The sequence below is a fragment of the Alexandromys fortis genome, unplaced genomic scaffold (genome assembly GCF_014885135.2).
Source record: "Alexandromys fortis isolate MF-2015 unplaced genomic scaffold, M_Fortis_MF-2015_v1.1 scaffold_16, whole genome shotgun sequence".
Lineage (NCBI taxonomy): Eukaryota > Metazoa > Chordata > Mammalia > Rodentia > Cricetidae > Alexandromys > Alexandromys fortis.
The window spans coordinates 1,063,724-1,135,812 of NW_026067893.1; the positions used below are offsets into that span (position 1 = coordinate 1,063,724).

At 41.4% G+C, this 72,089-nt stretch overlaps 1 protein-coding gene across 3 annotated transcripts; it reads left to right on the forward strand.

Annotated features, from left to right (window-relative positions):
• Positions 1 to 9,619: 9,619 nt before the first annotated feature.
• On the forward strand, positions 9,620 to 47,401 carry Rab11fip2 (RAB11 family interacting protein 2). 3 transcript variants are annotated; one of them, XM_050148728.1, is made up of 6 exons: positions 9,620 to 10,603; positions 15,653 to 16,095; positions 16,922 to 17,390; positions 21,377 to 21,418; positions 37,008 to 37,053; positions 43,268 to 47,401. In XM_050148728.1, exons 1-6 carry the CDS (start codon positions 10,251 to 10,253, stop codon positions 43,493 to 43,495), a joined length of 1,581 nt encoding a protein of 526 aa, XP_050004685.1. In that variant the 5' UTR covers positions 9,620 to 10,250; the 3' UTR covers positions 43,496 to 47,401. The 3 variants fall into 3 exon arrangements, with proteins under 3 accessions (XP_050004685.1, XP_050004699.1, XP_050004691.1); XM_050148742.1 differs by lacking the exon at positions 21,377 to 21,418 and having other exon boundaries at positions 43,268 to 43,475; positions 44,087 to 47,401; XM_050148734.1 differs by lacking the exon at positions 21,377 to 21,418.
• Positions 47,402 to 72,089: the final 24,688 nt, after the last annotated feature.

Below are 72,089 nucleotides of genomic sequence, written 5' to 3' on the forward strand. Positions count from 1 at the left end.
AAGGGGCACTGATTTTATAAAGAAACCTCACCAAGACAATACTTCTTGTCACAGTGTCATCCAACAAGAGCCTAGATATTTTTTCTGTTATGCTGGCAAAATTGAACTCAATTTATATTCTCAGGACAAGGTCACTAGAGTTATCAAGTTTTGAGCATCTGTAAAATTTAGTCCTAACCTGTGACCAGGAACAGGCAGAACCCTCCATCACCTCATGCCAACACAGAAAGCCCTTCAGGTCCTTGGGATCTGGCTGTCACTCCACTTTGCTTGTTACGCAATATCTCTCGTGCTAGCAATACTAACTTGGGTCACACAGTCAGGTGCTAGATAAGAAATGTGTGACTATTGCCCTGCATGTGTGCCAACACAATTTCTATTGTGTTCCCCATTTCTTCTCTTGTCAAGATCAGTCCAGAAAAAGTGTCATATTGGATACAAATAATAATACAAATGTAGTTTTAGGTAGTTTCTTGCTCCTAATGCTCTCTGAAACAAAAACTAAGGTTTATGTCAGGGCTGAAGCTGAGGGCTCAGGTAAAAGCTTAAGTAAGAAGGGTCTGTTGCCATCTGTCCCCACCTACTGTTATCCCGTTAAAAAAAAAAAAAGTAACAGGTAGAAGGAACCTCACCATAGTCAGTCTCTGTTCCTTGATTCATATCCTGTGAATCTTCCCAATCCCAGCAAGAAGGGTCCTGTATGCCCATCTGTGGGGGCCCCTGAAAAGGTCATGACCAGCAGTGACCTGATCCACAAGGAGGCAGGTGGGAAAACACAGCTCAGCCGATTTATTCAGTGCTGTTGCCAAGTGGTTTATTACCAACATTTATAAACACAGTTTTGAAAAAGTTACCTGGTGTAATACAAGCACTGGTGCACAGAGGGGCATAATTACATTTAAACTTAAAGTACATTTCTTCTAAGAAGATGGGCGAGAAAGATAGATTTTCTGTGTTAGTTTAAGGGCAGAGGGAAGGATCTAGCATGATCTTGGTCATCCAGATAGGATAGAGGTCATTGGGGCTATTAGTCACTTCTGGTAATGGTTGTGGGAACCTGGGAGAGCTCCTGGCTATACAGACAATGTAAGAGCCATTTTCACTACTACTAGCCACCTCTGGTTCTGGTTGTGGAAGCCTGATATGGCCTGACCTTCTGACCTTACAGAAAATGCAGATCACAGGCTATTAATTACTTCCAATTCCTAACCTTCTGGATGGGAGACAGGTTATCTGTCCTTCCCTTTGAAAGGATAGTCCTGCAAGCTTAACGTTCCTGGTGGTCTGTGGGCACAAGGACCTTTATGCTCCCAACCCCATCAGCTCTCTCTCCATCACTTTCACAGCTGTGGGGGAGATGAACTATTCAGAAGGTCTCCTGTGAGACTCAGCAGGATGCCTCAAACCTCTATCTATCTATCTATCTATCTATCTATCTATCTATCTATCTATCTATCTATCTATCTATCATCTATCTATCTATCTATCATCTATCTATCTATCTTCTATCTATCTATCTATCTATCTATCTTCTATCTATCTATCTATCTATCTATCTATCTATCTATCTATCATCTATTATCTATCTATCTATCTATCTATCTATCTATCTATCTTCTATCTATCTATCTATCTATCTATCTATCTATCTATCCATCATCTATTATCTATCTATCTATCTATCTATCTATCTATCTATCTATCTATCTATCTTGATATAGATATCTTGATCTTTATCAATCTATTCTTTACCCTGCAGAGGAATCTTTGTTTAACCTGCCTCTTTTTGATTACATTCTCTGGCCCACACCCAGACTGGATCTTTCGTGGAAGTACAGGCTGGCCTTGAACTTACTCAACTCGCAGTAAAAGGCAATTCTTTTGCCTTGGCCTTCACATTACTTATTGCAAAACTCTGGCCATTACCTCTTTTCTTCTTGTCTACTTTGAAATAGGAAAGTGGGAACTGAGGACTTTTTTGTCCACATTGGCTTTCCTTATCTGAGACTCTAAGCATAGCTCACCTTGCACTGGCCTGAAACCAGAAGGTCTCAAGACACTGCCAATTACTAGGAATGAGAGAGGCATAAATGGCAAAGCTGTTATCAAGTCATTATCAACCTTATAACTGCATGAGCTTGTTAAAGCATGTGTTTCCAAGAAAGCACCGAGTTTGCCTTCCCAGAACACATTTAAATTTAGCCTCATTTTATAGTGTTTTCTTTGGTTTTGCAACAGACATCAGTTTCAGCCCTTCACAAGGATTTATCTACATAGCCACCGAGTTAGGTTTTGATTCTGTAAGTGTCTTTCCTTATAAAATTGAGTGGGCTTTGATACAGTTTGAATGATAGCAAACTAGAATTTTCTTGCTTTTTAAATCTGTTCAACTCATATCATTTTAAGCAAACACTGATGCTTGAGAAAAATTTGTGAATACTAATGCATGCATATTTAATAGATACAAACCTGAACCTATGAAAAAATTTCATAGTTAATAAATTCTTTCTGTTTATAAAAGACTTTTCCATCCGGCACTGTTCTCTGTTCTACAACAAATGTTTAATGCTGATTGAGGTGGAGGGTCTGCTTTGATCTCCTGAACGAAACCCAACATTTTTTCACAGAAGACAGTCAATTAGCATTTCAATTTTTTTTGTCATGGAAGCAGAAGGGGTTAGTGAAGGCCTAGATGGTTCCTTTTCCATGGATAATGTCCATTAATACCCTTCGGTCTCTCTGCCATTTATGGATGCCAAACATCACAGTCCAGACCTCTGCTTTCTGGAGAATACCACGACCTGCAAATCAGTCACTTATTTTTGTTGATCTCTGTGCTCTCACTGACGCAGAGTTAGGCCCTGGCATCGCGTCAAGGATGCTCAGGTAATGTTTACAGTCAATTGAGGTACAAGAGTTGTTGAAGAGATACAGAGGAGCTGCTTTCCAAGTGTCCTGTCTTATCTTGAAATGAACACCACTGAAGACAATCTTGCGTTTAATCTTGGCTATCCAGATGGTCTATGATCCTTCTGATGGCTACAGAATGGTTGTAGTTGAAGTTTTCAATAGTGTGTGCTCTGAAAGTGACCCGACACAGGATGTGCAGAAAGATAAGCACGTGCTACTGAGCTAAAATGTGTTTGCTATCAAACACTCAGGCGTACCAAGTCACTGTTTGGTTCAGTTGAAAATTGCTTCAGGAGAGATGGTTTGAAATCTGACCCTGGAACAAGAAAAACTTGGCCTGTTCCTCAAAATAGCTTCTCCACCAGGCTATATATATAAAATGTAAGAAATAAGAAAAAAATTAACAAATACCTTTAAAGATTCAGTAAATAGAAATGCAAAGAGGACCTGTAGGGAGAGAAACAAAGCCACTGCAGGTTTTGAGAGTAGCCTGTCAGCTAAAAGCTCTCCAAAATAACCCATATCCTAGAAATTCATTTCATTCAGATCCTAAAACATCCTGCTTATAAATTACTTTTTAAAACAAAGTACAAGAACAATGAACCAATCCTTTCAAATTTTATTTACTTTTGGTGTGTGTGTGCACACATGTGTAGGTCAGAAGACAATTTAATGGAGTCTGTTCTCTCCCTCCACCTTGACTAGGTTCCAGGGATTGAACTCGGGACCTCAGGCTTGTACAGCAACTACTTTACTCTGAGCCATCTTGCCAGCATAGTCACTCTGATAATAATCTTTCAGTAATATTCAAGATTCCAATCATTGCTAAGCTCTACCTAAATCAATGTAAGCAGTAACATTCTGAAGAATTTAAGGTGGTTCATGATGAGACAGCGGAAATTGGAAGAGAAATAATTTCACTGTTTGGCAAAAACAATACTTATTACTTTCAGCAAGTAGGATTTTGAGAATTCTGCAGTTAGAAGGGCTGAGGCACAGGGAGATGATGGTTTGCCAGGCCTACACCTGAGAGCATTGTAGACCCAGGAGTACAACTCAGACCTTCTGATGTGTGGGTCTATAGGCCTTTCTCATTGCCAGTCACAAGCTCCATTGCTTCTAGGAAACAGACATTATCCATTCTTCTATTGAGAAGGTATCTAGGTTGTTTCCAGGTTCCGGCTATTACAAATAATGCTGCTATAAACATAGTTGAAACTTGTTCTTGTGGTAATGTTGAACATCCTTTGGGTATATGCCCAAAAGTGGTATTGCTGGGTCTTGCGGTAGGTTGATTCCCAATTTTCTGAGAACCTCCCATACTGATTTCCAGAGTGGTTGTACAAGTTTATATTCCCACTAGCAATGGAGGAGTGTTCCCCTTACTCCATATCCTTTCCCACATTAGCTGTCATTGGTATTTCTGATCTTCGCCATTCTGGCAGGTATAAGATGGTAATTCAGAATCGTTTTGATTTGCATTTTTATGATGGTTAAGGATATTGAACATTTCCTTAAGTGTCTTTTCTAAGGATAGTGAACATTTCCTTAAGTGTCTTTAAGCCATTTGAAATTCTTCTGTTGAAAATTCTTTGTTTAGATCTGTACCCCATTTCTAATTGAATTATTTGATATTTTGATGTTTAATTTTTTGAGTTCTTTAAATATTTGGGAAATCAACCCTCTGATGTGGGGTTGGTGAAGATCTTTTCCCATTCTGCCATTTTGTCTTGTTGATCATGTCCTTTGCTCTACAGAAGCTTCTCAGTTTCAGGAGGTCCCATTTATTTATTGTTGCTCTCAGCGTCTGTAATCCTGGGGTTATATTTAGGAAGTGGTCCCCTCTGCCCATGCATTGAAGGTTTCTTCCCACGTGGGAAGTTTTACCCTCTCTGAGGAGTGGATTGGGGGTGAGATGGCAGTGGAGGGAAAGGTAGAGGGAGCAGGAGGAGGGGAGGGAGTGGGAAGTGGATTTGGCATGTAAAATGAGAAAAGATAGATTTTTAAAAATAAGTTCGAAAAATTATAGAAAAAAAAAAAACAGATACTCACAGCAAACATGATGGCACCATGGAAAAGGTGTCTGCCAGACAATCTAGTTCACTCCCTGGGTCTCACATGGTAGAAGGAGAGGATTAACTCCTGCAAGCTGTCCTCTGACCTCCACGTGTATGCTGTGGTATTTTCCCCACAAAAATAACTAGCTAACTAAATAACCAAAAATATATAATTTTTAAAAAGAGGTATTGTTACAAAAATAACTCTCTTTGCACAGTTCATAAGGAGACAGTTGTGTATCTATTGACTGTTGTTTATGATAGCTGAAAAATTGGAAACAATTTAAATGTTCTTTGGAAGGACAAAAGATCAAATGGGGTCGGTCTATCCATCTTATCCAACACCATATAACAGTTGATGTAAATACATTCCTGTCCTATGAATTCATATGCATCTATTTGGTTAAGGGAACAAAGGTTGTCCAACATCATATTTTGAGGTCATAAACAAGAAATGGAAAATCTTCTACATAAAACGTCCTTGCGTGCGAATGTGTGCTCTGCCCCACAGATTCGTACTGTCCCCAGCACATTGTCCCAGTTCAAAGAAGCTGCCGATAATGGAAGTTATATTGATGCCTACAAGAAAAAGTTTAAGACTTTTCACGACTGCTTTCCCTATGTGTAATTTTCTGAATCTTGAACCGTTGGTGTCATTTCCTCATGCAGGCCAATTAATGAGAGCACATTTGCTTCCTGTCTCTGATCATTAACTGCTTTTATTTGGGGAGAGAATACGCGGGACATCTTGAATATATACAGACATACAAATATATATTCCTTCCAAATTAGAGGATCCATGATTAATAAATTACATAAAAAGGAAGTCTGCTTTAGTGTATTTTCTGCACCCAATTAGTTAATTAGAATGCAATTTGCTTCTCCGTGCTACAGTTGGATGAGCTGGAGTTGTGGCTTTGAGGGGATGCCCCGGTACTTGCTAGGACAGATTCTGATCTTACAGATGGCTCTGAGAAGGCGATTTCCTTCCTGAAAACAGGCAAATGTGTGATTCAGACCCAGGCTTCTGGCTCAGGATTTGCACACTACAGAGCACATTGCTTCTCATGTGTCACAGACTGAGACCTCATAACCTCACAAGACTGATTAATCAGCCCAGTGATGAAAATGAAACAAAATCATCCCCTAAACTCTCAATACTACTTCCTTGCTATTAGACTTCAGTTTGCCAAATTAATGTCTTTTAAAAGGTGTAGTGTGCGTGCGTGCGCGCATGTGTGTATGAGTTTGTGCACATATGTTTGTGTGCCAATGTCCATGAGTGTACAGGTATATACAGGTACATGTGGAGGCCCGTGGTCAAGTCAAGTCCCATTTCTTTGGTGCTATTTATCTAGCTTTCCCTCTTCCCATTTATTAACTGACAAACAAAACCACCTTGATTTTTTTCAAAATAGGTCCATTTTTTAATACATGCTTCTGCATATCCCTGATAATGTAAGAAAGCAGAGGATTCGATAAAGCTGGAGGGCTTACAGGGAATCCACTTTGATTTTTGTAAAGAAAAGGTGTCTCTCTTTTACCTGGAACTCACTAATTGGGCTAGGCTGGCTAGCCTGTGAGTCTTCAGGATCTGTCTGTCTGTCTTTGCTGTCTCCGTTTCCCGCACAGGTTTTCAGACGTGGGTTCTGGGGACCAAGCTCAGGTACTCTATGCACAGAGTCATTTTTTCTAGCTCTTTTTTTTAAACTGTAGGAATACTTATTTACACATTGATAATATAATTCATGGTCTTTGATGTACACAATAGGTTTCACATTCACTTCAGGTGTGTGTGTGTGTGTGTGTGTATTAGAAGTTTGAAGGTTTTAATAATACCTTGGAAAAGCTTCTTGCTTCCCTTTGGCTTCTGCGTCTCCGTCTGGAAAACAATTGGTACACCCATTACATAATGCATACTGAAGCATTAGCACGCTGGACCCAGTGGGCTATTTAAACACTGAGGGTTCATAATTGTCCTACAGGAGATCTGCAAGATGTGAGTTTAGAGATGCTGATGTTCAGTGGGAAAATCTGTAGCGCTTGGAATGAACTCCCTTGTGAGAATGTCCTGAAAGGCACAGTACCTGCAAACTGTTTTCATCTGTGAAATCTTCTGGTGGTGTGTGTGCGTGTGCATGTGCGTGTGTGCGTGTGTTGGATAGTGACAGACAGTATTAAATTAGAATTTTCAACATTTTTCTCCTATAAAATATGTCCTTTAACTCAAGCCCTTATTTTTGGGATTGTACTAAAGATTTCTGGACATGTCATTAGAAGGAAAAGAAATAAGTAGCTGTGTTCAATTTGGGGGTTGCCCTTATTCACTCATAGGGTCTTTCTATCTTTAAAAATAACTATACATACACACATCTTAAAAGTGGTAAAAATCATTTTTAAAACACAGAAAGAAACCTGAACACTTTGGTAGATCACTTTGATCTCAGTTCTTATATAAATACTATTATTTTTCCATATGAGCCAACCATATACTTGGCTCAGCCGGCCTATTTTTACATTCTGAACGTAGTGATGCAATAAAAAAGAATCACTCTAGGAAATTACTTCCCTTTTATACTGCAGTTCTGGACTTTGACTCTTATGGTTTGTGCGCTTGCTTCCCCAGGGAGCAAAATGATGCTATTTGCTTATTCTGACTTAAAACTATTACCCCATGATTTCTGATCTTGCTAGATAGTATATTAAACAACTTCATCTCTACCTAGATTTTGAGAAAATTCAGCGTTGGATGTGATAGAAGCGAGGATAACAATCTCAGTTGTTCGGCTCTTGCCTTTAGAGCATTCTCTGCTTTGTGTTGGAGTTTGTTGTGGTGTTGCTGTGAACTATTGCAGCCAACTTCCACCCTAGAGATGGCTGTATTTCAGCGATGAGTTTCGGAATAATACTTGTAAACAAGTTTATATTATATTATATCATTAGTAAAGCTTACCGAACATTTTAAGCTCTTTAAGAACATGCATCCATTATTATAATTAATTGCCTAGTGTTTAATTACAACCTGTAATAGAAATGTGAGGCCTTTAAACTATAGCTTGTAAAACTTCTGAACTTAATCAAATTGGATTTCAAGATGCTTATTGTGTTTTTCTGCAAGTTTCAGGTGTCAAATTATCTCTCTCTAGAGATGCTGGTGAAATTCCACCACTGACTGCTCCAATGCACTCTTTACAAAACCCTGAGAATATTTTCCTTCAAACTTGACAACTGTCCACTCTGGGATCCAGATGCGATGCATGCAGTGTGATGGTTCTGTTCTGTGTGATGTGTTCTTTGCACACATGGCCTTTCAAACACTGTCTCCCAGGGTTGGAAACTCTGCCTGGAAATAAAGAGAAATTTTAAAACTTGCCCGAAAATAGGAAACACAATACTTTATAGTTTATGGCCATTTTAAGTTTGAAAAAGCACATTCCAACTTATCATTTGTTTTATTTCTCAAAATTAGTCCTGTAAAGGGAGAAAAAGCATTTAGATAATAGATTGGCTAGCTTGCCTACTAATGCTTAGTTCTCTGAAGGCCTTTAGGAATGTCCATCCTTTTGACATAGCTACAAGATGTGGTCATCTCTCTCCAAAGTTCTCCCTGGAGAGCGGCACAATGAAGTTAAATAGTCGCATAAGATGTAAGTAAGTTTATAATGTGTTTGGCCACATTCATAGCTATTGTTGGCCACAGGCTGGACATAGTGCCTGGCAGTCCAAAGAATTTAAGAATTTCCCTAGGATGACATGGATGGAAATAGTCAGCAGAGGTAGTATCTAAGTGTCTCCTGAGATAGAAAGAAGAGCAAGAAAGGCAGACACTCACAGTGTTGGAGGGAAAGCGCCACTTAGCATCACACAATAGTCCTCTCTACCCATGAAGTAGGGGCTTGGTCTCTAGGAGCACTCAAGAATGCTCAAGGGATGCTTTTGACACCATCACAACCTAGGTTGGAGACCATGTAGAGACGTGCTTCATCGGTGTATAAAAGTGGGATTTAGGGAACGAAAACGACTAAATAGTTCACAGAGAATCATGGCGGCCGGCATGGGGGACAGAACCAGATCTCCTGATGCCACCCCAAAGAGTCTATGATCTTTATGAAGCAATGGTAGCTTTGGAATCTATCTGCTCCCTTCGCTTTCCGTCTGTGCTCAGGAGGTCCCTTTAGGCAGTAGAAAGTTTCCTCTTCAAGACGGATGGAGACCAGCTGGATGAAGTGTGCATCCGCCATTGAATAAGAGCTATCTGCGGCATCACTAGCTAAGGACACCAGGGCCGGGCCAGGCACAGATCACACAGCCGAGACAGAGTCCTGCCTTCCAAGATGAAAACTGGTTCTCTCCCAAGTGCAGGCCTTGTGCGGGACCCAGTGCCGCCTCCCAGAATCCTGCTGTCGGCCTGGGCGCGCTGACACATCCCGAGCTAGCTCAGCAACCGCCAGGCCTGCACCCCGGCGCCCACGGTCTAGGGCGCACGCCCCAGCCTCCGCGTCCCGCACCCCGCCGCCGCGTCGTCACGGCAACCAGGGCGGCGCTAACCCCCAACCCCGCCCGGCCCCGCCCCTCGCGCAGCCCGGGTTCAACATGGAGGAGGCGGCCAACCCGGAAGTGGCGCGGCGGCCGCGCGCCGGGCGCTAGGAGCCGCGGGTCCCCCCAAGCCAGGCCTCGCCCCGTGCCGCCGCCGGGGTCTTCCCCGCGTCCCGATCCAGGACACGGCGGCCGCTTCCGCCCCGCTCGCCCAGGCCTCCGCCGCTCTCGGGGGTGGGAGGAGCCGAGGCGAGGCTGCGCGGGCGGAGGGAGCCAGGCCCCGCGGGCTGCCGACGGTTCGGTTCGTATCAGCCGGGTCGGAGGAGGAGCCGGGCCGCTCGGGGCGGAGGCCGGGCCGCAGGGACGCAGGCCCGGGGACGGTGGCGACGCGAGGCGGCGTCCGGCTGCGCGCGGAGGCCTGGACCGGGCGGGCGGCCGGGCGGGCGGCCAGGTGATGTGGACCCCTGTGCTTCTGCGGGAGAAAGGGACCCCCGCAGCGGCGGCGTCCCCCGGCCGTCCGCGCCGGTCATTTTGACATTAGCCCGTAGGGACCTTGGGGCAGTCCCCCATCCCCAATTCCCTTTAAGCTTGCTGAAGTGCCCTGAAGGATGCAGTGATCTGGGAATCGGGCTCCCTGCGGGAGGGGCACTGCCTGCACTTCTGAACTCTGCAGAGGAAAAAAAAAAAAAAACAAAAACAAAACCAACACCCAAACCGAAAAACGTGACAAAAAAACAAAATCCCAGAATGATGTTGTCCGAGCAAGCCCAAAAGTGGTTTCCAACCCACGTGCAGGTCACAGTGCTCCAAGCTAAAGACCTGAAGCCGAAAGGCAAAAGTGGCACCAATGACACATACACCATAATTCAGTTGGGCAAAGAAAAGTACTCTACATCCGTAGCAGAGAAAACACTGGAGCCGGTCTGGAAGGAGGAGGCCTCCTTTGAGCTGCCTGGGTTGCTTATGCAGGGCAACCCGGAGAAATACATTCTTTTTCTTATAGTGATGCACAGGTCCCTAGTGGGACTGGATAAGTTTTTAGGGCAGGTGGCAATCAATCTCAATGACATCTTTGAAGACAAACAAAGAAGGAAAACAGAGTAAGTTATATAATTTGTCTTGAATGTTGGGCACTTAAATATATGGATGTACTTGTTCTTGAACATAGTATGTTTGAGGCATTGGTCTTTGGAATTGAAATAAGATCCAGTTTTAAGCACTTCTATTTGCATGACTTTGAAGAAAAATACCCTTTGCTATGATATATATATATATATATATATATATATATATGTATATATATATATATATAAAGTAGAGTTATTAGTGATCCGTTATTTTTCTCATTTCTGTGTGAGGTAAGCAGCTCTTCATGGGATATAGTATAGTGGATTTTAAGAAATACTTTTTAATAAGAGGCCTAGAGCATGAACTAGAAAATTAGAAGATTAAATCCTGCATGTAATGGTCTATGGTCTATGTTTGCTGAGCACTGTTAAGAGATAAATTACTAATAAGGGCTGTCAAAAGATAAATTCCTGATTTTAGAACTCTGTATTTCATCATTGTAAACAGTTGGCCTGTATTTTTGCCCCACCAGTTTTCAGGGTCAGTACTTCTTGATAGAGCAGAAAGTTGTTAAAAGGGGGAAAAAGTTTTGGAAGTCTGCACAAACAACTTCAGTCTTGAGCCCACTGACATTTTTTCTCTTTGAATCTGCAGTATAGTGGGGCTATTGTTTACTAAAGAATCAGATCGGCAAGGCTGGTGTGTTTAGACGAATTAACCGCTGTAAGATTGGAGACAGTGATTAAAGTCTGGCGATGCAGTGATTTAATGGCTTCTTCCATGAAAACATGGCTTTTCAAACAGAACTTTGAAGCCTCAGTTAGACAGACTTAAGAAACCAGAGTACACATCAACACCAGGATATGTACTAAGCTGAAACAAGTAGTGTGTTTGGAAAGGTGGGTCTCTTGCTGCATCTTTAATGTAACAGGCTTTCCTGGTCTGAAGACTCACTGAGATGAGTTTGAGGAAAGGAGGGAGGATGGAACTCACTAGAGGACTTCACTTTTCCATTGTTTTCCATTCCTGGTGCAGGTTTATCTACCCTTCAGAGCACCTTTTTACAATGGGAATTTTAAGTTCATGTTGATTTCTTACATTTAAACAATAGTCATCTTTTTTTTTCTTGTAAAACCTGCCAGCAGACTTCACTTAATAGGAATGGTTTTTGTTTCATTTGAATCAAGTCTTTATCTAAGACTTAGTGTATGTAAGGTAAAATACTAGGAATACAAGAAGAACAAAAGGTAAATATTCAACGAGGAGAGGAGAAAAAGTTTAAGTTGTATATTTAATGATTTTAAACTTCTTGATATTTAACAAGTAGCCTTTACTTTCTTCTGAAAGTTTTTTCATCATATTTAAAATGAATAATAACCAAATAATTTGTCCCAAATTGTCAGTTTGGGGGTGATTTAGTATAAGCTCTATAAAGTGTTTTGACTCTGAGCTTTTAAGTATCCACAGCTTCAGATTTCTTAGCATGCTTTAAACAGTAATTTTAATATTAATGATAATATACTACAGACCTCTCAAATGTAAATTCTCCAAATTTAAGTAGGCCCAAGTGTGTATACAAAGATCCTGAGAACGAAATAGCCTTTTACAATTTCTTGTTTTATTTCCATCTTTGGCAGCTCTGCAGTTACAATAAAGTAGACCATGAACAATCTCTAATATTGCAGTCTGTCTATAAAACTAAGGAGAGCTTTTGGAGGGGGATGCTTTGAAATGCTCTCAACAGAGCTGTGATGTCACTGCATCCAAAGGGATTTTCACATGGTATTAAGCCCTTAATATTTTGTGTGGGTGACTAAATGGGAACTGTGTATTTGATGAGGCATCTATATTGGTAATATTTCTAGATTTTTAATATATTTAATAGCTTCCTTTTCCAGCCCAGCTGCACATGTGGCACAGTAAGAGACAGACTTGAGCCACCAGTGTATTAAAAGAAAGGTATTTAATATTCTGCACATTGCTAAATCTTGTCAGCATATTCCCAAGTGCTTTCTGGAAAAGTGGAATGAGTGATGAAGGCTACCAGCTGATTGAGATGTCCCGTGGAACTGCTGGGTGTGACACTTTGTACTTTTTGATAGTGAAAAGACCGTGTTTACACTTTCCAGTTGTGCCATGAGAGGCAAAAAGTATTGTGCTTAAAATTGTTTTAACTTAGTTTTCTACTTTTAATATATTCATATATATATGGGGAAGGGCTTGAGTCAAATCCTTTGAGCAGAGAACTTTTGCATTTGCCTTCTTTTAATAGATGTCTGAGTTGGTTCTGGCATAAGATTTATGGAAATAGCACAATGTTTAATCATAGAATGGGAAACTCGTTGATGCTATTATGAAATATCCATTGATTTTTTAAAAAATAAGCCAAGTTGGTGGTGTCTTTTTTCTTAATGTTCTCAAAAATCAATAATATCAGAGTACCTAGATTTAGTATGAGTTGGACATATGTAGATTTTAGGGTGTGGGTTTGTGTGTGTGTGTGTGTGTATGTGTGTGTGTGTGTCTGCCTGCCTGCCTGCTGCATTGCACCTGCCTCCTGGCCTCTGGCCTCCTTATTGCCAGTCCTGTCCCATTTCTGACCACACAGCACCGATTGCTTGGGAATCATTCCCACATGTGTGGCAGTTTTGGACATGGACCTGTGCCCACTGAAAATTGAACAGAAGCCATATACCATTACAACCCAGCACTCCAGAGGTGGAGAAGAATAGGCATTAATCCAGCAACTCCCAAGTGCTGTGTCTTCATTTGTCCCTTTGAAGCCTGGGAAAACAAACACTATTCTAGGATTCTTGAAGTTCTCATTAAGGTCAGTTTCAAAAACAGAATAGCTAAAGTTACTTGTCAGGCCTGCCCTTTAAATCAGTGTGTTTATCAGAGTTCTTTGCAGGGTTTTGTTTTGTTTGTTGTTGTTTTGTTTCTATAGGGGGAGAAAGGGGAAAAAATCCATTTACACTTGGATTCAAATGCATTGTTTTATTCTTTAAAGCTTGCGTAGGTGTTTAGAGTTTCCCACTAAAACCAAAATGGTGCAAGGCATGCATGTTTGGAGTTGACTCTTACTGATTTTATGAAAATAGTTCTAAAAGTAAAAAGTAGAGTGACGTTTTAGTGTAAAGCAGGCTTTCCTCAAGGAGCTCTCTTGGATGAGAGAAATCCCCCTTTCTGGTTAAATACAGTGTTCCGTAACGTGTGGCAGCCATGTGGTTAACCTTATTAACACGTGCGCTTCATCAAGTAAGAACGAGCTTGTATTTTCTGCAGATGTTTCTCATAGGCTTTAGATGTTTTCCTCATTGGTTTCCATCTGACTTGGGGAAATGGCTTGTCATCCTCCCGGCCTCAGTTTCTTCATCCCCAGATAAGGGTGTTAAAGTAGATAATTCATTTGCTCTTATTTCCAAACGTCTGTGAGTTTTGACCACCTTTTGCCCCCTTCCATTTTGGGGACCATTGATATATTGTCCTTGACTTGGGTTTATCAAATTGTTGTAAACTCCACATACATGCTTTTGTTGCTTGTTTGTGTGTGCGCGGCGAGGTGCATTCTTATAAAGAGTGTTTGCTCATTTTTCACATAGCCTGAGATTTTAGAGTATTTCTCGGGTATCACTCATCAGAAGAATTTCTCAGACTCTTTTCCAGAACTCTAAGTTAATTCCGGGGTGTATAGCTTTGCCTCATTTGGAGGTGTTCTGAGCTCATGCTTGTGTTTGGTGTGTTCCATTCTGCAGGTCATTGCTGCTTTCTTATTCCCAGTCCTGCTCAGATGTTACCATGGTTTAACCTTTTCTTAGTTCAGGGTCTTGGGAGTGCCTTCTGTCATAAACTGTTCTATTGTAAGAAACAGCTTGTTTTGGCATCAGTATGATATGTCTTAATTGATTGAGTCATTCCAGTTCAATAAGGAAGGATGGCACCTTCATGGAGCTGATACAGGTTGTTTGTGGGCTCTCTGTCCTGTCTGTGTGCCAGTCTTTGGCTTGAGGTACAGTAAATTCAGCCGTCTTTTAGCTATCCTGTTGGCAAACAACAAGAAAAAAGGTAATATAAAATTAGGTCAGAGTTGCTTTGTAGTAAAATTCATTGCACTCTCCTCAAGCTGTTTAAAACAGCAGCATGTCTTCAGAAAGGGGATACGACTCCATGGCTTGATGATGAGAACACTGGGGAGTGTGTGCAGGTTCAGGCTGTTTGCCCTGTGAAGTGACCGCTGGTGACACCAACAACTGGAAGATTCCTGGTGGATAAAAATACTATAAACAAAACGAACATAAACCCTGCTTCTTATATAGTTCACTTGGAAATTGGCTGTGTGATGCAAGACGGAAGTTCCTGAAACCGGGGCCGGCTTTGTTTGTAAAGTCCTTTTTATTTAGCAGAGTCAATAGCTTTCTGGCAGGAATTATTTGATCTTTTTATTCTTTGAAAACTTCACAAGATTTATTGTTTATCACTCCTTACATTTTATTCCCATTTCATAATTTATTCAGGAAAAGGCTTAGTTAGATCCATTTTATATGAATATAAGTACTGGTACTTGGAGTTTTAATGATCAGCACACTATGTATTCTCCCAATTATTTATATAATTCTTTTACTATAAGTCATATTTTGGAATGGGTATTAAGTATTTTTTAAATGTCATCATTGTTTGTCATTTTATGGTACTCAGAAATACTAAGGAGTGACGAATTTATAAGTTCCTGGCTCAGTGTCTTTGAATGTTAAACATAACCTTAGGCCATTACTAACACTTGTCCCATATGGAAGCATAATTAGCTATTGTTGATAAGAATTTTTGATGATGATTTTTGAATTATGAGGGGAAGTTTATCTAAAACCCTTAATATGTTTTCCAAAGGCGCATTCCTTTGGTGTGTGTCACTCTACAGAAACTAGGGCCAGTTTGTGTGTTTGGTTTGTTTTCTTTTTAAACAATGAGTTCTTATTCAATGTGTAGATTGATGGTTAGTCACTTTACTTAAAAATATGCCTGGATATAGCAGAGTTTGCTATTACCATTCTATGTTACAACCAACTTTTTCTCTTCTTTTGAAGGTGGTTTAGATTAGAATCCAAACAAGGAAAGAGAATCAAAAACAGGGGTGAGATAAAGGTCAATATTCAGTTTATGAGAAACAATATGACAGCAAGTATGTTTGACTTATCAATGAAGGATAAGACGAGATCGCCTTTTGCAAAATTAAAAGATAAGATGAAAGGGAGAAAAAATGACGGGACATTTTCTGATACATCTTCTGCAATCGTTCCAAGCACGCACATGCCTGATGCCAGCACTGAATTTCCAAGCAGTGAAATACAGATGAAATCTAAACCAAAAAAGCCTTTTCTTTTGGGTCCTCAGCGGCTCTCCTCTGCCCATTCGATGTCTGATTTAACTGGGTCCCATTTATCTTCTGAGAAACTGAAATCCAGTGCTGTTGGTCCGACACATCTTCTCAGTCGCCAGATAGATTCCTTTGGAGTTGTTCCAGAAAGCGGTAAGTGGCACTTACTTCTTTATCCTCCCTATATTTTGTGTATTTGTGTTTATAGTATAGGTGATAATGAAATGAATCCTAATCTTCTCTCATGGCCTGGCCTTTTTTTTTTCCTCTGTCATTTCTCCTTTTCAAAAGCTTGTAGCAGTGCTAGGTTGGTAAAGCGCTTGCCTTGAAAGCACGGGGACCTGAGTTCGGTCTCCAAACCCACATACAAAAGGCAAGGCAGGTGGTGGTGCAGGCTTGTAATCCTGTGCCCAAGAGGTGGAGCAGATGGATCCCGGGGTTCCCTGCCCAGCCAACCTAGATTTCTTGACAGATTCCACACCAGCGAGTGATCCTGTCTCAAGAATCAGGATGGGTATAGTTCCTGAGGAATGACAGTAAAGGTTGCCTTATAGCCTCCACAGATGTCCACATACACACCATAAAACAAAACAAAAAACAGTGCAGTGTGTATTCCATTCTGTTTACGTGTTCCTAGAAAGAATATCTATATCCCGAGGAAAGTAAATTTGATTCTAATGATGGAAAAGTTTAAGACTTGCCAGCGTGGTCATTGACAGCAGGTCCTTTGGGTTGACCTTGTACTTTTCTTGTATGTTGGTTTCTAAGCAGTACGATACTAATTGCCTCACAATACACTGTATTACCTATCTACTTCATAATATCCCTCACCTAATGTTAAGATTATTTTGACTATTTTGAGGGTTAATATCTTTAGCTAATTGCTCTCATTCTGAAGCAGCAGAAGTGTCAGATAGTGTAATAGCATATGTCACCCATCACCTACTAATAGCAAAAAAACCAAAAAACCTGTTTGTAGGGAGTCTCAAGTCTCCACACCGAAGAACACTAAGCTTTGATACTTCTAAACTGAACCAGCGTGGCAGCATTGTGGATGAAGGCGAACCCTCCTTTGGAAGACAGAGTGACCCGTTTACAAACGTGACTGCCTCGTTACCCCAAAAGTTTGCAACACTGCCAAGGAAGAAGAATCCATTTGAAGAGAGCAGTGAGCCCTGGGACAGCAGTGTGAATTTATTTTCAAAACCAGCTGAAGTAAGGAAAGAAAATAAGAGAGAGAAAAGAGAGAAAGTGAGCCTCTTTGAAAGAGTGACCGGGAAGAAAGATAGTAGAAGATCTGAGAAGCTGAACAATGGGGGATCTGATAGCCCCTGTGACTTAAAATCACCTAGTGCGTTTAATGAAAACCGGCAGGACTATTTTGATTATGAATCAACCAATCCGTTTACAGCAAAATTCAGGGCTTCAACTATAATGTCATCGTCAAGGTAAGCTCACCAAGGACGGGTGTGTTCCATTTGGGGAACCTTGTATTTAAAAGTAATAAATATTTATTTTAAATGCACGAATATTTTATATTCATTTTATTTTTTAACCTATTTTTCCTAGCAATTCATTATAGACCTACACATTGTTGCTTGTTTGTGTCCTTAGAATTGAATGTTTTACCTTTGGAAGGACAAAGACTTCTTCCTCTTACCCTAGTCTGCCCCTACCCATGGGAGCCCAGAAGCCACCATAGATAGCTCTTGAAGAAAACAGCCTGACTTTTGATGAGACCCAGTGAGAGTGAATAAATCATGGGTATGAATTCAATCCAGAAATGTGTTTCTAGGTACTTCCTAGGGATTAAATCCTGGGTTGTCTGGAGAGTGTTAGTGGGCCAGTAACAGTCAACATGCTGTTCTTTAGCAAATGCTGGCTGGAGTATTAATATTGTCGTAATAAATGTTAACTGTCCTTATGAAATGGCTGACCAGAAATAGCTTTTATTCATGAATATCTTCTGGAATCTGGTGGCCAGAGCCCTGAGATGACAAGTAGCCATAGATGTAACCAGCTGATGAAGATTGCTCCTTCCATATGTACTGCTGCTTACTCCAGCAGTCAGGAGTTGTGCAGACATGACTGATGGAGGGCCTGGTACAGGAACCTCAAGCAAAGGTGAAGATAACCTTAAAACTTCAGTAACTGGAAGAACACAGTAGAAGCAGAGTGTTTGCCACATACTGGGAGCTTTTCCTCGAGTTGTAATGTGTAATATATAGACCTGAGTGGGATTCCTTGCTTTGTAATCCTATGACCTCTAGATTTCAGCATCTACATCTTCTGAGGAGAAGAACGCAAATAAATCAATCTTTTGAGGGAAAGGGCAAATGATGCATAAATAAGTGCATAGTACAAAGCCAGGCGCCAAATAGAGAACCAATAGGTAATCATCACTTCAGACTGAAATCCTTGACTGAAGCCTGGTCCAGTTTTATGTAGAAATATGTCATCGGTATTAATGCCTTCATTATGAACGGAACTTTGCGATTCAGATATGGAACATTCCAGATTTAGGCTTTTTGTATGTAAAGTCTATGTAGCTGTTCTAAAATCTCCCCAAACCAGACTCTAAAGCATGTTGGATCCCAGGAGTTTCGGTAAGAGACAGGTGACCTCTGTCTTGTTTGATGTGTCGTCCTGTATTGTTTTCTTTAAGATAGTGCTTTGTGTTCTGTCCCACTACAAACAGAAGATGAAGCCTCACTGCCACTTGGGTAGGCCTTGCTCTTGGGCCTTTCTTGCTCTTAAACGTTTCCAGAGGGAAGTGCTCATTTTTTTTGTTGATTTGTTTTCTTTTTATTAGATGGGGATTTGTTGTAGTTTTAGAAAAAAGATATTCATTCTCTATGTTTATAGACGATAATTCAGAGAAACAAATTTTTATTTTGTGGTATCAGTAGTCCATTGGAGAGTTCACAGTATCGATGTGCTAATGTAACATGCTGATACTTAGTATAGTCTCCTTCATATTTCATGACATCCTAAGTACAGGAGTAGATAGAGTGTGCCTCACCTGTTTCTGAACATTTTTTATTTTTGTAGGAAATTGTTGAAAACAATTGTTCAAGGTAACTTAGGGATTGGCTAATTCAGGTAATTTTAGAGTCAGTGAAAAGCAACAAAATGGGAACTAGTTAGAAAACAAAAATTCAAAATTATGCTATCATATGAAAAATAAGGCTTCTCAAGTCTTTAACGCCTTGGGCTGCCATGGCTTTCAGTAGATTTCACCTTCATTCTGTTGTAATTCAATATTAACACTACTTTTTTCAAAATTAGGACTGTATTCTAAATTCTATGATTACAAGTATATAAGAATAGACTTTTAAAACAATTTAAGATGTTTTTCTTTGTGTTTATGAGGCTATAGGTATGAGGACAAAACATATATTCCTGAGAATCTCTTTCTGTATCAGAGTCATCTTTCCAGTAAATTAAAACATTTGTAATTAATGGGTGGCTCCAGTTAACATACAAAACAGTTGGATATAAATGGACGAATAAAAAGGCTGCAGTTCCAAGTTTACAGCCAGCAGTTTTAGCGTGGGTGGAATCTGAGAGGATATTGCCAGCAGCGTGTCCAGAATTCCTGTCCTGCGGTATCATCCCTCAGCTGGATCAAGCAGCCTCCAGACCAGGGCTTTTGATGCTACACTGCTCATGTAAGAATTATTTTTCCAGTATGTTAAGTAAAACTTACTTAGAGATCTCCTGGACTTTTGAGACCCTTGGTTTTGAGACTACTGAGTCAATTCAAAGCACAGTACCTTGTCATAAAACTGGTTGTGAACTGACATGCCTAGGATTGTAGGATCAAGGGAATCATGTCAGTAGCCTCTAAGTGATTAAGCATGGGACTAGAACTGAAGAATTTTCTTTATGTCTCTTTATCTTCAGTAATTAAGAACATAATTCTTAGAAGTTAAAGGTTTTAGTTTTTGTATATGTAACATCTGCTTCCTTAAAAAAACAAACAAAAACACATTGGAAACCACAGAATACATTTCATTTTTCGTCTTGAGATTGTTCCTTGTGAAAATCTGATGAGGAAATTAGCCAGATTGCCTGCTGTGCTGATTCTGCAGAGTGCAAGGTTCCTCACTGATGTTCACTCTCGGAATGTTCTTCCTGGTACCTTGCTCGGCTTTCCTGAAGCCTTCCCCACACTGCTGGAGAGCATTTTCTGCTGCAGTCTACTGAGGAAATGACGAGTCATCTCCTCGACCGTAATCTCCAGTGTGCTGCTTAGCAGACAGTCCACATTAGAAACTTTGGACACGCACATGGCAGCAAATGAGGCCCTAGAAATGTTCTTGTCTGCCTGTCTCCTGCTCCAGCCTAGTGTGAGTCTAAGAGAGTAAGATGTGTGTCAGATACACCTATTAGCCCAGCAGTCAGGGGGTTAAGGCAGCCTGAGCAACTTAATGAGATCTCATTTCATAACTGAAAAGTTTAAATAAATGTGCAAAGATGTACTCACTGGTAAGGGTTCTTGCCTAGTGTATACACGGTTTTGGGTGAAGTCCCCAGGACTAATTAAAAAAAGCTGAATTTTACACTAATTAAGATTTATGGCACGAGCAAACATTTCTAGTGTCTTAGAGAGGAGAGTGGGGTCTCTCATCCCCCACACGGTTTCTCTGGAGCCAGGCTTCTTCCTTCTTGTAGTGCCACCTTTGTTATTTTTCCTCAGAGATCAGTGAGGCACACATGGAGAGGTAGGGGCATCCATCGTAGTATGTTGTCACGTGCTAGCACTGGAGTCATGAGTCTGCATTTGTCCCTTTGGCTAGAGCTCAGCATGTCCCATCCTTAGCTCTGCCGAAGCAGGCCTGAGGCAGGGAACTCCACAGGAGCAGGTCTGAGGGAGTGACTGCTGAGGGAGTAGGTAGGAACCAGAGACCTTTGCGGGACAGGGCCCAAGCAAGGAACATCTACGGATACATAGCTGGTTTTTTAAAAACATCATAAATGGTCTGAAAAGTAGAAATGGGCGGATGTGTTCACCCAGTCAATGTTACTTTTCAGACCGAGTCTCATTGTGTATTACAGGATGGGCTGGATTTGAGCTCCTCCTTCTTAAACCTTCCAAGCATTGAGATTATACCCGAGTGTACCTGAGCCTCCAGTTTGTTGTGTTTCCTGCAGTCAGCATGTGACTGTTGTGGCTCTGTACAGAGGCGACGTCGGCATCTTTCTCTGCAGCTTTTGCTTGCCCTCATTGTCTCATCACCCAGACCAGGGATTTGTGGTCACCTCTGTCTTGTTGACTCTCTCTGTAAATGTCAGCCATGCTCATCTGTGTGTGCATTTTGGTGCTAGAACGAGTGTGTTGAGTGTGTTGAATATGTGTCTTATGCCCTGTAGAACCAGTATTTATTCTCTGGCCTTTTGTTTTCTCGACTTCCACGCCTTCACTCTGCAGTCCATGCTGGCCTCAAACACCTCTCCGTTGTTGGAATTACAGGTATGCATGACCACACTGCACTTTATCTCCTGACCTTTTCCAGACATAGGGTGCTGACGTCCATACTCGCTGAGCAGAAATCAGCCTGGATCCTGGAAGGGTTGAGATCTGAAACAACCAGCTGGACTCTGAAAGACAGACGCTCTCAGAACTGAGTGATAAGATCTCCCATGCAGTCACACTTACTGGTATCTGTCTTTCTAAGTGAGCCGTGGGTCAAGGTGCCTTCCATTCTGCTTTAGAAAGCTCAGGTCAGAAATGCTGAAGAAGTGTGGGTCCAAACAGCAATTCTAAACACTTTCTGAATGTTAAGGCTTACCAGTGTTTAGCCTTTTCTTACTACCCAGATTTTCTTTTTGCTTAGCGCCCTACTCACCTTGGGAAGCTCCTTTCCTTAGCGGCTTCTCTGCCTCTACCCCAAGAGTGCTGTAAGCCATTTCCTTCCCTGGACTCAGGCAGGAGGGGAGTCAAAAACCATTCACAATGCTAATAACTCTTGCTCTCTGGAGTAGAATCCTGGTGTTTCCCTCATTTGGATTTGTTCAGATTTGTAGAGGAGTTGGAATTGCTATCAGATGCATGTGTCTGGGTCTTAGGGTAGTCCCTTGAGCGTCATGCCAGTGGTGGTGATAGTTTATTTATGTATTAATAAATAAAGCTTGCATAAAGATCAGAAGGGCAAAACTAAGCCACTAGAGATCAGGCAGTGGTGGCACACACCTTTAACCCCAGGATTTGGGAGACAGAGGCAGGTGGATCTCTCTGTGTTCAAGGCCACCCTGGGCTACACAAGATCAATGCAGAAACAGATCCAGGCGGTGGTGCCTCAGACCTTTAATCCCAGTACTAGGGAGGCACATGAGGGAATACAAAACTGGAGGAGAGAGAGGCTGTGCCTGCTTAGTCTGTGGTCACCCAGCCTTGGTAGAGGGAAGACTTCTCTAGTGGCTTGGCTGCTTTGCTTTTCTGGTTTTTGGGTTAAACCCCAATATTCTGTCTCTGGGTTTTTATTATTTGTGATACAGCCCCCAACCCTGGCCTCCACTCATGTGGGCCAGTGCTAATCAGCCCTGGCTCCTGTTTCATTTTGTTTATAAACTGTGGTTTGTTGGACTTCCTTTCACATGAAGTATGAATCTTTTCATCAGTGTGCCTTGAAGGAAAATCCGTGTTTTAAGAACTTCCCACTAATGGCCAGTCAGGTTTTAAACTTGCTGAACTAAATTGTATCCCTCTAGTCATACATATTCAGTTTGGACAGCTGGGAGTCAGGTGTGGAGCTGATAAACTGAAATTTGAATGGACCCTACCTAAGGTAGAGAACACAGCAGGGAAGACAGCCTGGCTAAAACAGATCCTCAGACAAATAGGAGATTCTGTGTGTTGGAATAGGTAAGAGGAACCTGAGCTGACAAGCCTGACCTGTGTCTGGTGTTTATGGGTACATGGGATGAAATGTTTGTTGGGGACAGATGGAACCTGGCATCAGTTGTGATCAGTGACTCAGAAAGCATGCGTAGTCAATTGAGGAGATGATGTGTGTTTTCCTGAGGAGGTCGGAAAAATGTCAGGCCTCCGCCTAGTTATACGGATTCTTTAATTCCACGGAGACAGTTACTTCCTGTCTTACTTTAACAAGCAAACAGACAAACAACAACAGAAACTACTCTTGTCTCCCGTTCTAGACAGGTACTCCAGCACGGGTACTCCTCAGCCCTCTTTTTACTTTTCCCTTGAGACAGGGTCTCATTAAGTTGCACAGGGTGGCCTTGAGCTTACCACAGGCCACGCTGATCTTGCAATGGTGACACTTCTGCCTCAGCGTCCAGAGTGGCTGAGATTATGGACCTGTGCCACCAGGATGGTATCTTGAGCGTTTAAAGACACAAGTAGTAAAAACCTGCTTCATGTAAAGAGCTAGTGAAGTCAAAGAGCAAGAAGTAATGCGAGGCCTTCTGCGTTTGTCCTGGAAACATGGGTCTGCCTGCGTTCCTTCCCTTCTGCCTCACTGCAAATCTGATCTCCAGGAAGCCCTTGCTCAGTTGCTGGATGATAACTTGGTAGTGAGCTTTAAATATTATTTCTGAAATTTTTCATTCTTTTAGGTCATGTATTTCACTTGTATCTGGTCATCAAAGAATCTTCCTAGCCTCCTAGCCAATGAGCTCAGACCAAGTGTTTCTTACGAAAGTATGGAAATAGTGTCTAAGGTGAAGACGTTTTTATCATTAATATCTTGCAGTTTTACTTGACAGGATCCTTTGGGGATCAGGTAGCTCTCTGTTCCTTCCGCCTTTAACTGTTCATTTCCTATTTGTGATTGGGTCACATCATTCTTAGGAGCTACAAAAAACAACTCAGATGTATGTTCAAGTGTGTCTAACTTCCATAGACCAAGAATCACCATAAACTGTTGCATGTAGCCATTATCAGGAAGCTGTAACATGCCCATTAAAATGCCTATTTTGTTTGAAAAAAAAAAAAAACCCCAAGTGATCCTAAAGAAAAGGTCTTATTCATAGTTGTTACATCTTTCTTTCCAATGTCTTCTATGGACGTGTGTGTGTCTGTGTGTGTGTGAATTTAGCATTCCTTAACATTGTAGACCTTATTCTGTATAAGGACTTACTTTCATATCTGTCTGAAGATGGCTTGCCTACTAGTCTGTACATCGTTTCTGTGTCTGAAAACCTGCAGTTTCGCTGATGAGACTGAGAATGACAACTTTGGATGATTTTTTAGAGCCCTCAATCCATTAGTGGCCAGGGATTTACAGGATTTCCCATGTAATAGTGACTGGGAGTGAGAGGCATGGGTGTGATTAGTTCCCACAACACTGCCTGGAACTTACGTGTGACTCCCCAGAGAGGACTTGAAACTTTTCTACCCTTTGTCATCCTAATACTCATTATAATGGGTCTCACTAATTGGCGCATCTCCCATTGGGTTAATTTGCAGATACCATCCATGCCATCTTTCTGCTAACTCTCTAATGCCAGTTGATATTTATGGTCTTTAAAAATGAAAACAAAAAAAGATCTGTAACAAAAAAGACAAACTTTGCTAAGTTTTCCTTTATTTTTTTAAGTTGAGAGATTAAGATACAGAGAGATTATGTGTGAGAGAAAAGGAAGCAAACACGCCACAAACCCCCACAAAAACTACTGTAGGCTAATAAACTGATGTGAAAATTTCTCAATTTACAGCACTTGACAGGTGCTAAAAGAAAAGCATCTTTAATTTTAATGTGTTGTTAGGACCTCTTTAGAGAGACTGTACAAGTTATTAACAAGGTCCTCTGAGACAGGAGACGGGTAATTAACAAGACCTATGGAGATATAGTGTAGGTAATTAACGAGTTCCTAGGCACTGGACACAGGATAGCACGTGGTGAGTCCGATAGTTAAGAGAGCTGGTCGTTATGATATGACCGAGTGTAGAAAGAGCCGGTGCATCCTCTGGAGCTTTCCAACAGGAAAGTATTAAGATTACATTCCAATGACCCCAGCATGCTGGTTTCATAAATCAGTACATAAGCTTTTTAGTTGAAGGTAATGTTTGAGAGAATTATTTCTTTGTAAATCCGAGAAGCAGAAGCGCTTGCTAGATGGAGGTTGATGATCTTTCCTGTAGTTAGAGGGAAATCCTTCAGAAGGACATACATTGTGTATTTCTCAATTGTTTTGAACATCGTTGGTTGAGTGTGCTTTTCATTTGTGGCTTCTTGTCTAAAACTGCCTATTCTAGGTTATCTTGCTCCTCTGGTGACGTTAAGGTATGGTCAGGCTTGTGGCCAGAGAGGAGAGCATGGTGGGGACTGTTGGTTTTAACATCCTACCCTGGGTTCCTTCATTCAGCTCTCTTCTTCCTTCAGGTCTCAGAATTGCTGTCACCAGTTGCAAATACTTGGTCTGATTATTTCCATGTAACTTTGATATAGGTGTCTGAGTTTTGATTTAGGAAACTCCCAGGCAAGCATTTTGTTACAAGCTTGTTGTGTTCTGGTAGGTGTGTCCAGTTAGTAGCCGCAGGCCATATAGGCTGAGAAAGTGTGGCTGACACAAAACCAAAAAGGTGAAAGTTCTTGACTGTGTGGTTTTGAGCATGGCCTTTGTAGATGACGTCATGTCCCAGTGTCAAGAGCTCGGGCATGCCGGCAAAGGTTAAAATCTGATGGGTTTCTGATATTGAATGACCTGTTTCAGTATGGCTCCTACAGGCCATCAAGATGAATATGTTTCTGAATTCCAACTCTGGTATCAAATAATACTTTCATTATTTCTTTTCAGTATTTTCCATATGAGAGAGTGTGGTGGTTTGAATGAGAATGTATTCCATTAGCTAAGATACTTGAACACTTGGTCTTCAGTTCTTGACGTTGTTTGGAGACGTTAGGTGAGGCCTTAGAGGAGGAAATATGTACGGGGGGGGGGACTTGTAAACTTACACGCTGTGGTTGAGATGTGAGCCCCAGCTTCCTGCTCTTGCTGAAGGAGGCTCACTGCTGTGTCACCTGAACTAACTGAATGTGCTCAGGCTTCCAGAGCAGTTTAAGGTGGGTTGAGTATGATGGGGTTAGTGCCTTAGCCCAGAGCTAATGTGGAGTGCCTGCAGGGAAACAATAGGAAGGGGATGCCTGAGGCTGGGGATTGCTGGCTAGAAATCTATGAACATTGAGCTGCTTTGGGTGGAGAAGGAGATGCTTTCCGAGAAACACTTTTGTGCATTCTTCTCCCTTTGAGTGAGACAATACCAAAGGATTGGTAAGAGGAGAAAAGGAACCAGTGTAAGGATGCACCCCAGCCAGTGTGGTCATGATATGGTGTGTATGTGCATGAGTGAGCATGTGTGCATGCGTGTGTGCCTTTGTGTGTGTGTGTGTGTGTGCTGTAGGTCAGCACTGGGTATCTTCCTCAATCTCTTTCCACCATACTTTTTGTGTCAGGGTCTCTCACTGAACCTAGAGTTCACCAATTTGGCTAGACCCGCTTGCCAGCAAGCCCCAGAGGTCCATGCCTGCCTTCCTAGTGGTGTTACAGGTGCCCGCACATTCTGAGACTGCGCCTGTCTGTTGTGAGTGTGCTGAGGACCAGAACTCAGGTCCTCATGCTTGCATGGCAAGTCCTTCATCCCTTGAACTGACTCCACAGGCCATGATGTGTCTTCAATTTGACAACATACAACATTTTTGAAACTGTTTTGTTTCATACAACAGTGTAAGGTGTATGGTTTCTGAATTATACTTAGGGTGTTAGTCTTGATGGAAAGGTTTGAGGTTTTAGTTTTTTTTTTCTTTTTCATGAGGTGGTGTTTCTTTGTCTTTTTTCTCCCAAGAATAGGGACTGTGTGTTTTGAATTAAAACTAGGAAGCTAGTATAAAAACATTAACAGCTCTTGCAAGTCTATTTTCCAACACTTGAATAATCTTTGGCTTCTTTGAACACAAGAATGCAAATTTCAGTAACTTTAAAGATTTGTGCATTTAAAGTGTCTTCATCTTATAGTTATAGTGCTATGCCCATTTTTTTCCACTGGTTTTGGCTTTTCCAAATCTTGGCCTTCTAAACTCCCGTGAGTTTGTCGTTGTGAGAATAGCATGGCTTCCTACACCAAAGCCCTCGTTTATTTTTGTGCACACCCCGCCCAGCCTCTGCTCTCTGTGCCTGGGACATTTCCAGCTGGGCTCTGTGATCCCAGCACCTGATACTGTTTGCATTTTATTGATGATAAAGCTTTACCTTTTGAAATGCAAACAATGTATTTATGCATTATGTATTTATGGTAGTAACTACTATAGCCAGGTTGTCTAAATATCTAATGGTGATGTATAAAATAGACCAGAAATTGTTACTGTATTCATTTACTCTGTTTCTGGAAACAGTAGGTATCTGAGCATATGACATAGATGTCTTTGAACCTACTATTTAAAGATGAATTGTTCCTCTTTGAATTATATTGAGTATAATATTATATAATTAGGAATAGATAGTTAAGTATTTGTTAGGTGTTGAATGATGTTTTAATGTGTTTTATATACTTATTTTACATTTGAAAATCTTTCTGATGAAGAAACTAATACCATGTAAATAACTACTGCTTGAACATGCCTGGTTTTCTTAAAATTTGTATGTCCAGATTTTCTGTATAGTTTCACAAGCATGTGTAAATCTTCACTAAGGTTAGGAATGGAGGTTTGAGGGTATGATTTGCATGGTCAAGGTCCTAGTACCCCAACAGCTGGAAAGGTCATGAAAGAAACAACCTGTTACCAACAGAATAGAGTATATCCTATAAAAGTACAGGAAACTAGCTATGGAAAGGGAGAGTAAGAGAAATTCAGTGTGCTGAAAACTTGGAAAAGGTTTCCTCAAGACAGATGTCTCTGGTCTTGCCCTTGACAGTTGAATATGTACTTTATAAATTGGGAAATGAGTTGATAGAACTATCCACTTTAGTAAACAGTAATGAAGATCATATAAAAAGTGTTTAGACAGCCATGTGTGGTGCTACACAGCTGTTATCCCAGCACTCAAGATGCTGAGGCACAGACATCATTTGTTCAAGGCCATCCTTGGCTACATATTGAGGCCCTGTCTCAAAACAACTAAACAAGTATAACAAACAGGAAAAGAGGCTATTTGGTAAGTTTCACAGGAATAGTTTCTAAGTAGTGATTTTATACTATTACATTATTAGCTTTTCATTAGAAACTGAGCAATCTCACTATTTCTTTTCTAGCTAGAGTTAGGGAGCCGTATTCCATGTCTGTCCTTCTCTGCCTAGTACATTCCTGAGGAAGTATGCTTGCTACTGCAGACTATCAACACTTCACTTATTGGTGCAACAGCTCAACTTTAAACACCATGGACGCTTTGTTAGGGAGCTTGGTATAGAAAGTGGGTGTCCAGCCACCCATGTATTTTGTTTATGAGAGACATATAAATATGGTTTTCATATCTTTTTTTATCTTCAAAGAAATGAATTGTCTAAAGCTATGAGAAATTAAAATCACACTGAATGTAATTTACATTTTGATTCAGGGTTATATTTGATTCTTCAGCAAAGGATTTCACAGTGTACTATGAAAAGAGAACATTTTGAAGGGACTATGGGATAGGTACAAGTTCAGAATTGTAGGTCAGGTTTGGGTTTACATCTTTGGTGGGAAGCTATGGGGCCTTGTACGTTAGCCTTTCACTGTGAAATAAGGTAACCTGCTGGGAAGAGATTAACATGGGACACAGAGTGCTGAAGGCAGTGCTGGACACATAACTGGAAGTGGGCGCTCTGGCCATGGTCTCATGACACATGCCGACTGTGCTAACTAGGTTAGCTGGAGATACTCCAGGTGTGACGTGAGCTCCACTTGAAGGATTATTAGAGTTTATTAAAGAAGGCAGCTCCAGTTGTCATAATAAGAAGGATAAAGGACATTTATTGGGAATTTGCAACATTTCAGAGTTCCTTTTGAGAAGAGCCCTGCTTTAGGAAATCCATGGGAGTGCCAGTGTGCCCCCTGCCACTGTTCCGTTATTGTTGTGTTTTTATAAATAATAAGCATTTGTCATTGAACAGAAAACTTATAAAGTGAGAATTTGAATGCTAAATATGCTTATATTGTTGTCATTTTACAGGAATCAGTAGGATCTTAAAACATTACTCCCTTGGGAATATTAAAATATTCCTTTAGACTGCCAGGGTTCAAGAGAAAGTGCTTGTTTTCACGCTGGAGGAAGGAAGATTATTGCCCTTACTTGGTCATGGCTGTTCTTGCTCCTCATAGACGTACCCATTGCTCCTGAGAGACAAAGGCTATGTGAGAAGTCTAGCTGCAGTGCTGGAGGCAGGTAGATTCAGAATGTGGAATTGCCCTAATGCATGGTGCTGATGAGAAGTGTTACTGGAAATGAAAACTGTAGGCCGGCGAGATGAGCCCAGGGCTGTCCCTGTGTCAGCCCAGCATTCAGGAGACAGCAGCCGAAGGTGCAAAAGTATGGATGGGCAGAGTTAGTCAGCCTGGGGACAAGGGGCAGGGAACGAACAGTCTCAAAGCATAGGTGAATGGAAAGAGCTGGGGGAAAGGGAGAAGCTTTAACGGCTCTCAGGGACCCAGTGTGTCTAAAGTGTCAGCAGTTGGAGGTGGTAGTGGCACGGGCCTGACTCACTGGGAACTTAGTGTGTCGTGGTTTGATTTTAGCACCTAGTTCTCTAGAGAGCCAGTATTCTTCAGCACAGGGGTAAGGTTTCCAGATCCTATTTAGGAAAACTCAGGAAATTGCCACCTGGGCCTGAGTAGAAAGAGACACAGGAACTCAAAAGTGCCAGAGAGGCCACATTTCAAAGGCACTGTTAGATTCTGGAAAAACCCAACATTGTGTGACATAGAGCAGTTTCCATCGTAAATCCTAAAGGAGCCCAGCAGTGGGAACATTTCTATAGCATAAGAAGCTTCAGATGTCAGCACTGGTGGGAACCCGTGTTTTAACTGTTTTCTAAATGAAGAAGCATATAGGAAAATCTGAGTGGAGTAGAATAATGTATAATTTCTAGTGAAATTATCCATATGTCTGTAGGGGAAAAGAGTGGTTTTTTGTTGTTGTTGTTGCTGTGTTTGTTTTTGTTTTGTTTATGTGGGCAGACGGAGTTCTACAATCCTGCTGAGGCAAACTCGGTCGCTGTGTGTGCCTTAGAGCTGGACTTGTCGGCCTGGGAGCTTCTGCCAAGTTAGCAGAGGAGCCCATGGCTTTGTCACCAGGGAAGAGGCTCTGAGAATTCACTGCTGTGGACAGCCCTTCTGGAAGACTTTGCAGAGGTGGCAGGGCCTTGAGTGCTGGGCATGAACCCTCCCTGTATGCTGCTCTTGAACACCTGAGCCCTCCTGGGGACCAGGGAATCACAGCTTTGCTTCAGATAGGACTTGTCTCAGTCACAGCCTGCAAATCTGTGTCTTGGCCAAGAGTGGGGAGGATGGTAGGATGCCCCTCCCGCTCCTCATGAGTTCAGATTGTCTTCACACCTCCCCAGAAGAGCAGGCAGCCCAGTGAGGGGCTGTTGGTACTTTGCTTTCATTACTCTGTCCGAATTCCCTGTTGTGCGTCTGAACAAAGGGGACAGCTTTCCCTCCCACAGCCACTAGTGGATATGTGGCACCAGCAGGGCAGGCTAGGGTTTTCTCAGTGACAGAGGGTCTTCAAGAGAGGCATGATAAAAATTATGGAGTAAAATGTCTGAAACTTTCAAGTTCATCTTGACACGCCAGAGAAGTTGTGTGAGTGTTGCTGGATTTATTCTTCTCCTGTATTAAGGGTGCTTAAGAGAAAAAAAAAATAACACTTGAGAGGCTTAGCTTTAAAGGAGTGGGGTTTGGCCTCCACGGGACTTACATGTGGGAGCCAGTGAACTGTTGTACTGACATTTTAAAGACATAAAATAATTCCTAGTACTTTCCTCCAACAGGAGAAGATAATTAGTTCAATCAATAAACTTGATTGAAGCCTGCCTTTCTTTTGCAGGCATCTTCAGGTGTTTGTGTTCTGGCCGTTCTCCAGCAGCACCTAGTATTTGCCATAGAAAAGCTGCTGTCCACGACCTTTGGCGTTACTGACCGCGGTTTTTAATCGTCCTGCCACTGAGGTCTCCTAAAAGAGATCTCACGAGAATATTAATAAGCAAATTGCTGTTGATCCCCACAGACACTGTGCATTAGCTCTGTTCTGTCACTGGAGTGTGTGGTGTGCCCAGTCCCAGGAGAGCACGCAGAGCTGCTCCGTCGCTAATTTGACTTAGTCCATATTGCTTGCTTTCTTCCAAGAAAGAAAGAAAGATGCTGTTTCATCTTGTCTGCTCAGCCTTATTTGCCCGTGTGACAGACATAATTATAATGGAAATGCGTTTGCTAAAGAATTCTCTTTGGCTATTTCAATTAAAACTTTTTTGAGCTTTGGGAAGAGGACTGTTAACAATTTTTTAGAACTCCTTTAGTCTGAAACCACTCTGGAACATGAAATAAGCAGCCCAAGAATAACTTTTAGAGTTTACCCAGGTGGGGGTTGTCGATTAACTTGTGTTGTGGTCAGATAGCTACAGTTGTGGCAGGTTGTGTGTCGGTAAGCCAACAGTTGAGTTAATTTTTTTGAAAGTCTGTTAATTTGAAACTTATTTTAATTCTCATTCGCAGTCTTTCTTGGTTTGCTTCTCTGTTGCTGTGATAGAGACCATAACCAAAAGCATTTAGGGAGGAAGGGGTTATTAGTTTACAGCTATGATCGCTCATGAAGGGAAGGCTGGGCAGGAACTCAAAGCAGGAACCTGAAGGAAGGAAATGATGCAGAAGCCATGGATGTTTGCTGCTAACTGACTTGCTCCCTGTGGCTTGTTCAGCTTGCCTTCTTATGTACCCCAGGGCCACCTGCCCAGAAGGCAGCACCACATACAGTGAGCAGGCTTCCCAAGATTATTGTTAATCAAGAAGGTGCCCACAGGTTTGCCTACAGAACGGTGTGATGGGGCATTATCTCAGTAGAGGTTCCCGGTTCTCAGAGGGCTCTAGCTTGTGTTAAGATGACAAAAACTGACCAGGACATAGCTATAAAGCCAGAATATTTCTCCCCATTTTGAAAAGAGCTGAAAACAATCTACTAGTGTTCTCTGAGATATGAATATAAGTAACTTTTGTTATTTATAAAAGCGTCTTCTCCATTTCTTGGGGATTTGCCGTCTAGTTGGCAGATACTGTATTGACTTACTATTGATTTCCTCAGCCGACCATCCTGACTGGAAAGATAGCTGAGTAAAATGTGGTGGGATTGAAAACTTGGCTTAAGAATTTGTCATTATTCAAGCAGAATATCCAGGCCAGAGTTTTTGACAGTTAAATAATGAGGTTAGACTTGTATCTGAGATACCACCATTGCCAACAGAGGCTTGGCTAGATTGGGTAAGATGGGATGAACAGAGGTAGCACACGTGAGCAGCAAGGAGATGTGATCTAGGCTGAGTTCCAAGAAGGGTGGATTTATGGGTCTGATGCTCCCCTTTGGGTACCCAGGAGATGGTTAATGGAAAAGGCAAAGGGGTAGTTAGTTTAGGCACATTTACATTGAGGTGCAGGTAGTAGTCTTGTTCTGAGTCTGTAGCAAGACATTTGTAAGCCCAGTGTTCTAGAGGATAAAGAAGTTGTGTTTGTAGAGAAAAAGACTTCAGCCATTCATCCATGTTGTGGTAGCAGCTAAAGCAGCAGGAGAGGTGAACCATCTAGGTGGAGTAGAGAGAGGTCTGGCCACTTTCCCAGGAAATAGCCGGCATTTCCCAGGACAAAAGGAGGAAGGTGGCAAGGAGTGGGGCATTGGGACTTCAGGAGGAAACTTAGGCTGGCTTGCTGAACAGAAAGAGTCTCAAAAAGAAAGGGTAGCCATTGATGAAATGGAAGGAGAGGTTGGCAAGTGAGGTAATTGCCTGGTAAAAGAAGTTCATCATCAAAGAAGCTGTGCTGGAGGTGTGGGGCTACAAGGGCTGATGTTCATATCTACTCTCCAGTATACCAATCCAGTGCTGTGAAGCATATTTCTTTCATAGTCTCATACATGTTAAAGGTTTAATGATGCACCTGGCTTCTTGGAGCGCCTCCTCCCACCTGCCCTTGCCACTGAAGGAAGCTGAGCTTCCTAGAGTCTTCTCCCATCACTTAAGGACAGGATCAGTAGGATACTGACCTCAGAAAATAATTACTGTCAGAAGTTCTCCTTTGGTAGTTTAGAGTTACACTTGCTTCCTTCACACAGTAAGGTTCTGACCAGTGTCTGAAGATACTGCCTCTCCCCGTGCCAGGTGGCACATCTCTGGAGTTGTCAGTACTTTGGATTAACATATTAAATGGAAAATGCACAAAGCTGTCAGCCAAAATAAATGTTGTTATTTGAACAGTGATGGTGTTTAGAAAGAGAAGTAGGAAGTGTGAGATGTTCCTTAAGCTTTGGAAGAGCAGTCTATGCAGTGGTAACCTCCTGCTTGGAGGGTTTCTAATCCTGAAGCCTGGCGGTTACAAGTTGTATCTGCTTGTAATAGGCCTTTGTTCTCAGGTGTCAGTTGTCTTTCCAAGTGCTTTAACATTCTGAATAGTTCTTCCCATCTTAGAGCTTTCTGCTTTACAGACTGTGTTTGCTTTAGGAAGGAAACATGTTGAGTACCACCAGACGCATGAGTCACCACTGTAGCAACCAAGTTGGTCACTTCATAGGGACAGGTTTGTTTTTAGTGCCTGTGTTCGGAAGACTAGTATAAAACAGACTAATTTCTACCCAGTTATTATTTACTCATTACTCTAAGATACATTAATAAATGATATTAAAGTTAATGATTTCTATAAAAATGGTATTTAAAAAGCACAATAGTTTATATTTTAAATTATATAGAGTTTAGTTGTAAACATTTTTCAGAATTTTTAAATGAATTTGCAGATAAAAAAATATTGATGCTTTTACCTGAAAACTTGAGTGTGTTAAGGTTAAGACACTTTATCCCTTTAAAATATGTTTACACACATGAGTTAAAAATACTTTTTAATCTGTTTAAAAAGTACTTTAGGATCCTGTGGTTCCTTCAAACTTCCTCAGGTCTTCTTCTAAAATTAAACTTAAATTCTGGAGTTTAGTTCATACAGACTCCCTCTTCTACCGGATTGAAAACACCATCCTCTCACTCGTCAGCAGCTCAGTTGAGCAGTCAAACTGTATTGTTCTATATCTTGTCTGACCTGAGGACACCAATCCAAAGAGAGAGATAGCACAAATTGGTGCCACACTTCAATAAATAGAGACATTTTATTTTGCACCACACTAATTCAATCCAGTTCAGTTAACTCTTTTTTCCACCATGTAAGGACAGATTTTAAAAAAGGCAGCCATGAATGACTGAGTTGGTCATGTGTTTGACACGTCAGTGTGTGTATACAAAGCAGACCACAAAGGAGGGCTTAGCCTTTGGATTTCAGACAATACCAGTGTGGGAACCTCACTCAGCACATGGTGCAGAGTGGGAACAGAGTGGGGACCTCAGCTCGCAGGCAAGCTGGCTCATATCACATGTGCTAAGGTGGAGAGCAGGGGCTGGGCTGGGGTAGAACAGAGCAGATCAGAACCTCCAATGTGGAATGTCAATATTTTATTGAGAGGAGACTAATATTGTTGGGAAACATGCTTGCTGCTTCATGGATGAGGTCTGAGGTCCTTGAGTTTGGCCTTAGAGCTCCTGCAGTTTGTGCTCCAAAGTCCTGTAGTGACAGCAGTACCTAGCACACACAGCTGTCCCCAAGTGTCCACAGAGCGTCTTCTGACAGCCAAGCCTCTGTCTCTCATGGAGTCTCAAATTCTGCTTCTCCCATGAAACAGGCCTTTTTAGTGAATGCTGTAAGAGAGCAGGACTTCCACACTTGCTCTAAGAATTTTGGGATACCCCACCCCTCCGTCCTGGAACAAGACTTTATCCCACAGTGAAGTGAGGTTGGCCGTTTCATCTAAAATGCCCGTGTTGAGCTTTCAGCTGTACTCAACACTCGCAAAGATTGGTCTGCAGGAAACAGGCATAGGACTGGTGTTCCAGTTAGGACAGATCTCGGAGCTAGAGTCTACCAGTCAGTAGTGGAAGAACTTATACTAGTTGCCTGATATCCCTTATTTCTTAAAATGAAATTTTGGAAGATAGAAAATGTTATCATGTGACCCTATTAATTGGCATGAAAATAAGTCAATTTTGATTAAGAGTTTAAGAGTGCAGATAAAGTACTTCACATGTTCATGAAATCTTGCATGGAACATGCTGTTTCTACTGTTGGTTTTCCACGCTAGTCCATTCATGTTCTCTATCCATACAAGCAGTCTTGTTTGAGAGACATTTTTACCATCATGGTTTACAGTTGAAAGAACCAAGATGTAGTCAAAGTAACTTGGTCACAAGGCAACAGGCTCAGGGGTGGAGCCACCGCTCCAGGGCCCTTAGCCCCTTCTCTGCTCATGAGCACTCTGGTGCTCTGGACCGTGTTACCCCGAGACTGCCCACCAGTGGACATACGGATAGTGCAGTATGCTGCTCATCAGGAAGCATACACAAGGTCATGGAGCAAGGGAAACGAGTCTCGCTGGCCCTTTCATTCCACTAGCTAACATTGAGAACTGGAGACAGCAGAAACCACCCATTAGCAGTTGCTCCCACAGTACAGCACTGTAGGTACAGGTGACTCTAATGGGGACTTTGCTATTATCGTTTGATTTCTTGACAGGGCTTTGAGGCATGGATGAGTCTATGACACTAGTGTAGGACCTTGAAGAAAACCATGCAGATGGTGACATACAGGGACGGGAAATGTGGCAGTCACATAATCCTGCCAGTGGTTCACCGCAGGTGCGCAGTGTCTCTTGGTTGTCTGCCTACTCACCCAACCTACTGCAATGTTCAGGTGCTTCTGTGGGCTCTCTTCCCAGGAAAGGTCCACACCCAGTTCTTATAATCTGGCTCTGCAAACCTGAGTCGTAAGAAATGTACCCTGACTGCATAGGAAATTCTCTTGCTGAAGTCCTGCAAGCATCATGCCTTTTAGGCTTTCCAGTGTGGGACATGACATGTACCTGTAATTAGGGATGTGTTCCAGACAAGATGTCCAGCATCTACACTTTCACACAGTCCAGATTTTAAAAGTGAATTCCTTGACTCTTCAGAAGAGTCTATTTTTTTATGTAGTATGCAGATAATGGAAAAATATAACTTATAGTTAAGTCTTCTTTTTAATGTGTGTATGTGGAACAAAAAAAATCCCTAGGACATTAATATGCTTTGTAGCTGTTCCGGGGATAAGTGTCCTAAATGCTTGGTACAATTTAAAGTGCAGGAGCACTGATGAAATGTTTACTCATCAGATGGCTTTGAAGTTGAGCTTCTCTGGGGTGGTTGTAGTCTCCTTCCTAATGGGCATGTTTCAAAGGAGAAAGTGGCTGTGGCATTCTGCTGTGAATTCTCCAAATGAACACGATCTGTTTTGTTTGGGTCTGTTTTCTGACTAAATTTTGGAAGCTAGCTACTTAGGAATCACATTAATGACAGAAATAGTTTCAGCCCCTGGACTCATTCTCTTCGACAAGGTAAGGTTTGAAAGTTAGTTTTTCCAATACAGCTGACATTTTAAACAAAGGGTGGCTGAGCTCTTTTATTTTGTAACCTTTTCAAACCTACGTTTGCTCAGCTTTCCATAGTAATATATCAACAGGGTTGAGGTATGTCTATATAAGACGATGAATATTTTATAAGAACTCCTTTCATAATATATCTTGCTGGTAAAGTCACTATGCTTAAGGATATTTAGAAACTGAATATTTAAGATTGATGGTTCTTTGATTCTGATAACTGGAGGATTTTCTTTGAGGGTTTAAACCTGCAAATGCTTTAAGGTTGTTAAGTAAATACTGTTTTGCTATTTGAATTGAATTTCACTTACGTACGCTAGAACTTTAGACAGACACGTTTCAGTATGGCTTAAAATATTTCTGTTTCTTACTGTATAGACTTGCACATTTAACCTTTATTTTATGCTTTTCTTACTTAGTTTTCATATGAATCCAACAAGCAGTGAAGACCTCAGGAAAATCCCGGTAAGTTGGCAAGCAAGGGGTTACGCAATCACCAGAGAGCAAGCCTGGCTTCTCTGTAGCACATTTCCCAAATGCCTCTTCTCCTTGACCGCCTTCATGGCAGAAGTATTGATCAGTGTGATGGTTTGGAGAGAAAAAGGAAAGTGAAATTGAGACTGCCTGTAGTATACAAGTGAGTGTGACTTCTGTTTGTGCTCGGAGACAGTTCAAGCAGATGCAGTTACGATGGAAAAATACCTGGAGTATACATGTTTGTTTCTTACTTGTGACCTCACTGTGAAAGCTGTGTATCAGAGTCCGCACTGGAGCTGTGAAAGGAGACTGGCGTTTGCCAGGCGAGGCTGTGGAAGGACACTTACTTTCCTAGTCAGACAAAACCAGAGCCATCCCAGGACTGGTCGGTGGCAGTCGGTTAAATGGATGTGCGTCGTTTGCAGGGATTGCTGAGATGGCTTAACTTTGTCTTATTGTTATCTGAATCATATCTCAATGTCATATAGGAGAGTTCAGTTACATCTGAGTCTTCTAAATATGTTGACCTGGAGAAAATTCACTTTATAAAAATACAGGCAGATGTTCTTGGGGGAAAACTCCATCAGAAAGTATCAGAAAGAGGCTGCTGGCTGCCGTTTCAGCCATCTGTCCTTAATGCATAAGATCCAGATGTGTTTGATTTTATTCTAGCAATTTCACATCACCATTTCTGGTCTATGGTTTATCTAAAAGAAGTTAAGGTGGGGGTTGAAGTTTATTTTATAAGCCATTTTAAGTGCAGATATGTGTCTGAAGAATGGTAGAAGACACTATGGATGCACAGGGCTTTAGATAATGCTTTTGCTGTTTTATGTAAATGACTTTTAAGTTTTGATGTTTCAGAAATACTCAAGTCTTTATAATATGGCAGTCTTGAAGCAATGTCAGATTATATGAAGTCAGCCTTTGATCAGATAGTGAAATGAATTCTACTGGGCTGTTACTTAATCTCAAACAAAATGCAACATCAAAAATCAATTTAATATGTAGCTATTGTTTATTAGGTAACCTTAATTACAATTTCTGTGTGCTTGCAGATGTACTTTTCCAAATCTTATAATTTATTGCTGTTAAAACATCCTCAGAAATCTTTAAAGAAATAAAATGTGAAAATTGTTTTAGTTCAAGGATTTAAAGGTGATAAAAGAATCCTTGATGTGTGATTATTTTCCTCTGGAATCTAACTATTCTAAACGACAGTTAAAGGATTACTAGGTGTTGCTAATGTACTGCAAGATACAATTAAGAGGAGAAAGCGTCCTTACAGACTAGTTTTCAGGAGAAGTATTTGAACAATTTTTATGTTGACGATTATAGATGTTTGAAGTAATTTACATGAAGTTCTCCAGTAATAGCCATCCACCAAGTTATTTTCTCTCCTGGACGGAGTATTGTGTAATTAGGTGTATGTCGGCTGTGGTGGTGCCAACACCTGTCTGTGGAGGCTCGGTGTTTAGGCAGGAGCAGTAGCCAGTTGAAAGGGCAGCGTGAGCTCTTTAAGGCCTAATTAAGAACTGAAAGGGAGATGAAGAGAGGAGGACAAAAGATGTGAAAGTAGCTGGGATGATGTTCCCAGAGCAGAGTCCCTCATTATACAATAATGAGATGATCCGCGAACGCCAGGCCCTCATCTCCTCCCTCGCTCCCCTCCGGTCGCCATGCATGTCACTTCATACCCCACCAATATTTGGTTACCACGACAACCTTTCTTCAAATCTTCAGTTATTTTGAGTCATGATAATTTGCTTTTGTCTGGATTTAAATATTGTAAAATTTACATATATATATTTCCTAGTTTAGAAGACTAGATTGTGTGTAAGGTAAAAATAGCTAATAATTCTGAGAGTCTTGTACATGAGTCTTATTATTTAAAATCCTGATGGAAAACGTCATAGAGGACTGTTCTTCTCTGGCCAGTCCTCCGTCTTTGCGTCTGCACGAGGGACTTGACTTTTAGCAGATAGGAAGTAGAGAAGGGAAAAGATCAGTTGTGAAAGGAAAGAGACGAGGAAAATTTATATTAAATTTCAAGATAGGAAAACATCTTAAAATTGTGTGCTGCTCATGAAGTGTGGGGGCAAAATCCTGAATTCATGGCAGTCCTATTGCAGGCTGCATTTACCCTCTACCGGTTTCAAGGTTGCAAGGTTTCAGTTTTCAGTTTTTCCCAGATATGAGTAAATACACCTTTGAAAAATACCTTTTGTATTTGTTTGAGAATATTCCTCTTTAAGCAAACTACTTTTTGTAACCAGAAAACCTTTCAACATTGTTTATATTAGTTAATATTCATGTTTATTATTTCCTTTAAAGTTCTATATGTGTGTGTTAATATATCAACTTAAGAATTGTATGCCTAGAATTAGAAAATTTACATGGTTCTCAAATACTGAGTAAAATCTGGAGCCAAGGCTGAGCTGTATTAATTATTTTTATTTTTTCAGTGTAGTTTATGGTACATAGGTCTCTAAGATGTTTTCCTGTTCAGAAACCTGATGCTGAATTTTGGGTAAAAATCCTCCTGAAAAGAGGATAGGAGAACCTTACTCAGGGCAGAACTTCATTCCTAGGAAGTAGATCGGGGTGACGGAGATAAGGAAATGTGTGTATATTGTTTGTTCTGACTGTAAAGTCTTGAACAGTATTCTGAAGTACTAGGTAATCTTGCAAGACTAAAATGATTCCTATCATGGTATTTAGACCACTTATAATGGAATCTTTTTGGCATGTCATTTAGCTTCGTTATTTTAAGGTAAATGTTAAAATATTAACGACTTTAACAAGTATTATTGGTTCAATATTAAATATAACCCCCACACCACATGTGAATGATTTTTACTTATTTTTTTAAAAAAGAAAAAAATCTTTTTTTCATTTTACGTACCAATTCCAATTCCTACTCCTCCCCTCCTCCCATTTCCTCCACCTTCCCACTCCCACCCCCGCGAATTTAAAAAAATATTGTATTTATATATAATTTGATTAAAATTAGACAGTCTTAATGGATGTCACTATGTTAAATTCATTAAAAGAAAGCAGGAGCATAAAGCCGGCACCCTGTAAGTAAAATAGCTCGTTCAGTTTAATTTCATAATCCCATGATTCTCAGATTTTCCAGTAAATACTTTGTTAATAAAGTAAAATCACAGTAGTTGGAATTTATTATTTTAAAATGCAGTTCAGGGGGAAAAATCAGTGAATGGATAGAAAAATTCTGGAGCTGACGGGAGTTGGAGATGCTTCATCAGATAAGGGGTGTGAGACTCAGCCCGATTCCTGCCTCGTTTTTATATATTACTACTTGTGCTAAAGTACAAAGGTTAGTTTATTTCTAACAAAGTAAAAATATCTCTATAATTGGTCTTGTCTTTACTATAGAAAAATTCATAATACAATGTATATTTTATGAGAATATAATTAATAAATTTGTAATATACCTCTAAACATCTGGTACCAATATTCTGTGTTATAGGCTAAATTGACCCAAGAGGGAAGGTCACAGCTAACACTTAGCTCCAGAATTATCCTTACAGGATTTAAGAGCAACATTTGAAATGTTGGGACATGAGTAATTTAATTCAGAAAGTTTCAATTTTTTTTTGTATTTGCTAATGGAAAATAAAATGAGTTGTTTAAAGTATTTATTTCAGAATTCAAACTCACTTTTCTTAAATATTACGTTTATTGACTTATGCTTAAAATAAATTTATAATAAACTTCAATATCTAGTAAAGGATTTGATTTTCCTGTTTGAGGTCTTGGTAATTATTTTTTTAAATGTTAAAAAGTTATTGGCATATTTTATCATGGTTTTATAGAGGCTGTTAAGGCTTTTGTAGCATCCAAATTCATGCTTTTATTATTTCAGTAGCTCTGGAAGTAGCCTCTGTTCACTCAAACTATCTTACCCACGGTTGCCGTGTTAGTTTTCTAGAACATTGCCTCAAAGATATTTCTGCTTACAGTTGATCATAGCAGAAAAGCTAAGAAGTGATTCGTTTCTGCTTAGAAACCTTAAATGGTTTCTCATTTCCTGAAGGAAAATGCTATCAGTCCTCAGGGGTGACGCTGCCCAGGCTGGATGGTGCCCTGGGCATCACCCCCCACCCCCCACTTGTTTTCTGGCCACACCTCTCTGGCCAGCAGCAGTCCACTGGACCTGAGCCTGTTTGCTAGTTGTCCACGCTCATCACACTGCTCATTTCTCCTGGACAGTGTGGAGCCTCCTGCAAGCTGTCACTACCCAAGCCCTAAGGTGTGCACGCCCAGGAAGGAGGGCGTCACTCTCACTTCTGCTGGGGTCCTGCAGTGGGAGCATATGGTGAAGAGCCGGCCTTGGCTTCAGTTGAAAAGTTCCGATGCTGAAGATGGGGGAGACACAAACTTCCTGTGGGAACAGAACTGACTCCCCAGGCCTCAGCCATCCTCTGTGGGGCGGATTCTCTGAGTCCTGCCTTAGGGACAAGAAAACTAGAGGGATAGAACTGTGTTTTCAGGGCATAAATGTGTTGCTTTGTGTCTAGACATTTACGTAGTGACTATCTAAATCCCAGGACCTTGGGATCCAGGGAGTAGTGCAGGCTCATCTTTGTTCTCACAACACTGTAAGAATAAAAAAGTTAAAGCAAGACCCTCTTTTGGTTATATTTATGCTTTTGCTTGCCCCCCCCCCCCCGCCACCATTTTTGGCCACTAGAATATTGTTAGCTGAGTGAATAAGTGGGAAGAGAGGGCGTGCATCTGTCCTGGCTGTAGTGATGTGGCTGTAGCTGAGCTCTGAGCGTCCTGATAACAGGGCATCAAACGACTGGATGCTGTTTATGAGAACTGGAACAACCATTACTCGGGGAGAAAAAGCTCACTTGCTGGTCAGCTAAGACAGAAGTTATACCCGTGGACCATGATCATTGATTTAGTTCCAGGTGCCTTCATCATTTTTCAACAAATTAGAGAATCAGACTCGTATTTCTGTATCTCATAACCATCATCAATAAAAAGTACAGACGAAAGTGTGAATCTGAATTTAGTGGACTGTTTCTTTGAGCACAGCATCTGGATATGTAGTGTCTATAAATACAGGGTCTATCTGTGTGGTGTCTCTATGTGTGTGTCTGTATGTGTACTGTCTATAAATACAGTGTCTCTATGTGTGGTGTCTGTATGTGTACTGTTTATAAATACAGGGTCTATCTATCTGTGTGGTGTCTGTATTGTACTGTCTATAAATATAGTGTCTGTATGTGTGGTGTCTGTATATAATGTCTACATGTACAGTGTCTATATGTGTGGTGTCTCTAGGTGTTGGGTCTGGGTGTAATGTCTATAAACAGTGTCTATCTGTGTAGGGTCTGTATGTGTGGGGTCTGTATGTAATGTCTATATGTGTGGTGTCTCTAGGTGTTGGGTCTGTACGTAATGTCTATAAATACAGTGTCTGTATGTGTGGTGTCTATATGTGTGGTGTCTATATGTACAGTGTCTATCTATCTGTGTGGTGTCTGTATTGTACTGTCTATAAATATAGTGTCTGTATGTGTGGTGTCTGTATATAATGTCTACATGTACAGTGTCTATATGTGTGGTGTCTCTAGGTGTTGGGTCTGTACGTAATGTCTATAAATACAGTGTCTGTGTGGTGTCTGTATATAATGTCTATATGTACAGTGTCTGTATGTGTGGGGTCTGTATATAATGTCTACATGTACAGTGTCTATATGTGTGGTGTCTCTATTGCAGTTTCTATAACTTCTTGGCAGTTCTTTGGTTAGATACCTACAGATGTTTAGTTTTAACTTATTTTCATTACATCGGCTAACTTATAGTCTGAAATTATAGAGCATGTCCCATCCATTTCCTCTAGCATGCTGGGGATGGAGCCTAGGGCCTTCTGGAAGCTAAGCAAGTGCTCTGCCACTGAGCCACACCCTCAGGACTCAAGTTGTGGTTTAGTCCTTACTGGGATGTAAGAAGGAGCTTCATGTGCAGAGTCAAGCCAGACTTTTCGTCTCTCTGCCCTCCTTCCTGCCTGGATAGCTGGCACCTGGCAACTGGCACCCTGGTTCTTTCTATGGCTGGAGAGAAGCTTTGTCAGCCTCAGCAAAACCAGAGATGAAATTCTGACTAACTCTTAATGTCGGTCATTGGGTCCTGCCTGCTAAAGGAAGTCTGCATTTCATTCCAGGACAACAATCCTTTCGATGCCACGGCTGGGTACCGGAGTCTGACCTATGAGGAGGTGCTGCAGGAGCTGGTGAAGCACAAAGAACTTCTTCGGAGGAAGGACACCCACATCCGGGAGCTGGAGGACTACATTGACAACCTCCTGGTCAGGGTGATGGAGGAGACGCCCAGCATCCTGCGAGTGCCCTACGAGCCTTCCAGGAAAGCTGGCAAGTTCTCCAACAGCTAGTGGAGCCCACAGGACAGTATTTATAGTTGAGAAGAGAGAGTGAGAGAGAACAGGAAGGAAGAAAGGGAGTGTGTTATTGGAAGAGACCACAGTGTCAGGTTTCACCTCCCCTCCTCCATCATTGGGAAGAAGTGTTGGTCCTGTACATTTTCACAGGTATCATCTAGAGTGACCTTCGGAGGGCGTAAAGTGCTCTGAGCTCTGACACTGAAAACGGGCCATGCCCTGGTGAGTGAGCAGTTCCGTGGCATCATTCGGGTGCTGGTTCTGGACCCCTGTCTGCCATAGGCCTGGAGCCATCTTCAACAGCCCATGAGCTATTCCTCAGGAACAGATTCCATAAAGCAGAACTGATACTATTGCTGGATTCTTAGGAGTCAGTCTAGACACAGTTAGTGTCAGGAGCACTGCTCATTATGAACACTACTAAAACAAGCAAGTTCCTCCTATATATGACTATTGTGTTCAAGTGTCTGTGAATACAGTACATGCATATACCTCATATATACGTGTGTTTTTAAGACATTGAAAAACAAGTGGTTGCCCTAAGGTTAGGATACCAATCTCATAGTTTAAAATGTGCTTTTGCAGTATACACCCAGGATTGCTTGTTACCAGGACTGCCCCACCTCAGTGGAGAAGCTGCTTCAATCCACTCCCAATTCTCTGAACCCTGATTTTGAAGAGATTCATTCACTACATCCAACTCCAGCCTCCAACATTAACCGTCACCCCCACCCCAAAGCTCTGTGCCCAAAAACGTGTCAAATCTTTTCAAGTAATGGCAAAGTTTAAGGCTCTTTATTCTTTCCAGAGAAGCAGTGTTCTCCTGGTATTTGAGTTTATGGAACTGTAAACAGGAGATGGGCTAGAACAATTTGCTCTACTGTAGATCATCGCAAAGACAACAGCAAAGTCGTATCCGAAAAGGAGCTGAGGGTGGGGAGCTGATAACTAACCCAAGGCAGCAGCGAGTTCTAGGATGAAGGGCTTGGTTTCAGTTTCATCAATAGTAGAACAGGTGGTTGCCTTTGAGCCCTGACCAAAGACTCACCGCCTAGTGAGTGTTGAGAGCAGCCCTCACCATGGTCACAGCAGGGGCACCCCACGGCCACCTTGAGGAATAGATTTGTCACCAAATTATGGGGTCTTTGTTTAAGCCCACCTGCCTAGAATGGCAGTTCCTCTGTGGATTAGCTTTATGTATTTGTAGAAAATTATTCTCAAATTTAAAATGAAAAGCAATGAGAAAAGAATATTGCTGATCTTCTGCTGGTATTTCAGCCTTTCAGCTCTAAACACTCTGAAACAGACTGTCTTTCTGAATTGGGAATGAAAGATTGCCTGCACACAGAGACGGATGCGGAGAACGTCCAAACCCCATAGTCAACTGCATTGTTCTGATACTGTCTCTAGTGAGACTTCATCGAAAGTTAAATGACAGCAGAGATTATAGTTTTTCTGATTTTCATATTTTTAGTCACAAAATCCCTTGTTATCTGTATTTTCTGAGTTTCTGTGGTTTTCTAGAAAACATGAGTTTTGAAGTGAATTATTTCCCAAATACAAACTTAGATACTTTTCTAAATTTAAAATAGAGAAGGAAAAATGGCTTTTTAAAATCAATTTTCCTTCCACTTATAATTAAAGTGATTCTATAGTAAATGTCAAAGGCTAGGGTAGATTTGATTTTCCCATGTGAAGTCTTGGTAAATATTATTTTTAAATGGTGCCATTTAAAATTAACATTTATTAGATGTTACCAAATCCTTAAAATTCTTAGCATATTTTCATCATGGCATTGCTGAGACTCTTCAACTTTTTAAGTCACCCAGATCTGTGTTTTCAGTGCTGTGACAGATATCTGCAGGTGCAATGACATGCGTTAGCCAAATGTCCTTTCTAGAGTGAGCCTGAGCTGTCTGTCGGTTTTATCCTAAGAATAAGTTTTACATAAATCTCATCTGAAAAGCATGATTCAAATGCCGCGGCTGCTTTTCATGAGAAGTTACAAGGCACAGTTTTTGCCTTCATAAGAACTCGTGTACATGGACTTATCTGCCCTTAGTGACTGGCCAGGCTGAACGGGTGTGCCTCTTCAGAATCTGAAATGAAGCTTTGTCCAGAGGCAGTCTTATAGGCAGTGAGGTTTATCTGAGACACAATTATTGTTCCTAAATTAAAAACAAAAGTCCAAGACAAATAAAAAGTATCCATTTATGCTCTGTAAAATGTTATTCACTTGTGAACTTAATGTTTTTGTCATCAGTCAGCAAACATAGAAGTGAAACAAATGAACATAGCCTGTGGTCGTGCCTGAGTGTAAGTGGGAGTCGTGCACCACACTGAGAAGCCGAGAAGGCGATTGGTTACTTTCCAAATGGCACACGGAACTTTCTAGTGGTTTATTTTTATATTAACTTGTAGTGGAAATAAAATATATGTTTCAGTAAACAGTGCATGCACAATAGATTTTTTAAAGGAAATTTTATTTCTACTTGTAGCCTAAAAATACATGCTCAAAACCACTTCTACTGACAGGAAGATTTTTTGAAATCACAGAATCAACACTTCTCTCAAGCCTGATTTAAGCTAACACACTCTGTTACATAATGCAACTATTTTTTACAACAATAGTATTTTACGATCCGTCTCTTCCCAGTTCTAAGCTCAGCTTGACAGTATTGCACATCACCTGGCTGCTGGGCCTTCGGTGTCGTTCCTCGAACACCAAGGTCCTTGCTCAGACTTGTACATAAGATGCCGTGTAACCCATTAGTGGTCGTGTTGGGAGCATTGCCTTTGCTGCTGTCGTCTGCATTGACCCTAGTTTTCCCCTCTTCCCATGAATGTAGTATTATTCATAGATTATACATAACTACGTGTATTGCTTTTGGCAGTAAATCAAGATCTAGTTGTAATTTTCCAGCTGTGAAAATGTCACCTTGTATTTAAAAGGGTTTCGTGAGTGGAAACCTAAGTAAATAAGCTCATTAGTGACAGACCTGCTTTTTTATGTCCCTGTTACCATCTCCCCACTCCTGCTGCATCCTCCTTCCCACCCCATGTGAGTGCTTACTCTTGAACAAGGAGTCTTAAACAAAAAATAAGAAGGCAGACTTGCCGTCAGTAAGTATCTGTAGTAACTGTTACACTAGAGCTTTATTTCCCCTAAAAAATAAAAGCAGCTTACCTTGGATTGGGAAAGCAGGCCAAACTCTTTGCCGTCTGTGTGTTCATCTTTCCCAAAGGTGCAGTAGGTGTCACGCGCATGTGTGGGTGAGGTGTGAGCATGCCCAGTCACTTGATCTGCTCAGCAGAGGGCAAGACTACACTGGGAGCTCGCAGTGGTATGGAGAGGGTCTGTCAGCACATACTGAAAGCCCCCATTTTCACAGATTTGTAACTTTAATAATCCAGATGCTGTCCTTGGAAGTATTTAATATGCAATAGGTAGCACCTTCACTAATTAATCTGCATACGAAGGGCTTCCTGATGTATTTAATAAGATGTGCAGAAGCTCTTCAAGCATTAAACTAAAGTTGACATTTTATTTCATTTACTTTCCTCTGTCAAAAAAAAAATCAACCCTTACAATGGAATTGAAATCTGTTACTTAATGGTACATTTGGGCTTTTTAATTTCTGGAGCTTCTAGATTGTATTGTGAGGAATAAAAAATGCTGCAGATCTAGAAATGTATGTTCTTAGCAAGTATTTGAATGATGTAAGCATTATTTATAATTGAAGAGTATTACCCTACCTTCTTAAGTAAATGCTTAGGTACAAAAGTATATAAACATTGTATAATGTGACGGTTGTATAATTTATGTAATCTGATGCATGAGTCAGAATTTTTATATATGACAGTTGATTTGTTATAGTCGATTAAAGTGTTTAAACTTAATCCAGTAATCAGAATATCTTATTGTACATAAAGCTGTCCCTGTCGTGCGTTTCTAAAGGCTTCTTCATTGTCTCTTGATAATGAGACAGGTTCCATAGGGCCTCTAGAACTGTCTGCAGGGAATGTGGTTCTGAGTAGAAGTCAAATACAAGTACCTTTTCTTTTTACTCTGTGTGTGTGTGTGTGCACGTGTAGAGAACATACGTAGGTCCTTCCCTTCTCTCCACAGTGTGTGTGTGTGTGTGTGTGTGTGTGTGCGCATGTGTAGAGCACATACGTAGGTCCTTCCCTTCTCTCCACAGTGTGTGTGTGTGTGTGTGTGCGTGCGTGTGTAGAGAACATACATAGGTCCTTCCCTTCTCTCCACAGGGGCATGTAGATATTACAGATACTTATACTACTGTACCCAGCTTTTACACGGAATCTGGGGATCAGACTCAGCTATGAGGCTCTCATGGCAATCCCTTTTTCCTCGAGCAATGCTGACATTCAGGCCAAGGCCATGGCAAGAGCTCTCTCTGTGTCACTGCATTTATTCTTCACAGCCCAGGCAAAGAAGACCCAAGGTTCCAGAGGAAATTGTAGTCAAGGAAAAGTAAGTTGGGTTGGCAAACACATGGTTTTTCTAACCACTGAGCCTCGACTGATGGCTGAGGCCACACATGCCCACGGCTATCATCATGACCATCTAAAAGCATACGTGTCCATCTGAGAGAGACTGGTTCTTACACCTGCAAATGCACATGTGTGTCTGAACATGTAGATTGCGGTGCATTCAGCACTTGTGTGGCTCTGGATTCCGAGATACGGATCATGTGAATTCCTAGGTGTCACTTGGGTTCCTATAGAATGAGAGCTGTCTCTACAAAGAGGCATACCTTCTTACTCTATAGTAGTTCTTAGTGTTTGCACTGTCTTTAACCTGCCCCTTCTCCATGATGGTGTTTTCTCTAGTCTGTTTCCATGCTAGCCAGCTCTAGCCTAGTCTTCACTCTCAGTCTGCAGAGACAAAGGCATTTGAGGGCAGTTTGGAAGCTGAAAGGCAGTGGCGTGAAGTGGTCATTTTTCATGGTAGTTTTTGACTCAGTTCCTATCTCAGAAATGATACATTCAGACGGGCTTGTGATCCAAAAGCATCACATCTTACGCTTTCCTCAAAGAGTCTTAAATAACACATGTTCACACTTCTATCTTTTTGTGGATATACACTTGCTTACAATTAACTATTTGAACCCAAAGTGCTCCATATTCTCATATTTCTTATACACTAAAGTTTCATGCTTGAATGTCTAATGGTTTTATCACTTGGTAATCCCACCGTATGCCAGGATTCATGGCAAAAAAAAAAAAAAAAAAAAAAACAGATTGTAAATTTCTTAGGTGTTTTCAACTTTTACTTGTGGTGGTCAAATTCAAGACAATGTCTGCATAATACTATTAATACCAAAGTTGGTGAATTTTTTAAAGAAATGAACATAGCAAATATTATAGCTGCTGAAAAGCCACTTGAATTCTGCTGTACCCTCATTAATAGTGGGAGAGCAGGAGGCTGCAGGCTCACCCAGCAACCGTCCTCCTGGTGCTGTGAGCAGCAGTACAGGTACTGCACCCACACACACTGGGGCCATGGCATTAGAATGTATGACAAGACAGTGTTGGGAGAGTGCAGATGACACACCGGAAGCCCTTTCCTGAAACTGCTCAGCTCCCGGGCAAAGGTCTGGAGGTATTAGATACCTTGGGGATGGAATTGCAGGTTTATGTGAGCCTCCTGACGTAGCTGCTGGAACTCAATTTCTCCATTTAATATTTTTTGTAGATTTTTAGATTTTACACATTCACTATTTAAAATACTGTCCTACTTTTGGATCCACCCAGATGAGTAAACATGGCTGGATTGAGTCATTGGTGCTCACAGCCCTGTCCTCCAGCAGCATCTGGGAACTCAATAGTTTGAATTCCCAGGCCCTCCCCAGCCCTTACAAAGTGATAAGTGAACTCAAAGATAGTAGCATAGGAACGAGAACAAGGTACAGTTCACATTCAGTGTGGTAAGAAAATGTATTGCATATATTTACCTAAGTCCAAACTACACTACGGTGAATGTTAGAGCCAGCTGGAAAGTGTGGGTGGGAGATTGGCTTAGTAGCCATTTCCTGACGTGGTGATAGTAGCTCTTACTTTGTCAAGCAGCCTGTTCATAACAGAACTCCTATCCTTTTCACGATCAAAATTGAGTTGAGGGTCAGAGAGATGGCTCAGTAGGCACTTGCCACCAAGCCTGGTGACCCAAGTTCAGTCTTCAGAATGTACAAGTAGAAGGAGAGAGCCTGGCTCCTGCAAGTTGTCCTGGCCTTCACACGTGTGCTGTGGTGTGCATACCCGCATCCATAAAAATAAATAAATGTTAAAACTGAGTTGAAATCTCTTTCAGTAGAAATATAGAATTAAGTGTCTCTGTCTCGCTAGAAGAAATGGTTGTCGTGCAGGGGATTAAGCCATGTCTGATGGGAGAGTATCTTCATCTTCATCACAGTAATGGCATTGACATTAGCAGTGTGCACATACTCAGAGACCTCCGTGTTTTATGTCAGGTTAACCCTTAGATGACGACTTTGGTCATCTCTCATAAAAACAGAATGAGGGGGGTTAGACTAAAGAGTGTAGGCCCTCAGAATCTTCCAATAGGACCTGTAGCTGCAGTCTCTTTCAGAAAAATTTTGCTCAAGATAATATTAAGAGAACAGAGTGGGCTTGTGTCCAGTTTATTGCCTTCCCAGTTAAGAAGGAGGCCTTGTGTCCCTGGGAGATGGATGGAGAAATAGTGGCCCCAACTCCAGGTAAAGGGGATTGTCAGCTGTGGGTTAATTAAGGTTATTTCTGGGGAACCCCACTGGAAGGCACCTACTGGAAGGCACCTCTTTAAAGAGATAATTTGCTTCATGAGCAGCTAGCAAATCTCATAGTGCCATTTAGTGCTTTTTTTGTTTACGTTTAATTTTTTAATGTACCACTATTAAACATCTTCCATGGTTTAAAAGCTGTAAAATATTTTAATCTGTGATGCATTACAAAGCCATGCGCTTAATGCTGTATAATATGTAGCACTTGAGATCATCTGTTAGGAGCACTTGAAGACCATGAGACACGTGTGAAGATGTGTACAGCAAATGAGGCACAAGACATGGAATATGCAGGCCGCCTTTCTGATGGAGACAACCCATCACATTTTATTTTATCTTTGAATAAACTGTATTTAAATTATTTTAATAATTTAAACATTCAACTGTATTTAAATTATTTTAATTTTGAAAACAATGTGGTCTGAAACTTGACAAGGAGACCTTTCAAAATGAAGCACTTTTCTAATTTCCGGTAAGTGTCAAATGACATTTTAGGAGCTGGGAAGATGGCTCAGTAGGAAAATGTGCTTGGTGCACAAGCATGAAGATTTGAGTTCAAATCCCCGGTGGGTGCTGATGTAAGTATGGCCACACACAGGCTTAGGCTGGTGGGGTGGGCGGTGGCAGAAGGATTGCTGGAGCTTGCTGGCTACCAACCTCACTCTGTGTTCAGTGAGAAGCCTGTCTCCAGGGAATGGACTTTAAAGTGATGGAGCAGGACATCCAGTATCCTCTGGCCTCTTACACATACAGGGAGAGTATTACTGCACACAAGTGTGCAAATGCCATTTGACTTACCTGATTTGAAGTAAAATACTGGCATCAAGATGAACTAGAATTATGCTTCTGAGAGTCTGTACTTCAATGATAGTTTCAGAGGAGGCTTCAGTCCCATACAGTAGCCATAAGAAGACACCGTATTCTGAAGCCAAGAGGGAGGCTGTGGTGAGGGTTCACTAGGAATGTTCTGGGGCCATCCTTTGGCCTTGAAAGTGCTGATCTGAGTACTGTGACTCACTGTGGGATTATGGGCCTCAAATAGTGGCAAATAGTCCCTATGAGTTTTTGTCTTTCCTCTAAATTAAGAGGAAATAGAGCAAATTTAATATTGTGGGTAAGTTCATGGAATAATCCTGTAAAATCTCTCTCTCTCTCTCTCTCTCTCTCTCTCTCTCTCTCTCTCTCTCTCTCTCTCTCTCTCTGTCTCTCTCTCTCTGTCTCTCTCTCTCTCTCTGTGTGTGTGTGTCCCTAGCCATGTATGTATCCATATGCCCATATGTGAATGGGTCAAGACCAGAGGTCGACATTAGGCATTAGGAGTCTTCTCCAATTCTCTTCCACCTTATATTTTGAGACATGGTCTCTGTCATCCGGGAGCTCACCAGCTCAGCTATACCAGTTGACTGGCATGCCTCAGAGATATTCCTGTCTCTGCTGCCTCAGTGATGAGTGTAGTTGTTGTTTTTAACTCTGACTCTTTTGCTTTCTATTCTTTGGGGGCGCTTCATGCAGCTCCCAGATAAATCACACTTAAGATTTTCTCTTACTTACAAATGCCCAGCCTTAGCCTGACTTATTTCTAGCCAGCATTTCTTAAATTATCCTGTCTACCTTTTGCATCTGTTGCTGGTTATCTAGCTGGGTGACTGGCCCCTGATCTCCTCATATCCTTTTTCTTTGCTTGCTCCTTGATCTTCTCTTCCCAGATTTCTCCTCCTTTTTATCCTCTTTGCCTGCCAACCCCACCTATCCTTTCTTTTGCCTTGCTATTGGCCATTCAGCTCTTTATTAGACAAATTGGGTGTTTTAGACAGGCAAAGTAACACAGCTTCCCAGATTTGAACAAACAACGTAAGAAAATGCAGTACATCTTTGTGATAAGTATTTTGAACATCGCTGGTTTCTCTGCTGACGCAATAAGCCAAATTCAGTTAGATTAATAAAAATCAGGGGGGAAGAAAGAAGGAAAGAAATCACATGGCAGGTCTATGGGTCAGTCTGAAATACCATATAGGCATGATCTTGAGCATCTCAAGGGGAGGAACCGATGCTTGGCAGGCTTTCTCTGGGGAGGGGTCTCAAGAGAGAGAGTTGGGGCTGAAGCGGAGCTTCTACCTAAATACTTTATATCATTAAACTAATGTTCCACAGCATAAATAAATGCAACACATCTTAAAATAATATTCTACAACAGTTGGAATTATAGATACAGGCCTTGCACCCAAGTTTTCTACTTGGTAACTGGGAATTGAACTCGTGCTTGTGTGACAAACACATTTCCGACTGAGCTATCTTCTTAACCCTGGAAATTGAAGTTTGCTCAGCCATGAGAGACACCTGGATTCACCCTTTCCAGCAGGAGGAGTTCTAATGAGCCCACCCACATGGGCACATTACTCGATGAGCTGTAACCTATCAAGACAACTTCTGGAATATATCAGATTGGTACGTGCCTGAGTCCAGTTTGACCTCCACCAAACCACGAGAACTCCCAGAGGACTGCAGTCTCCTATCCCAGAATCACCTTGAGCGCTGAGTTTCTTTTTAAACGTTTCCATTTATTTTATTTTATGTATGACTGTTTCGTCCACACTCATGTATGTATACCACTGCACGCAATGCCGTGGAGCCTAGCAGATCACGTAGGATCTGGAATTGCAGTTACGGATGACTGGTAACCCTGTGGGTGCTATGAACAAAATCCAGGTTCTCCACAAGAACAAGTACTCTCAACTCCGGAGCCTTCTCTCTGAACTGCTTTTAACCCTCGTGCTCTTGTGCCCAGACCAGATTAATCACAATTTTGTTTTTAAGTGTCTACCCCTGCAAGTCTCATAGTAGCCCAGTGACACACTTGTGGGTGTGCCAAACACATTTCCTTACCAAAAGCCGCAGAAGACCACAGTACTATGCCATATGCTAACTTGTCACTGGCTATTCCAGACCCATCACCGCACTAAGGTATTATTCATATTATTTTACCTTTCCCTCCAATTCTTTTATCAGTGTTATCAAAGCCACTATATCATTTATTACTTTCCACCCAAGATAATTTGCAATTCTCTCTCCCCTTGACTCCCCTAGATTGATCATTTTGTTATCAAATCGACTTGCCCTGAGGTCTTCCTGCTTGTAGAGGTACTCGGTACATGGAGTCAAAGTCACCCGAGTTGTCACCCTGGTTTTGTGTTTCCATTTCCAAGAGACTGCATGAGCTTCCATATCTGTGCATGTCTAAGTGGAAAATTTACCAAACTTTTAGTATTTTCACATGCATATTACACCATACATTTATTTCATCATTTCGAATTGTGTATAGTTTCAAAGTTTTGGCTTCCTGGAACTAACATTTAGAATCCTACACTTCATCTCTAGCAAAGTCAAATCTTATACGCTTATTTGCATTTAATATGATTCTTTTGAAGCTCACTGTAGTGATTTGAATAGGAATGACCCCATAAATTATGTGTTTGAACACTTAGCCCATAGGGAGCAGCACGATTAGAAGGGGTGGCCTTGTTGGAGGAAGCGTGTCACTGTGGGGGTGGTTTTGAGGTTTGAGTTCTCATATGCTGAAGTTGTGCCCAGTGTGAGACATGGAAGACTTCCTGCTGCCTGAAAACCAAGATGTAGGACTCTTCAGCTCCTTCTCTAGCACCATGTCTGCCTGCAAGCCACCATGTCCCACCATAGTGATAATAGATTAAACCTCTGAAACTATAAGCCAACCCCAATTAAATATTTGTCCTTTATAAGAATTGCCATGGTCATGGTGTTTCTTCACAGCAACAGAAATACAAACTAAGACTCTGAAAATTCCTGGCAAGGGAGTTTGAGTTCCATCCCTGGATTTCTAAAATGAGCACCTACCGTGGGGTCCATATTTAAATGCTTGTTGGATGGATGACAGTTATTAAGATCTCTATGATTTTTAAAGAGTCTGTTTTAAAATAGTTTTGTTATAATAGATCACCCTCTGAAATGAGTAAAAATAAAAGGCCCCAGGGATTCACACAAGAAGACAAATGATTGGTATAAAACATTGTCAGAGTGAACTGTCAACAGGCAGAAATACTCAATTCAGACTCCACGTTCCAGGATACCAAGCTTTGATAGGCATATGTCCTCAGCTTTTTAGTCATCCCATTATTGTGGTTAAGCGCTTACTCTAGCTGAGTAGAAGCCTGTGTGTCTGTACTTTCTGCTCCCTGACGTTTCTGAACAGAAGGAGAGTCCTGTTCACCTTTGCTGCCATGCTCAAAGGTCACATGTTACATCGCCAGTACTCAATAAATGTATGCTTGAGAAGGGAAAGGAGGCAAGGATAAGTGGCTAGAGAAAACAGCCAGTCAAGTGCTTGAATATTATGCAACAAGTAAAAACCAAGAGATTACTCAAAATATTTAGTATACATTGATAAGGGGAAGGGAAAAGGCCACAGAAAAGTGTATTGACAATAAACCTATGATTTTACCAGCTAGAATAGTAGAAGAAACTGGTAGAGAGATTTCTTAAGAAAATGGCTAGCCCTTTGTATGAAGACATTAACTTTCCCGATATCCCTTTGAATTGTTTCAGGGTTTTCTTTTTTACATATCCAAATACTAGTTTCATAATTAAATAAAGTAGATTTTTTGACCAATTTCTAGGCATTTTCACTATTATCTGGCTATAAATATGTATCATACATCCATATTCTGTGTATAATGTATATAATATTATCTGGCTTCAGAAGTATATATGTATGTTCTGTATATAATGCAGAATCTATATGCAAAACCACTGTAGTACAGAAGTAAGAAACTCACATGTGGCCAAGAATATAGAGTCCAGCATGGTGTGGTGGCACTGGTTGCTGTCTCAGTACTTTGGAGGTAGAGGACAGCCTGGGCTATCTAACACCCCCAACTCAAAATGCGCAAACAAGAAAAAGGACAGCAAAAGCAGAAGTTGGGCGTCCTTGTTGCCATGTGGTATTCAGGACATGGCTCCTCTGGCCAAGGCATGGAATGCTGTGTGTCCGGTTCTTTACAAAGACATGTGCTGATGCCCTTCTTATGGGAGGACCATAGTGTGGAGTCCTGCTCCTCCAGGGTTCTCAGATAAACACCCCATGGAACCAGGACAGGAATTTCTTCTGCCTTTTCCTATGTGTTGGGCAGCAACTTTCTACAGTTTACTTTCTTTGCCATATTGTTTTCCTTGCCTTGCATCAAATTCAATGACCAGTATGTGACTAGGTGACTATTAACTGATTTAACTATCTGCTTATAACCAAAATAATTTGTAAATTGACACCAAGACAAGCATGTATATTTTAAAAACAAACAAACAAGATTCATGCACTCATAGACAAGTGAGGTGCAGCTTCCCCCTGAAAACACAGTATCTCCTAGGTAATTTTTTAAACTAGAGATATTTAATTTTAATCTATCAAAAGAAAATTTTCAAATTAAAACAGAACCAGAATAAGGTGGATCCCATCTTCAAAAAAGTCTGTGAGGGGAGGCAAACAATATTCAATAAAGTGTTCCAAACTAAAATAGGCCACAGAGGCATACATAAATGCATTATGCAGATATCTCTGGATTTTGGATTCGAAGTAGGTAATAGAGTTTTGGTGGGTAGCTGAAAATTGAATATGAACCACTTAATAAGTGAAATGAATGAAAATTTCCCTGGCTATGTTCATAGTTTTGTAATGCAGTGACCTTGTTCTTAGAAACAGGATGTGTCAGAGTACCCACCAGTGAAAACTGTTGCTGTATATGCAATTGATAATTCCAATGGCTCTAAAAATGAGTGTGGGACTCAAACAAAAGAGGCAAAATGTTCTCTCTTTGCAATCATGGTGAAAAGAATTCACGAGGGCAGAAGGTATTCTCAGTCTCATTCTTCTGTGAGTCTACCATTTGCAAAATAAAGAAATGAGAAAAGAGAAAATCTAATTTGATCTTTACAGAGACCCAAGGTTATCCAATGGATGCTTAAGGCAAACAAAATATAAAACACCAGTTCTCAACTTGCTGGTCGCGCCCCTTTAATGTCAACCCTTTCACAGGGGTCACATATCAGATACCGTACCTATCAGATATCTACATTATGGTTCATAACAGGAGCAAAATTACAGTTATGAGGTAGTAACAAAAATAATTTTATTGTTGGGCAACACCACAACATGGGAACTTATTAAAGGGTTGCAGCGTTAGGAAGGTTGAGAATCACTGATCTTGAAGAAGAGAAAGACTCATTAGGCTGGGTTCAGTGCTCCATCATCCCCCTGGCTTGGCATTTACCCCCATATTATATCCAGGGCCCAACCCTTCAGTGTTTCATAGGCCTTGAGACCTCTGTCAACACCTGCTGTCTCCTCCCTCCTTTCCTCCCTCCCAGCTTCTATTTCCACCCTTCATCTGCCATAACCCCCTCCCTGCCTCCCCATCCTGCTTCTTCACAAGTTCCCCCAGGGATGGCTCCCATCAGGGGTCCCAGATGACTTGTTTTGCTCAACCTTTGCCCCTGGCCTACAGCTTTCACTCCCCAGGTGTCTCTGCTCTCAGGCTTCAAGCCTCCCTCCCCCACCTAATTAAACCCAAGTGGTGCCACCTGGCCTTTTCCTTCCTTCTTGGGTCTCTTGGTCTCCTTTCATGGATTTTTTTTGTCAGTATCTCTGCCCTTGCTTGCCCTCCTGTCTCTGAAGGTGCCTGTGGGTCCACAGGTGTCCAGGGCTCATCTGTCACTACAGTGGCTGATGGCCCTTGAAGCAAGCAGGAAGACCTATCTGAGAAGGCCCCTGATCCTCCAGGCACGGGCTCTTCACAAATACCCTGACAGGTAGGTGGCTTGTCTGTGACCTTCTCTACTGAGGCTACTATCTTGGACTGTATGAATGCCAAGGGGGCGGGTGCTCTTGCCACCCATCCATCCCCAAGCTTTCTTTGACTCTTCATAGTCTAACTTGAGAGTTGATCTCAAAACCAACCCCTGTCATTCCTCCTGAACCCCAAGAATTGCCAAACAACCCACACAGATTGTTACTATAAAGAATGTGATTCTTGTTCTTTGTTCAATCTAGTAGGGAAGAAAAAGCTCAGGGATTGATTGGTTCTTGTCCGGCTTTCCCAGATAGAAGCTATAACCTGCCCAGTGAAGCTGAACAGGAAACTAGTGATTCTAGTTGAAAATATATATTCTGGCATAGAAAGTGTCCTGACACGCTGATCTTCCCTGCAACATGATACAGTTGTCCCTTGATGTCTCTAGGAAATCATTGCCAGGATTCCCATGTACCGAAACGTGCAGATGCTTGTGTCCCTAATGTCCAACACTGTAGCAGTTTGCATAGTCTACAGACACTGCCCATTCACTGGACATACATATCAGCTGCTACTGTCATGTGTATGTCTGCTGTATATACACAGTATATAGGGAATATTGACAAGAGACAACATCTAGACATGTTCAGTACAGATAAAGAAAATTTTCAACCCAAAGTTGGTTGAATTCATGGAGCAGAAGTAGGAAAGGGGAGGAATGTGTATACAGCTGATTACAGAACATGATCACCCCTCTAGTCAGGTCACTGGGTGACATCCCCACTACCTTCCGCTTTTTAATCTTGAGTGTTCTCTATACTTTTACAGAGTTTGAGAAGCAGAGGAAAATAAAGATGGAGGACTACATATATAAATTTGATTCAATTACTAAACTTTTTTGCATCTATTTCCTCATTTGATAGAAAGAGGAAGTGATTTGATGTTATAAAGTCTCTCACAGCCCTAAAACACCACAATTACAAAGTTGTCTAGGATTTTATACTGTTCACCTACATTTAAAAAAAAAATACCTTTCAGGGACCAGAGATGTAGCTCACTTGGCAGTGTTTGCCTAGGATACAAGAAGTCCTCTGTTCAACCCCCAGCGTTGCACACACCCAGTATAGTGGTGCATGCCAGCGCTTGAGAGGTGGAGGCAAGAGGATCAGAAATTTGAGGTTGTTCTCGACTGCATAACTAGGTAGAAGCCATCAGGATCATGATACTCTGCCTCTAAATCAAAACCATCAGTTTCAAAACAGGTGGCTCCATGTTTCCCAATTCTAGCAGTTTGGTTTTGAACTATGAAAGCTGAGCTGAACCCAAGACTCCACTAGTGTCAAAAGCACTGGGTGAAAATCAAAGAGCAGCAGCTGGCAGGACACCTGCAGTGCAGGAGCACCCAGCGTCCCCCCCCCCCCACACCACCTCTCTGAGGAGCCTTGTGCTGACACCCCAGGACACCCTGCCTGCTGTCTGCCTTCTGCACTACAGAGCCACACTGGGTTTCATCACCTCTGTTAAGTGTTTGATGATGGTACCTTTGATGTGAGCCTGGATCGCCAAATCAAAGTGATGGTTTGTTTCATGTTTGTCACACATCCCAGTGATTCTGAAGCCAACACAGAAGAGGAGGCACATTACAAGAGGGATTTCTCTCTCTAGCCAATTAAGGTCATTCAAGAAGTTTCCCAATTTAAATAGTTGCCCAAGCAGAGAATGACTGAGTCTCCCCAGCAACAATTTACTAAGAAGGCACATCAAATCATTGTGAACAGACCGAAAATGCATACATAAAAGGTACGAGCCAGCAATTACTTGGACAATAACAGTTTACATAGAAGGCACACTTGAGACCTGGTGCTAAGCTGTGTGATGAATACTAATGTTAGTTAGAAGTGTATTCACCCTCAGGTTTTACTTTGGTTATCCCAAGAAGAGATTTGAGAATTCTAACCCTAGTGAGGCACAAATACCATCGTAGGACACGATTTTGAAACCATGTCCTTCTCTGACATTTTAATTCCATGACTGTATTTCCATTGGAGGGCATCAGTTTCCTCTCTATTTTTCAGCAAAGAAAGCCCTGGGGACAGTCCTGCTCTGCCCAGACTCAGGAGTTGTGACTCACTGGATCGGCAGGATGGGAACCTTGTCTCTGAAGCACTTGGTCCTCCTTAAGGGGAACATTTCTGCATTCTGGGATGTTCTAGTGACAGTGAGTTCTAGTGAGTGTGGTGGGTAAACTCTCTTTGTGTAAGGACTTTGCTAGTTGGCTAGAACTGTGAGTGACTGGGGACCAGTTCAGTTTCATCTAAGGTAGGATGAAGGATGGAGAAGCCTACTTCCAAGGCGTGAGGCATCAACGCCCAGTCGTATAGTTTTACCTCTAATAAAATAGGTATCTTTCTTCAACCCGGTTGATCCTACATGCCTCCCAGGGTGGGAAGAATGGGCTGTTATTAAATGTGACTACAAAAGTGTCGTAAGAATAAGTAATCAACACTGACTTCCAGGAAGCCCTGTTCATTCCGTTCCTTCGAAAGGAGACCATCTGTGGAAAAGGGTCTCCTTCCTGGGAACATGCAATATAGTCAACTGCAATTAATGTTATTAATTTTAATTGCACACAGGATTCTTTGATGTCTTTAGTATTATTCTACCTTACGAATGAATAGCACTACCTCTCTGGTATAAGTTTGGGGAAAGCTGTTTTAGTTCACTTAGTATTACTGTCAGGCAGTGGGCTTTACCAGCACATAGAACAAATTTGATGGTGTTTATATTTAAGCTTTCTTAACAAGGAAAACAGGAGGATTAGCTTCAATAAAAACAGGAGCAGCATTCTGAATGTGTTTTAACAAGTTTTCCCCCACCAAAAAAAAAAAAAAAAAAACATAGACCTATAGCATATCATTTTCAACTACACTAGAAAAAAAAAAAAAGGTTCCCCTAAAGAATTTGGACCATGCTCAAGGCAAGTTACAGCTGGATCCTATTATAGAAATCAATCTTTTCTCACCAATGCATTGTAAGACCATTTATATCTATGAAGCTTTTCAGTAAATTCATTCAATCAAAAGCAGTTTTAGATGCTTTGGCAAATATTAGATTACACATAATATACTTGTAATGTCAGCAGGGAAGAGAGGATGAGACCCACCCAGACCATTCTTCAGAGTGGCGGCTGTGCTCCCCCCAGCCCCAGGCATGTCTCTGTGTAGATTGATGGGAGTTACTTTAGTGCACTAATGCTGACAAATTTATTTATCATTCATGATAATCACCCCTGCTGCTTCAGGGAGAAAAATTTTAAGTACCTAAGTATTGGAGGATTAATTATGGTATGCTGAAAAGGAAGAAAGAACTTTGGGGTGACAGGCCAATGTTTGTCAAGACTCTGGTCCAGATAATCTTTTTTATTCTCTTATTAAATTAGAGTAGCTTGTCTATATGTTGCTGGTCTGGTCTCAAACTGGGGCACTTATAGTTTCTTTTTTTAAAAAACATTGGCTAGAGAGATGGCTCCGTAGGTGAAGTGCTTGAGTTCAGGTCCCCAACACCCATGTGTAAACCTATGCATGGCCATGAGTATCTCTAGCCCCGGCATTGAAGAAACAGAGACAGGATCCTCTCCTGAACTTGATGCCGAGTCAGCCTAGCCAGAATGGCAAGTTGCAGGTTCAGTGAAGAGACGCTATCTCATAAAATAAGGTGCACAGGGATTGAGGAAGACATAATGAAGGCAGCCTGTAGCCTCCACAGTCCCACTTATTCCGCACACACATTATCATGTACATATGCTTAAACCACACGCATGCACGCACACACACGCAAGCACTCACGCAGGCGCACACGCGTGCTCACACAGCCACATAGGAAAGGTCAATTGGAAAACTTCACTCTGCCACCTATGCCTTACATGTCTCGTCATGTAGCTCTTGTTTCTGCTGTCCCCACGAAGGGAGTGTACCCTAACGGTTAGAACAGTGAGCCGAATAAAGACCTACCGTGGACAGAAAGACAGGACTCCCCCTTCCTTCCTCAGCAGTCTGCAGGTGGAAGTCATGAGATTCAGCGGCATGATCTGTCTGGGCACCTCTGGGAAGGAGCCGATGCTGGCTCTGCCTTTTGGTGTAATGGTCATTATCCAGGTTTCGAAGGTCTCAGGATCAATCCAGCACATTCTTAAGATCTGAGGATTCCATGAAAAATGACTGTGATAATCTATAGCACAAATAATAAAAACTCAGAGGCAGATATTGGGGTTCAACCTGAAGATCAGAAAAGCAAAGCAGCCAGTCAGTTTCTCTTACCTCTACCTCAGACAGAAATGGGCAATCCTGCCTCCATGAATTCTCAGACTGAGACTGAATGTCAGACCTGTCTCCTCCGGTCTTCTATTCCTCCCTAGTGCTGGGATTAAAGGTGTGCACCACCACTGCCCGACCTCTGTGGCTAACGAGTGTTGCTGCTGGGATTACAGGTGTGTGCCACCACTGCCTTGCCTGTATGGCTGACTAGTGTGGATCTTCAGGCAAGCTTTATTTATTCAAACACAAATACTCTACCACCATCATAATCCAGGAGGTACTAGGTTAGATTTGTAGCATGAAAGTCTGGTGATGCCCAGTGTTGGCGGGGTGTAGGAGTCTAGGCACATTGTTCAACTCTGGAGAGCATGGGCACAGTGAGTGTACAGTGATCAGCATAGTGAAATGCCTTAGAGCTTGGCAACTGTGCCTTTCAAGATGTATCCATGGAGATTCTCTGACAGGAAGGCTGCTATGGCAGAGTCCACTGCAACAGAGGTTTTCACGAGGGTGGTGAAACACAGAGCACATGCATCATAAATGCTTTGCCCCACCTGAGAGTCCCAGGATAGATGCACATATAATAAGACGGACTGGGAGAAAACATAAATGTGACTCTTTCCCAGCATCTGTATAACAGCACTGCATATGTAAATGACAATAACATTGAACAGAATCCTGCATTTTCCTAGAACACATCACATTGAAAGATTAGCCAGACTAACCACAGTGGCTGCATAGGATGGGAGTGAGAAAGGGCGGGTAGAAGGAGGACACCAGAGGATAAATCAACATTCAATTTAAGAATATGAAAAGAAGCCTTGCCTGGAATAATAACAGTGTGTCAAGAGCCAGACAGAGTTGTTGTAGGAGGCAGCTTGTTTTTTCCCGGCTGCTTAGACCTGAAATAATCACACAGAAACTATATTATTTAAACCACTGCGTGGCCTATTAGCTTTAGCTTCTTATTGGCTAGCTCTTACATCTTAATTTAAACCATTTCTATTTATTTGTGTATTGCCATGTGGCTGTGGCTTACCATCAAGGTTCCATCCAGTGTCTGTCTCTGGCAGAGCTACATGGCTTCTCCTGACTCTGCCTTCTTTCTCCCAGCATTAAGTTTAGTTTTCTCTGCCTAGCTCTACTCTACCCTATCTCCTCTCTACTCTATCACACTCTACTCTACTCTATCACAGGCCAAGCCAGTTTCTTTATTAACCAATAAAAGCAACACATACACAGAAGGACTTCCCCACACCACAGAGTAAAATCAAACCTCTATATTTCAAATGTAACCCTTCCCTAAATTACTCTCCTTCCTTACACACACACACACACACACACACACACACACACACACACACAAAGCTTGCAATTTTTCCCCCTTGATATTCAGGGAGGGTTTCAGGGAGATTCATACTATCTGATGAAAACCCATAATGAAAAACATTTAAGATGAGAAAACACCCAAGAGTTTCTAATGGGGAAGCCTCGTTAACCAATTATCTTTAAGAGGTGAGACCAAGTTAGGGTTTGGCTTTCTGGGACCCGGAGCACGGCCCAGGTGCTCTCTCTCTCTCTTTCTCTCTCTCTCTCTCTCTCTCTCTCTCTCTCTCTCTCGTTCCCTTGCTGTACAGCTGTACAGCTGAGCTTGGACTTCTTATTCTGGTTTTGTGAGTTTTCCCCTCATAATAAATAAAAATATAATTGTTTATCTTTTAGCTAGCCTGGTTATTTCCCAGATCGAATTAACTTCTACAGTTTCTGTTCAACAGGTCAGGTGGATACTCAGGAACCTTCCAAATAAATGGAATAGGTAAAATGGATTTCTTCCACTTAGCCCACCATCTCCACTCCTTTGTCAGAGTCCTGTCTGATCTTCATCCTAATTGGCTGGCAGGTGGACATCCCCTAGAGACAGGTAGAACAGGTGTGGGTTACACTGGTTTGGCCCCATACCTTTTTATGGAACACACTGAAGTTCAAAGTCTCTTCTATATGCTCACCAGACAACACCACAGTATTGTTGGCTGTTTTTAGTGAAGCAAAGACTCAGTGGAAAAAGGAGACTTACTGGTGTCAAAGCCTTAGGGAAGATAGAAAGACGAGATAGCATTATCCTATACAAGAACCAATCCAGAAGACTTCTGGAGAATTCTTTTCTAGAGGTGAGTAGGCATGAATCGACATTGACTATATTCCTTACAGCTTTCAGAAAAGATCCCAGCATCCCAGAAACAACTCCCATCTACCAGCAAATGCTAATTTCCAAAATGCATCTCAGATTTTGCACAAAAACTGTAGCCCTCCTGCCTCTATGAGGTAGTGTTCATCCTGCCTTAAAAGCCACAGTAAATCTCAATCTCTCTTCCTCCCTCCCTCCCTCCCTCCCTCCCTCCCTTCCTCCCTCCCTCCCTCTTTCCCTTCCTCCCTTCCTCCCTCTCCCCCTCTCTCCCCTTTCTCGTGTGTGTGTGTGTGTGTGTGTGTGTGAGAGAGAGAGAGAGAGAGAGAGAGAGAGAGAGAGAGAGAGAGAGAGGATAGAGAGGATGTGGTATGGAGGTCAGAGAGCCACTTGTGGGAAGCAGTTGGCAGTTGTCTCCTTTGACTCTCTGGGTCCCATGGACCAATACTTGGGTCCTCAGACTAGGCAATACTGCCTTTACCTGTTGAGTCATTTCACTGACTCATTTTTCATCTTTATTGGTGGATGATGCAAATTGGTACCATGAGAAATTGATGACATTGGGTATCTGTTCTAATCTTCCTGCTGTAATGCACAAAGTAAACCAGGTCCTGAAAACAAAAGGTCCTTGGGTATCATTGCTCTTTGAACTTCCTCTCTGGCATTTTGACAAATGTATTTATGGGTACATCAGGTAACTTTTAGTCTCCCTTTTTTGTTTTCTTACTGACCTGAGCTTTCCCAAAGCATCTCTGTAATCTGTCCTGATCAAGAATTTGAAGCTTCTTTTCTGACATGCCTCTACTAGATCCCTCTGTCTCTTTTACAGACATCAGAATTCTCTGTACTCTGAACTTCTGACCTGACCTTCCCTCTCTGGGGGCATCTACTACAGAGCTACAGTACTGAAAACAGTCTGGTATTGTCATGAAAACAGACAGAAGGACCCCAGGAACCTAATCAAATACCCAGATATCAATCCACACACCTACAAACATCTGATTTTTGACAAAGAAGCAAAAATTATAAAATATAAAAAGAAAGCATATTCAACAAGTGTTGCTGGCATAACTGGATATCAACATGTAGAAGAATGAAAATAGACCCATATCTATCACCATGCACAAAAGTCAAGTCCAGCTGGACCAAAGACCTCAACATAAAGCCAGCCACACTGAACCTTATAGAACAGAAAGTGGGAAGTACACTTGAATGCACTGGCATAGAAGACCACTTCCTAAATATAACCCCAGTAGCACAGACACTGAGAGAAACAATAAATAAATGAGACCTCCTGAAACTGAGAAGCGTCTATAAAGCAAAGGACATGGTCAACAAGACAAAACAGAAGCCTACAGAATTGGAAAAGATCTTCACCAACCCCACATTGGACAGAGGTTTGATCTCCAAAAGATACAATGAACTCAAGAAATTGCTCATCAAAAGAACAAATAATCCAGTAAAAAAAAATGGGCACACATATAAACAGAGAACTCTCAACAGAAGAATTTCACATGGCTAAAAGACACTTAAGGAAATGTTCAACATCCTTAGCCATCAGAAAAATGCAAATAAAAGCAATTCTGAGATTCCATCTTACACCTGTGAGAATGACCAAGATAAGAAACACTGATGACAACTTATGCTGGAGAGAATGTGGGGTAAAGGGAACACTCCTGCATTGCTGGTGGGAATGCAAACTGGTACAGCTCTTTTGGATATCAGTATGGCGATTTCTCAGAAAATTAGAAAACAACCTTTCTCAAGACCCAACAATACCACTTTGGGGTATATACCCAAAGGTTGCTCAATCATATCACAAGGACATATGCTCAACTATGTTCATAGCAGCATTGTTTGTCACAGCCAGAACCTGGAAACAACCTAAATGCCCTCGACCAAAGAATGGATAAGGAAAATGTGATACAATGGAGTACTACACAACAGAAAAAAATGATGACATCTTGAGATTTGCAGGCAAATGGATGGATTTAAAAAATATCATACTGAGTGAGGTAACTCAGACCGAGAAAGACAAATATTATATGTACTCACTCATAAGTGGCTTTTAGACATAAAGCAAAGAAAAATACCCTATAAGTTACAATCCCAGAGAACCTAGACAATAATGAGGACCCTAAGAGAGACATACATGAATCTAATCTGCATGTGAAGTAGAAAAAGGCAAGATCTCCTGAGTAAATTGGGAGACAGGGAGGGGACCAGAGAACGAATTGGGACAGGAAAAAAGGATGCTATTTCTTCCGTTAAAATCATCCTATTTATTCATTCATTGAATGTTTATTGAACTCCTAGTATACACTAAGCACTTACTTCTCATTGTATTCTAATTATTGAATAGATGTTGATAATTAAAGTATACCTAGATCCTGTTTTTTGAGAAGCTTGAAGTCTAGGTAATGACAGAGATAGCTTAAAGAAATGAGAGGACCACTAGGAAGTGCCATAGAGCAATGCCATGGTGGGGAGAGGAAATGAACCTGGGAGAGCCCAGTTTGGGATAGCTTACTCTAGATTTAAAGATCTAATATTCCAACTCCTGAGAGCAAATCTATCTCATCCTAGATAACCTTGTAAGCCCTGGCATCTTTATCAGGAATAAATTCATGTGTTGTTCAAGAGCGAGGGATATGCAGTAAGCTTGTGTTAGTGTTCACCACTATTTCAGGATGGACGGAGTCAGTAGGCAGAGAAAATGGAAGTTAAGTTGGAATAATAGAATGTCAGTGAGTTTGGTGTGTATAAGATCAGAGCTATGGGAATTCCTTGTATGAGCTGGATGTTCAGTAGCATGTAGATGCTGTCTTAGTTGGGGCTTCTGTTGCTGTGAAGAGACGCCATGCCCACAGCATCTCTTATAAAGGAAAATATTTCATCGGGGGCTGGCTTACAGTTCAGAGGTTTAGTACAACCTTTTGTTTATTTTCTTATGTATTACATCCTGACCACAGTTTCTCCTTTTTCCCCTTTCCTGAGGCCTTCGCTCCACCTGCCCCGTCTTCCAGATGCACCTCCCTTAAGGAAAGAGCAGACCTCCCAGTGACGTCAACCAAATACAGAAGCTACAATAAGGCCAGGTACGTACTGTCGCATCAAGGCTGTGAGGCAACACAGTAGGAGGGAAATGGTCCCACAATAGTCTAAAGAGTCAGAGACAACCCATGCTCCCATGATTGGGAATCCCACAAGAGCACTGAGCTACTCAGGCATAACCTATATGCAGAGGACCTAGGTCAGAGCCCTACAAGATCCCTGATTTCTGTGATCCCCATAAATCTTGGTCATTAGTTTATTCTGTGAGCCATGTCCTTGTGGTGTCCCTGACCCTTCTGCATCCTCAGGTTCTTCCTCAGCCTCCTCCACAAGCTCTGCCTTATGTTTGGATGTGGAAATCTGCATCTGCTCCCATCAGTTGCTTGAAGCCAAGAAGGACAAACTGTAGGTCAAAGGTTTTGGTCTGGGTTGGTGTCCCAAACCCTCCACTTGAGGCCTTGACTGGATATAGAAGATAGCTGGTTCAGGACCTGTATCACCCATTACTAGGAGTCTTTGTTGGGGTTACACATAGATTTCATGGAGTTTCTATTACACTAGGTTCTCACCTCACCCTGAAAATGCCCACCAACCTGATCCCTGCTGTTCCTATCACCATCCAGGAAATCTATTCTATTTCCCCTTCCCCTTTAAACCTTCCTTGTTACTTAGCCTTTCTGGGTCTGTGGTCTGTAGCATGATTATCTTTTACCTTGGAGCTAATATACACTGACAAGTGAGTACACACCATTTTTATCTTTCTTAGTTTGGGTTACCTCACTCAGGATGATTTTTTTCTAGTTCCATCCACTTGCCTGAAAATTTCATTATGTCATTGTTTTTAACAGCTGAGTAATGGTGTAAATGTACCATATTTTCTTCATCCATTTTTCAGTTTGGGACATCTAGGTTATTGAAAGTTTTTAACTATTATGAACTAAGCTACTATGAACATAGTTAAGGAAGTGTCCTTGTGATAGTTTGGAGCCTCCTTTGGGTATATGTCCAAGAGCGCTATAGCTGGTTTTGAGGTAGAGAGATTCCCAATTTTCTGAGAACCTGCCATATTGATTTCCAAACAGTTGTACAAGTTTGCACTCCCACCAGCCGTGGAGAAGTGTTCTCCTTGCTCCACATCCTCTGTAGCATGTGCTGCCACTTGTGTTTTTGATCTTAGCCAATCTGGTGGAATCTCAAAGTCATTTTGAATTTCCCTGATGGCTAAGGATGTTAAAAATATCTTTAAGTGCTTTCTCAGCCATTTGAAATTCCTCAAGGCTGTCCACTCTCTCCATATATGTTCAGTATAGTACTTGAAATTCTATCTAGAACAATAAGACAACTGAAAAAGATCAAGGGGATACAAATTGAAAAGGAAGAAGTTAAAGTATCACTATTTGTAGAGGGTATGATAGTATATACAAAAGCAACCCCCCCCAAAAATTACCAGGAAACTCTTATAGCTGATAAACACCTTCAGTGACGTGGCTGAGTACAAGATTAACTAAAAAAAAATCAGTAGCTCTCCTACAGACAAATAATAAATAGGCTGAGAAAAATATCAGGGGAACAACACCCTTCACAATAGCCACAAACAATATAAAACATCCTGGAATAATTCTAACCAAGCAAGTGAATGACCTGTATGATGAAAACTTTAAGACTTTGAATAAGGAAATTGAAGATGATATCAGAAGATGGAAAGACCACACATGCTTATGGATCACTAGGATTAACATAGTAAAAATGGCTGTCCTACCAAAAACAGTCTACAGATACAACACAATCTCCATCAAAATTCCAACACAAATCTTTACAGATCAGCAGGAAGAGAACTGGCATCAGTTTCTGAAACCTTAAAGCCCAACCCCTAGTGACACACTTTCTCCAACAAAGCCATACCTACTCCAACAAGGCCATACCTTTCAATAGTGCCACTCCCTATGGACCAAGTATTCAAATGTATGAGTCTATGGGAGGTCATTCCTATTCAAACCACCACAGATACATTCTCTAAATTATTTTATTGTTTTTATGTGCATGCATGTGTGGTTCTCATGGAGGCCAAAAGAGGGATGCAGATCCCTTGGAACTGGAGTTACAGGCAGCTGTGTGTTTCCCAAGATGAGTGCTAGGAACTGTAGTCTCTACAAGATCTATAAGGACTCTTAACCACTGAACCATTTCTCCAGCCCTCTCATTTAGATATCTTGAAATTTTCAGTTTTGTGTTCCCGAATTCAGTAGAATCCAAGGTACAGATGAAATCTTTAGTCTATAGAATTCTGTCCCAGGGAGATGGGTGTTGTATCCATCAGGGTCAGCAAGGTTATGCTTTAATAATAACTATCCCCTAAATCTCAGTAGCTTGGAATAACCAAGACTTATTTCTCATGCTTCATGTTTACTGCAGCTTGCCTGGGGGGACTCTTCTTTGAGATGTCTCGAGTGCCCAAAGGATAGAGCTGATGTTCTTTGGAATCTTGGTGGTACTGAAAAAGATCGCTGAGGAGAATCTAGTTAAATCCTCAACTGAGAAATGGCAAATTATCTTTTATAACAAATTTCTGACTAGTACTAGTAAAACAGCTCTTTATCAAAGGCAGAGGGACAGAAAAATGCAACTTCACCATGTGCCTGAAAGAAGAGAGCGAGAAACATTTGATGAAGACCTAAAGACTTTTACCTTGGCCTTTGACCCTGCTGTTTGGGCTTCCCAACTTTGTTTTGATTGTCTCATAATTCATGAACATCAATAGATTCAGTTAGGTTGCAACCCAATAATAAAGCCCTAAGAGGCCTTGTTAGATGACATGCATATCTCTGTTCTGACTCATCATTACAATACAATAATATAATCTTCCAAATTCTTGAAGCATGAGAATATGATTGATTACATCATCTGGAACTTTGCCTGTCTAAAACTCTGCTATTGTAATTTTTTTTTACCTCACTCCTCTTTCTTCTAAATAGTTGAAAAATTATTGCTCTGAAGTGCAATTATGTTAGCTTGACCAATTGTCGTTGAATGATTTTCCACACATTCCAAAATGAGGAATTGTGAAAGACTACACATTCTCACATAAAATTCCTGGCGACCGAGCATGATCAACAGTCACTGATGTTATGTGATCTGAATTTGTTATATAATACTGTAAAGAATGGTATTAACACAATGTAGAAAGCAAGCAGTACCATATTAAGAAAGGCGGAGATCCTACCCCTTCCCATCAGAATGCCTGATGTGTTTGTCGAGGCAAAGGCTGAGTCTCAGTTCAGGCAGAAGGACTCTCCTGAGAAGAAGGAACTGAGCTCAAGTAGTACATGGGATGTTCAAACACTCAGTGACTTCTCCCTACCCTGTTTACTGAGGTTGATGTCACTGTTTTAATCACTCTCGGTTTTTTTGAGACAGGGTTTCCAACTGAACCTGCTGTAGCTGGCTAATGAGTTCCAGGGATCAGCCAGCCCACTCCTCCCTGGTGCTGCAATTATAAGCCCTCACCATCAAGCCTGGATTGGATGTTGGGCATCTTAATTTCGGTCCCTATGTTTCCAAGACAGGCACTTTACTGAGTGAGACATCTCCCCAGACTGCTTTTGCTATATTTTAACAATTACTTTTTAATTAAGGTATTAACTTTTTATTGATGAGTTTTAGGAGTGTTTTATGTAATTGGGGACAAATATATCCTTATTTACAAGATGTTTCTTTTGTAGATCCTCCCAACTTCATGTCTTCATTGTATTTTGTTTGTTGTTTTGATAACACACATTATTCTGTTTATAGTGTCTTTTACAAAGTACATTTTTTATTTTTAGTGAAGTTCAGCATATCAGTTATTTCTCTCATAGACAGCACCTTTGCTACGACTTGTAAGTCATTCCATAGCCATGACCATCTGATATTTCCTCTTTTATCTTTAAGAATTTAATTGTTTGTATTGCAAATTTTAGTTTGTGGTCCATTCTGAGTTAATTTTTATGAAAATTTTAGGTCTCAATTATATATATATAAAATATGGCATGTGGGTTTCTAGCTATTCTAGCAGCTTATCTAAGAGACACATTGGCCCATTCTCTGAACAGATGTATTACGCCAGTCTCTGAGACTCTAGACAAACTCGTCTCACATAATAGATAATCAATGTGGTCATTTGATAAATAACATTGAATCTAAGCCACTTTTCATCTTGGACAAACTACGTTCAGAGCCCATTAAGCTCAGAATCACATCCTGTGCCCCGACATTAACCCCACTGTCTAAGTTAATGTATGAAACTTCAGTAATTTAATGTTAACACATAAGGAGTAGGCAACTGAATTACCAAACACAGTATACCCAAGGTACCAGAACATAGGATCCTTCCACGGTGAAGCCAATGTGGCTACGAATGATCTTTTGTATCAAGGATGCTCACTCTGATGTCAGGAATGATGGATATGTTGGCTGGAATGGACTCTGTCTGGAACGCATTTCTGTTACATTGTTGCAAAGAAACGTGAGGGAGGGCAATGTAGATATTAAGCCATCAAGTTCAACTTCACTTAGGTCACTTCTTGCAGATTTTGTGGCTGAGTTCGAACCTCATTTGGGCAGTGTTTTACCAGTTTAAGGCATGCTTATTGTAGTTTAGATTTGGTTCCTTTCGATGACAAACCTGGAGGAAAATTACCAGCTCATAATATTGAATTTTACTTAAATAATTCTTCAACGAGCTCTTTGAGTCAGCCTGATGTTTTTCATGCTTCTTAATTTCATGAAACCAGGATTGGGGCTGAAGTAGGTGATGTTTCTGAAAGAAACAGACCACTTATTGGTCCCAGGTGGCACTGAAGCTTTTGATCCTAATACAACCATTTTTAAGCAATGCCCGGGACTTGTAAAATTGGTCATTTTATTAGAGAAATACATTGGACTTGAAGTCAGAAAATGCCCTCATTGGGAGCTGCCACCTGATTGGCTGATGATCCAGTCAGTGTTTGCAGTCACTTTCTAGTCAAACAATATTAGATTTTAGAAATATCTCTGAGTAGGCACTTTAAGGAGGGAAGGCCAGTCTTTTCTCACAGTAATGTATGTCCTAGCACATTTGAAAAGGAAACATATTAAAACCATGTTTTTTTAATGAGATACCATTGCTAGTTGATAAATTACAAATGAACTTGTTCAATGTCTCCCTCTCCCATCTGAGTCTTGTGATATCCTGGCAGGTCAGGGATGCTCCTGCCATCAGTCTGCCTTAGGTCATACGATTACAAGGTTCATGAACAGATGTGAACATCAATCTCCTATGGCTAGAGATAGAACTAGGTCTAGTGATGATGGCCTTGCTTCCCAGGGATCTTTCCAGGTCACTTTTTCTGGGCTTTTCCCATGCCAACCATCTCTCGGGGAGGGTTCCCTAGTCTCGTGGTTTCG

What these genes read in the sequence shown, in the direction of transcription:
- Rab11fip2 (XM_050148742.1), top strand. Translation starts at nt 10,251, where the DNA reads ATGATGTTGTCCGAGCAAGCCCAAAAGTGGTTTCCAACCCACGTGCAG. An exon ending in AAGACCTCAGGAAAATCCCG is followed by an intron (nt 37,054 to 43,267) that starts GTAAGTTGGCAA and finishes ATTTCATTCCAG; the next exon opens with GACAACAATCCTTTCGATGC. An exon ending in CGAGCCTTCCAGGAAAGCTG is followed by an intron (nt 43,476 to 44,086) that starts GCAAGTTCTCCA and finishes GTGCTTTTGCAG; the next exon opens with TATACACCCAGGATTGCTTG.